Source organism: Ochotona princeps, chromosome 4 (genome assembly GCF_030435755.1).
Source record: "Ochotona princeps isolate mOchPri1 chromosome 4, mOchPri1.hap1, whole genome shotgun sequence".
Taxonomy (NCBI): domain Eukaryota; kingdom Metazoa; phylum Chordata; class Mammalia; order Lagomorpha; family Ochotonidae; genus Ochotona; species Ochotona princeps.
Genome location: NC_080835.1, coordinates 109,757,456 through 109,829,052, shown reverse-complemented (window position 1 = coordinate 109,829,052; position 71,597 = coordinate 109,757,456). Strand labels below are relative to the sequence as shown.

General features: G+C 45.2%; 2 protein-coding genes and 1 pseudogene across 5 annotated transcripts; 2 read left to right on the top strand and 1 right to left on the bottom strand.

Moving 5' to 3' along the window:
• The first annotated feature begins 23,745 nt into the window (after window positions 1-23,745).
• Window positions 23,746-31,220, top strand: TMEM45B (transmembrane protein 45B). The gene is made up of 5 exons (XM_004593281.3): window positions 23,746-23,938; window positions 28,220-28,426; window positions 29,121-29,305; window positions 29,880-30,025; window positions 31,083-31,220. Exons 1-5 carry the CDS (start codon window positions 23,758-23,760, stop codon window positions 31,192-31,194), a joined length of 831 nt encoding a protein of 276 aa, XP_004593338.2. The 5' UTR covers window positions 23,746-23,757; the 3' UTR covers window positions 31,195-31,220.
• A 3,477-nt stretch (window positions 31,221-34,697) lies between these two features.
• Window positions 34,698-70,666, bottom strand: NFRKB (nuclear factor related to kappaB binding protein). Of its 4 annotated transcripts, none has more exons than XM_058664108.1 (26): window positions 70,471-70,666; window positions 68,355-68,509; window positions 66,406-66,607; window positions 63,115-63,242; window positions 60,189-60,363; window positions 59,532-59,669; window positions 58,855-58,928; window positions 57,723-57,807; window positions 57,213-57,393; window positions 56,832-56,940; window positions 56,543-56,669; window positions 56,313-56,378; window positions 52,543-52,622; window positions 52,391-52,437; window positions 50,656-50,716; window positions 50,125-50,299; window positions 49,249-49,355; window positions 48,739-48,862; window positions 47,875-47,954; window positions 47,491-47,708; window positions 47,124-47,394; window positions 45,638-45,850; window positions 41,389-42,156; window positions 36,508-36,614; window positions 35,840-35,975; window positions 34,698-35,730 (listed from the first exon to the last, which is right to left on the bottom strand). In XM_058664108.1, the coding sequence occupies exons 2-26, from the start codon at window positions 68,487-68,489 to the stop codon at window positions 35,605-35,607; spliced, it is 3,933 nt and encodes a 1,310-aa protein (XP_058520091.1). In that variant the 5' UTR covers window positions 68,490-68,509; window positions 70,471-70,666; the 3' UTR covers window positions 34,698-35,604. The 4 variants fall into 4 exon arrangements, with proteins under 4 accessions (XP_058520091.1, XP_058520092.1, XP_058520093.1 ...); XM_058664109.1 differs by having other exon boundaries at window positions 50,656-50,713; XM_058664110.1 differs by having other exon boundaries at window positions 59,532-59,633.
• Window positions 66,897-67,220, top strand: LOC105942245 (small nuclear ribonucleoprotein Sm D1-like; annotated as a pseudogene).
• Window positions 70,667-71,597: the final 931 nt, after the last annotated feature.

Genomic DNA, 71,597 nt, shown 5'->3' with positions numbered 1-71,597 from the left:
ATAGTTATTAGGAACCAGACTGGGAAGATTTCAAATACTAGGACACTAAAATTTCCAGAAATAAAACTCAGCATGTGATCTTCCTAAAAATGCAATGATTTCTAAGGTCATTACCAAACTATCTCCCTCCAGTCCTATCTTTAGCCACAGTTGTTTGGTTTCTTCTCTTCCCTTAGGTCCCAATCTTGACTGTTGTGTCTTTCACTTCCAACCCTTTTTCATCCAACCCTACTTGCATTCAAACCTTGTCTTTGATCGGTTGCAGTACTGTTTTTATGTCTCCCTCTGCTACCTTTGCCTATAATCTTGTATGTTTTGTACAAGATACAATGTTTTGGGGCCAGCACGCTGGCTTAACTGGCTAATCCTCCACCTCCAAGCACCAGGATCCCATATGGGTACCAGTTCATGTTTCAATTGCTCTACTTCCCATCCAACTCCCTGCTGTGGCCTAGGAAAGCAGCAGAGGACGGCTGAAGTCCTTGAGACCCAGTGCCCTCTCTCTGGTTGTTCCTCAGATCACTCCTGCTTAAGTCTCATGAGGACTGTCTGTTTCTACACAGAAAACTCTGAAACAAGAACAAAGCTACAGCTAAAAGCATGATATCAAGATTATCTTTTCTCAGTCATCACTGAGAAAAGAACAATAGAACCAGAAACTGGATTGAGAACAGCCTGCATAAGCTGAAGTCTCCCTTGATATTAAAAAAAAAAAAAAAGTGCTACCCCACATGTGTATCTATCTTTAATGTGTTTATTTATTTAGTATTTTCCATGATGCAGTTTTGTAGGTATAGGGATTCCTCCCCACCCCTCTCATTCTCGCTCCAGTCTGACCTTCCCACCATTTTCCACATATTATCACAGTAGTATAGTCCTTTGGTATCAGTTACAAGTTTAACTTTCTGCTATTTAAGAGTTTCATGGCATTGTAAATATAGACAAACAGGTATAAACATCTAATATATTGTAAAGACATATTCAATTGTTTTATTGAGAGTCCTCCCCTTATTTGGGAGTAGAGACACGTACTGCCATGTAACTTTACTTCTGGGTATGCTAGCTTCCATTATAGAGTTCTTCTATGAGACTATATATATGATCATGCTTACCTACATATCCATTTATTTTATACTTAGCAGGAAGGCTGTCTCATATCAGAAAGAATATATGATATTTGTCCTTTTGGGACTGGCTTATTTCACTCAGCACAATGCTCTCCAGTTCGGACCATTTTGTTGCAAATGGTAGCATTTTGTTCTTTTCGTGGCTGTCCAGTATTCCATAGAGTAGATGTACTACACTTTCTTTATCCAATCATCTGTTTGACAGGCATCTGGGTTGTTTTACTTCTTTTTCACTTCATTTGGATATATTCCCAGTAGTGTGATAACTGGGTCATATGGGAGATCAATTCTCAGTTTTTTAAGCACTCTCCATACTGATTTCCATAGTGGTTGCTCTAGTGTACACTCCCATCAACAGTGGAGTAGGATACATTTTTCCCTATACCCTCATCACTTTTGTTAGTTGATTTCTGCATGTAGACTATCTTTGTTGCTTTAACTCGAGTAGCATTTTCCCAGGAATCTTTAGGGGAAGCTAATATTGCAAGAAGATGTAATAGGTTGTTCCTGTGAGTGTCTTCAGAGACAGAGAAGCTCTTTCATCCTGCAGTCTGTGAAGCACAGATGATCTCGCTCTGAAACATACGTGAGAAAGTGGTGCTACCATAAAGCGGTACCAATGATGATATTAGGTGATAGCATCTTCATGATTCAGGTTTCAGGTTCAGTTCAGCTCAAGAACTGTTATGGTTCAAGGTCATGCCAGGTCATGAGATGTTTATAAATGTAGAAAATAAGGTTTCTGCTCTTGAGGATTCCAAGTCTCATGTGCAAGGTGCATGTTGGAATAGAATTTTAATATGAGAGATTTTCAGAAGCCCTATGGAAAAAACTGTGTATGGGTTTAAAACTTTTGCAACAAAACAAACTCTTCTTTGGCCCCATTTTTTTGCATAAATATTTTTTGAAACATCATCCAATGACATAGGAAATGACAGAAGGCTCGCCACGAGCTCCATGATGTGGAGAACTACATATCTACAGTGCAAAGGAGTATGGACCACCTTCTTAGTGTGGTCTTTAGCCACAATGCCTTAAATGTGATCATTTTGTATCGTAGTCATTTCACACTGTAGGTCCATGACTGGCCATAGAGTGGAAGAAGGACCCATGGAGGGCAGGCATTGCAATAGTACAGAAAATGACAGTGAGACCCAAAACAAGACCATTGTTTCAAGAATAAAAGGGAAACAGATAACACCAGAATATTTAGGGAAGAAAGATTGAGCAGACTTCTGTGTGTCTGAGGGAACTGGGACACTGTAGCATATGGCAAGGAAAGAAGAGAAGTCGGGGTGACTCCCAAGATTGTGCCTTTATAAATCACTGTGGGCTAAACCATTGCTCAATTTTGGGGATTCAGAAAGAAAAGCTAATTTGTTGGGAAAGGAAGAAGGTGAGTTCCATTTTGGATATGATAAATTTAAGGTGTCTATGGGATTCTTGAATATGTATGTGTGTGTCTGGCTATTCATCAGGTTGTTGGATATAAATCTTAAACTTATCCATGCATTCAAGATCTAGAGATAAACTTAGGGGAGTCAATGTGGTGAAAATGGTACTTAGCCCATGGATGGATGAAGGTGGTTCTTGCACAGAGAAGAAAAAGAAGAGCCGACTGAATCTGAACTATAATACTTGCAACAAGGTGGAGGAATCCACCATGGCGGAGGGCACGGGGAGGGATTGGGGGAATCCCAGAGCCTATGGAACTGTGTCACATAATGCAATGTAATCAATAATAATAATAAAATAATAAATTAAAAAACAAAAGAATTTAAAAAAGAAAGCCAGAGAGACAAAAAAAAAAAAAAGAAAAAGAAAAAGAAATAGAAGAGCCTACATGTGACAAGGAATGTTGAGTTAAAAGGGCAGCCCAGTGTCCACTTCAGTCACTAGTATCAAGGGCTATACAAGTTCAGTCAGAGGTGCAGAAGGAAACGAAGAATGTGTAAGCCTGAGAGCTTTTTCTAACAATTAGATGAGGCGGAGAACCTGGGTAAATATCCCATTGTGGCCTGGCATCTTGAAATTTTAACTCGATGGTTTTGAAGAGATCTTTCAACCCCCTTGAATCTCCAGAAAAAAACTGTACTAATTTTATTATTTTACTTGGCTGAATTATGTATAGCATTAATTACTTCTTTAAGATTTGTTTTACCATTACTTATTTGAAAGGCAGAAATACTGGAGCCAGCACTATGGCTCAATTGGCTAATTCTCCACCTGCAAGCAGCAGGATCCCATATGTATGCTGATTTGTACCCTGGCTCCTCCATTTCCCATATAGCAACCTATGTAGTGCCTGGGAAAGTAGTGGAAAATGGTCCAAGACCTTGGCACTCTGCACTCACATGGGAGACTCTGAAGAAGCTCCTGGCTCATGGCTTCAAATCAGCTCAGCTCCAGCCATTTTGGTAATTTGGGGAGTGAACCAGCAGATGAAAATATATATCTCTGTGTCTTCTTCTCTCTGTAAATCCACCTTTTGAACAAAAATAAATAAATAAATAAATCTTGAAAAGCAGAATTACAGAGAGGGAGAAACAAAGGTCTTTCATCCACTGGTTCACTCCCCCAAGGGGGCTGTCAACAGCCAGGTCTGCAGCAGGTCAAAGCCACTCCCACTTGAGTGTCAAGGACTCAGTCCTTGGGCCATTTCTGCTGTCTTCCCAGACACATTATCAGGAAGCTGAGTTGGAAATGGAGCACCCAGGATCCAAATCAGTACTCATCCTAGGCAGTTGCTTAACCTGTGCTGCCACAACACAGGCCCCAAGTGAGTCAATTTTTTGTTTAGACACCCAGGGCCTCTCTCACCATCTCACATGACCTTTGCACTTCCTCAAGTATACAGCTGTCTACTGACTGTGAACTCCTCGAGGGTGGGAACCAAGGATTTTGTCATTGCTTATTTCCTCCACATCCAGAAGACTCACTGAATCAGCTCACACTGAGGGCATGGGGTGGGGACTCCAACCATCTTCTGCATAGGAACCAAAATGGACCAGGAAGCGACTGAGCTCCTGTTTGTGGGACTTATGTGCCATCCTGAAGCCATGGTGAGAGACAGAAGGTTTGGATTCTGATCTGGACTTACAGCTTCTGATCATAATGTTTCTAAGAACCATCTGTAGAGGAAATAGCAATGCTGGCGGTAGCTGTTCAATTAAAGAGTGATGTAATCCAAAGCTGCTAAGCCCTCTCAGGCTGTGGTTGGGCAAGCTATGACTTGACTGAAGTTCAGGACTGTGGTCACAGCTATGGAACCTGAAAGCACACTGTACCTGTGCTTCCCCTGCCTTCTAATCCTAGGCTCACACAGAGGAAAAAGTCATAACCTTGATGTTTGCATGGTAACAGCAAGCTGGGTCAGGCAGGGTTGGCTGTATTCCAAGGTAAACTCAGACCATAAGCCATCTGAGTGCTCTTGCTGGAAAGGACAGATTCAAAAAGTATACAAGTCATGTACTGCAAATACATAACATAATATGCTCTGACCACCTCATAAACAGCTTCTCCACTGACCAAACACACACCACATTCCCATTGATAAGAGAGGCTAAGCCCCTGAGCTCTCCAGGAATGGTGATGTTAGGTGGAAATTTTTGCCCTTGTGAGGTCAGTAACTCGGCAGCCGCAGCTCAACAGGCACGCTTCTCTCTTCTGAGAGAGAGGCCAAAGTTTTTCTCCATAAACTAGAAAAAATAAGCTCACTTTTTTTTTTTAATTTTAATTACAAAAAGTAAACAAATTTCACATATTTCACAGTACAGATTTAGGAGAGTGGTCCACATCCATCCTCCTTCTTCCTTATTTATTTTTTCTTTCTAATTTTTATAATGTTTACTTTCATTTCACTTCCCAATCACAGGTTTAACACTCCACTGGGTGAGGATTTCAACAAATAATAAGTAGGAAACAATTCTACTTTTTGTCCAGAGAACGAACAGACACAGGCTTGAAACAATAACCAAGTCTCAAGATCCAATCTCACTCATACACATTATATTTCTTGTACTCCGTGTACTAGTTGCCACAGATCAGAAAAAAATCCTATTTGTCTTTTGGGGCTAACTTATCTCACTAACATAATGGTTTCCAGTTACATCTCTTTCACTGCAGAAGACAGGATTCTATTCCTTTTTATGGCTGAATAGCATTCCACAGTGGGTGTGTATATACATCACATTTTTTTATCCTGTCATCTATGACGGACATCTGGGTTGATTCCATATCTTAGCTGTTACAAATTGCACTATAATAAACAAAGGTACAAATATCTGACTTTTACATAGATTCATCTGAGTAAATTTCCAGGAGTGGGATGGCTGGACGGTATGATGCATCTATTGATCTACTGGCAAAGCTCTGAGGAATCTCTCATCCGTCTTCCATCCTGGTTGCACTGGTTCATATTCCCACCAACAGTGGACTGTGTTACTTTTCCCCTACATTCTCACCAGCATTTATTGTATTTTTATTTTTAGATGATGTTTTCATTTTCATTCTGACTGGAGTGGGGGAAACCTCACTGTGATTTTTAATTGCATTTCTCTAATGACTGCAGATTCTCAGCATCTTTTCATGTGTTTCTTGGCCATTTGTATTTCACTCTTTGAAAATTATCTGTTCATGTCCTTTGCCCATTTTTTTAAACTGGACTAGTTGCTGATCTTGTTGCTGTTATTGTTGAGTTTCTAAGCTCTTTATAGATCCCGGATATTAACCCACTGATCAGTTGTATAACTTGCACATATTTTCTCCCATTCTGTTGGTTGTCTTGTTACATACTGATGTGTTTCTTTGCAGTACAGAAGGTTATAACTTCATGCAATCCCATCTATTCACCTATCTGTTTAGATTTTTATGTCATCAAGGCTCAGTTTGGGTGGATTTTATGTGTACAGAAATGTATCAGTTTTGTTTCTTTATTTTCAAGAAAACCAGCTGTTCAACTCACTGATCTTATGTATTGTTTTGTCGCTCAAAGTTTATTTCTTATGTAATTTTAACTTTTTTCTTTCTCTCAGTTTTTGGTTTTGTTTGCTGTTGTTTTTCTAGGTCTTTAAGCTGTTGGTAGATTATTTATTTGCTGCCTTTCAGATCTCTTGGAATAGGCATTAATTGCTATGAACTTCCCTCTTACAACTGTTTCTGCTGTATCCTATAAGTTTTGATCCGTTGTGTTGTCATCTCCATTCATTTCCAAAGATTTTTGATTTCCATTTTCTATTTTCATTTCTTCTATGCTCCAATATTTATTCAGCAGTATTTTTTCAATCTTCATATATTTGCATATTTTTTAGAATTTTCTGAGTTGTTAATTTCCAATTTCATTCTCTGGGGATCAGAAAAGATGCGTGTACGATTTTAATTTTGTTTTAATTTGCTGAAACTTTATTTTCTAGCATTTTTGTCTAGCCTGGTGTAAGTTCCATGAACTGATGAAAAACAGTGGTATATTCTGCCACTGTGGGATAAAATATTCTAGATATCAATTAGGTTCGTTAGACCCATAGTGTATATTAGCTCTGTTGTTTCTTTGTTGATTTGCTGCCTAGTTGATCTGTCCATTGGGAAAAGTAGGGCATTGAAGTCCTCTGTTATTATCGTATTGGAATCTATGTCTCCCTTTAGGTGACCATTTTTAAAATAGCCAGGTGCCCTGGCATTAGGTGCTTTTTGTTGAATTGATGCTTTAATCATTCTAATCCCCTTCTTCATCTCTTTTAATAGTTTTTGTGTTAAAATATCTTTTGTTTGATATTAGAACTGCTACACCTGCTCATTTTTCCTTTCCATTGTCACGGAATATCTTCTCTGTCCTTTTGCTTTAAGCCTGTACCTTTGTTGGTGAGGTGTACTTCTTGTAAACGACAAGCAGCTGGGTCATGGTTTTTAGTTTATTCAGCCAGTCTGTCTTTTGAGCGGAAGGTTAGGTCTATTGTGTTCAAGGTCATGGCTGAAAGGCTGTAACTTGCTCCTACCATTTTTCCATAAATACTCTCATCGTGTGCTTTGGATTTCCTTTGTACTTGTACTACGATATTTTCTTCTTTCATATTCTTTCATTGTGACAGTTATCATTCTCTATGTCTGTGTCTAGAACATTCTTAGCATCATATGTAAGGCTGTATGGGTAGTAGCAAATTCTTTCACAACTTCTGTTTGTTTTGGAAGGTCTTTATTTCACCTTCATCTAGAAGAGAGGGCTTTTCTGGATACAGTGTTCTGAGTTGGCAATTTCTTTTACGACCTGGACTGTGCCTCTACATTATCTCCTATCCTGTAGGGTTTCTAATGAGAAATCAGCTGTTAGTCTAATTAGGGTGCCTCTGATGATAAACTGCTATTTCTTTCATGAACATTTTAAGATATTTTCTTTAGGTTTTACTGTTGAAAGTTTTATTTTAATGTGTCATGGTGAAGATCATTTCTGATAATGCCTATTAGAAGTTCTATTTGCTTCCTGTATATAGAACTTTCTCCACATTACAAAAGTTTTTTGTTATTGTTTCACTGAATAGGCCTTCTAATCCACTCTCTCCACATCTTCAGGAATTCCTAAGATTGTAATGGTAGTGTCCATCATTTTTGAACATTGTTTTTAGTTTTCCACATTTTTTCTTGTTTTTTTTTGTCAGACAGATATTTTCTCTTTTTTTATTTTTTTTTTATCTTATGTGACACAGTTACATAGATACTTGGGTTCTCCCCACCCCTCCCCAAACCCTCCCACCATGGTGGATTCCTCCACCTTGTTGCATAACCACAGCTCAAGTTCAGTTGAGATTTCCCCATTGCAAGCGTATACCAAACATAGAGTCCAGTATCTTATTGTCCCGTCAAGTTCAACGGCTTCTTAGGTATACCCTCTCTGGTCTGAAGACAGAGCCAGCAGAGTATCATCCCAGTCAACTGAAAGCTCCAACATACCATAAGCAAAAATTTACATCATTATGGAATTAACTGACACAGTAATGAGTAACCAATATGTTAAAAGTAAATGCGAGTTCCCAGCCACTTTCTGTGACCACCTCACCTATACTTCAATTTTAGTTTATACACAACATATAACATTCAAAACATAACATGTTATACATAACATCATATCATCTTAAATCAAGGCAAACATGTAGTATTTAACCTTTTGGGATTGGCTCATTTCCCTTAGCATAATGGTTTCCAGTTTGGCCCATTTGGCCACAAAGAACTGCATTTTGTTTTTTTAATAGCTGAGTAGTATTCCATGGAGTAGATGAACCATAGCTTTCTTATCCAATCCTCTGTTGATGGGCATTTTGGTTGTTTCCATGTTTGTTTGTTTCCATGGATTTGTCTTCCATCTCAGATATTCTTTGTTCTACCTCCCTAAGCCTATTACTGAAGCTTTCCAGTGTATTTTCTAAATAGCAAACTGAATTCTTCATTTCTAGTCACTCAGTTTTGTTTCTATTCAAAAATATTTTTGCAGAATGTTTCATTCATATCATGTATGGATTTCTTCATCTCAAAAACATGTTCCCTTATGCTTTGGGGTAATTTCCACTAATTTTCAAGCATTGCATTAATCTCTTTAGTTTTCATAGTCTAACATTGAAGAGTTGCCATGTTCCTTTTGGGAAGTCATAATCTTCCTTTTTATTTCTTGAGTTTCTATATTTATTTTCAGACATTTGTGGAAATACTTATTGGTTTTATTCTCTGAGAGTTTTTGTGTTTGAACTATGCCTCTGTAGGTTGGTGGTCACTCCTTCAGTGGAAATCCAGAGGTGAGTTCAGGGTGATGCAGGATGCTCTGGACAGTGCTCAAGTATGGGATGAGAGCCCAGGTTGAAGCCCCAGTCGGGCATGGCAGATATCCTCATTTGTCAGTAGGAAAGAGGGAGTAATCATTACTTCACCTCCCCTCTCATGGTGATCAATGCCCAGGGTTAGCCCACTATGGCTTCAATCCTCTCCCACACAGGCACATGAACTACAGAGAGGATCTCTGTGGTGCCTATATGTGCAGAGAAACCTGCTATAGTTCACCTCAGGCAATCTGAGCTCTCTTAGTTTCTGATGTCAGACACACTGAATGCCCAGAGACCCAGTTACACATGGTGTCCTCTTAAGCAGTCACGGAATTCCCGCGTTCTTTGTGTTCAGAACTCCCACAGTCACTAGGAACTAAGGATCTGCTTATCCCTGGGGATCCTGCCCCACCCATGGAAAGAACAGAGGTATTCCCAGAACAACTACCTGAGTGCTTCTCCTTGGGAATTTGCACCTCAGAAACTATAGCAGGATGGCAGGGAGTGTATATACCTGCATCCCAATGGGTGGGCAGTACCCTTTCAAGCTATTAGTACCGACTCAAAGCAAATGGGGAGCACAGATTTGTCCCTCGTGAAAGAGGGACAAGTCCCCTAGTAGTGCACACATACAGATGCTGGCCAGAGCTATTGCAGCTACCTACTTTCACTCAGCTTTGGGTGGTGCTATATACTGGTTGGTTCAGGCATCCCTTTAAGGGGAAAGCACTAAGCTCTTTCTCCAGGTGATTCATGGCTTCCCTCTCCCCTGCTCTGGCTTCAATCTGACCCAGAAGTCACCGTGATATATAAGTCTCTTCATCAGTCAGTGTTACCTGCAGCACTGGGTTTTGCTGTTGATGGATGCAAAAGGCACTGTGACTTTCCCTGACTTTAACATGGTGCTAACTTCTCACAGGTCCGGGGTCCTGGTGGAGGACTTGGAGGGAAAAGATGATACTTTCCCTCCCCCACGATAAGCTGAAGATATCCCACTGTACCACCAGTTCAAGCCCAAAGTTAATGTTGTCCACAGATGCTAAATCAGACAGTATTTCCAGTGACTTTGGCTATGACAGCCTGCCCCCGACCTCGTTCAGCAAGCTGCGGTTATTCCCAGTCCCAGGCAACAGGAACCATCAGTGGTGTTTCTGCTTGCCACTGCATAACCACATTGTTCAGCAGTGCTCCACAGTGTCTCTGAATTCTGCATGATGTTTTCCCTGCAGGCTTCTCTCCAAGTCTCCTGTGGGAATGTGCTTCCTCTGCTTTGGCTGCTCAAATCAGCAAGCCTGTGCTTCATTCTGCCAGCTGCGAATCCCTGAGCAGCACATCCATTAAAAACATACACGAACAAGCTGTTAGCATTTATAGTAAATCCTCACACGCTGCCAAGGTCTCCTCCAGGTGGGAATCAATATTCTTGGCTGAGGAGAAGTTCTGAGATTTAGAGAAGGAGCTGGCTGGCCTAAAGCCTCTCTCAACAGCAGATGCGTGACAACTGGGATTGAGCTCAGGTCTGACACTCCACAGTTCATGTCCTTTCCTTCACAGAGCTGTTTTCTGACTTGAGGAAAGGTTTAGAAGTCAGGTTTTCTTTGGGGAAATCTAGGAAACAGAATGCACCTTTGCTGATGTAACACCTGACTCTAAGCTACCTCCACCTCAGCCTTCCTCGGGCCTGTGTGAGCTGGTACATATCCTTCCCCAAAGTGTCTGAGGCAGGTGAAATCACCATGTCTACTTGAACTGACTCCCAAATAGACAAACTCTATCAGTGCAACCCTATTCCAAAGTGAGGGACAATCCACGTGTAGAAAGGAATAAGACGTGGTCTATTTTGGTAAAGAAGATGGCAACATCTGCCTAAAGGGAGTAAGTGACATTACCTAACTGAGCTCCTACCATGTGGACAGTTGGCTATGATTGTCAGCTTTGGCATGGAACTACACACACACACACACACACACACACACACACACTACTTGACTAATGCTTGCTTGATTTTCAAAGAAGCTTTGGTGATACTTGCCTCTATACTCTTTTTTCCTGCCATGCCCCTGCCCAAGCTGTAGAAGAATCTCCCCTTCATATGAATATTACTCTGTACACTTTAGGAAAATATTTACTGAATTCTTTGTCACACCTCCAATACCTCACTAATAGCCAAGTCCATCACTTCCTTTTACTTTATTTTAAGATTTATTTGTTTTTATTGGAAAGGTAGCCATACAGAGAGATGAAAAAACAGAAAGATCTTCTGTCTACTGGTTCACTCCCCAAGTGGCCACAATAACCAGAGATGAGCTGATCTGAAGCTAGGAGCCTCTTTCAGGTCTTCCATGTAGGTGCAGGATCCAAAGGCTTTGGGCCATTCTCTACTGCTTTCTCAGACCACAGCTGGGAGCTGGATGGGAAAAGGAACAGCAGAGACATGAACTGGTGCCCATATGGGATCCCAGCAGATGCAAGGCGAGGATTTAGCCACTAGGCAACCGACAGGCCCAAGTTCATCACTTCCAAGTTCTAATTTCCGCAAGACACTAGAGTACAACTCAATTGAATTTTTCACCACTTTATGATAAAGCCCACCTTCTAGTTCCCAATAAATGCTCCTAATTTCTGAGATCTCATCAAAAGAATCTTTAACAATTACAGTTCTATCAGCTTTTAGTTCATGATAATTACTTCGGTGTATGTTGTGTGCTATACTGAAGACTAGGTAATTTATAACTAACAGAAATTCATTGGCTCCCAGACTTGGAAGCTGGAAAGTCCAGTAGGAAGCACTAGCAACCGATAAGGGCCTCCTTGCTCACGTTGGAAGAAATAAAAGGACAAAGAAAAGCAAGAGAGCAAGATGAAGAAAGAGGATGACAGGGAAAGAGGGACAAACCCACTCCTGAAAGCACGACATTAAAGCATTCATAAAGGCAGGGCTCAGGGCCTGATCACCCCTTAGAGGACCTATCTCTAGCATGGTTGCATTGGGGATTAAGCTTCTGTCACACAAACTTTGGAAGACACACTTAAAGCAGCGATAATATGTGCGTGTCTATAATGCTATTATCGCTGCTTCACCAAGTGGATCCGTATTGAAGTGGTCACTTCCCTCTTGCTTGTCTCAGCCAACAAATGCCTCAGGGAAACCTTCCAGGACAGCTCATGCAGTTCTAGCTAACTCCTTTTCATGGTTATATAATATTCCATGGTGAGAATGAACTCTGCTTTATTCAGTTGCAGGTATAACTGGAACTAATTAGAGGCACAGGCTGTCTGTGATGTGCTTTATTTTATCTGTTTTGCATCCTATCATCACAAACTAGAAAATATGAATTTAACTCTTTCCCTTACCATGAAAGTCAAGTCCCTATTTCTTATTGTGTTGGAAAGGGCTGGGTTTTAAGCATAGGCAATTGAAGAAAAAAATCAAATTTGCTTCTCCCTACTTCTGCTAATTCTCCCACTCACCTACATATTTTGCTTGCCTCTACCGTTCCTACTTGCCCCTCTAAAATAAGAGGGAAAATCAGCTTCACGTTAAGAAGCACTGTTTGGGGGCACACCTTTGATTTACTGATGAGAACACTGCTCAAGGTGCTGAGCACATTCCGCACCCGGATACCTGGGCTGGAGTCCACTCCAGTTGCTGGTTTCAGTTTCTTACAGACACACGTCCTGCAAAGCCGCACTAATGGCCCGTTTGGGTCCTTGCTTCCGCTGCTGGAGACCCGGCCTGAGTTGCAGGGTTGGGCATTTAGTTTGACCTAACCCCATTTGAGGAGTACACAGCAGATTAGTACTTTATCCGTAACTTCTCCTTTTCTCTACACCATTTCCTCTCTCTACTCTGTCACTCTCATTCTATTTCCCTGCTCCGTATTCTCCCATCTTTCTTTCTCTGACATTCTTGTTCTCTTTTTGATATCCTCTAACTTGTCTTCCACGTCATTTACCTCAAATACAAGGGAGAAGGGGGTGGGTTGGGGGAATATAATTTAAAGCAAGGAGTACAAGGGAATTCAAGTCAAACCTTTCATTCAAAACATATTTGTTTTTTTCAGTAATCTTCCCAAAAAAGCAGGTGCTTCTTGATCAACTTTCACCAAAACACAATTCCTCTCCAAACCATGCAATCTTCCCTTCCATTTGCTATCACAATTCATTCATCAAAAAGAGCAAATATACTGAAATAAGGAAGCTGGGGATCTTGTCTTGGTGAAAACCCTTTCTCGGTTCCAGCCAGTTCCTATTAAAGACATGTTATGGACACACCATGTAAGTGCAGTAAGGAGTGCATTCCTTATGTGGTTGCCTTTTATTTAGCATTTTACTTAGCACTTAACATTTTTTAAAGATTTGTTTAATTTTATTGGAAAAATACAGAGAGGAGGAGAGACAGAGAGGAAGATCCTCCATCCAATGATTCACTCCCCAAGTGACAGCAGTAGCTGTACCTGAGCCAATCCAGAGCCAAGAGCCTGGAGCCTCTTCCGGGTCTCCCACACAGGTGAAGAGTCCCAAGGCTTTGGGCCATCCTCGACTGCTTTCCCAGGCCACAAGCAGGGAGCTGGATGGGAAGCAGGGCCACCGGGATTAGAACCGGCACCCATATGGGATCCCGGGCGTTCAAGGTGAGCACTTTAGCCGCTGCACTATCACACTGGGTCCAGCATTTAACATTTTTAAATGTTTCACATTTATTTTCCTTTTTTCTTTATTTTTTAAGCTAAATTTCATGGGGCCTTAGCCCATCTGAGTGGCTTTATCCTAATTATTGAGAATTTAGGCTTATAGTTTTACTCAGAGCTATTTGTCTTATTTCTCGTTTTTTGAAAGCTGACCCATTCTATATCCTCACCATGATATGGTTACTCTAACAAAGTAATCCATTGCTTCGTTAATGGAAGAAATCTACCTCTCATAAAAATCAAGGCTCCCAGCCTTCCCTGCAGCTCACGTAAGGTCACACTTTCTGCACACGCCACAGGCCCTCCGAGTCACAGATGTGAAAAGGAAGGGTGAGGCTTGTGAAACTAGCATCAAATGACAGGCAACGACTATGCCAATATTTCAGGCACTGCTTCTCAGAAAAATGAGGAAGGGCTGGAGAAGGAAAAGCAGTAAGTCAGTGTGTAGTTTTGATACACATTTGCAGAGCTGGTTTTTCCACATCTTGGGCTAAGAAACAGGCTTGATCTTGAAATGGACTTGTTAAACATTAAACAGAAAAGACTACATTTTTTTTAAATGTTGATCCAAAGAGGGCATACAAAGAAAGAGACGAAGGCTTTCCAGATACGGTAGCAGAAAGAGTTTGGGAACTAACTTATGGAAAAAAGGAGCAGGAGAAGGAAGGAAGAGTGGGAGGGGAGAAGGGAAAGGGGGAGGAAGAGGAGGAAAAAAAGAGGAAGAGGAAAAGAAGTAGGAGAAAAGTAATATGTATAAAACTAGACAAAATTCTTCAAAATAAATCATTTCAGGAACCTGCTTGACTAAAAGCAGACAATAAACTGAGAAACATTTATCCTTTAAAATCTGCATGACCGAGTAGCTCCCATAGCTGGATGATGTGTGAATTGTTAATGGAACAGGGTGGACCAGGCAGGACTGAGCAAACCTTAGCCCACAAGTGAAACTAGAGACCAGCATGGAGCACAGGTCATGACGAGCTAGGCTCTTGCACCTACTGGTCTGCGTGAGCCAGGGACGCTAAACCACAGTGTCTAAGGCAGAGGTCAGGACAGGTGAGGGGCTGAGCCAAGCTGAGTCAGAGCAACCACTGGCATGCGCATGATCTATGGCTGGGAATCCCAGTACCTATAAAACTGTGCCACATAATGCAATGTAATAAAAAAAAACATGAAGTAAACAATATGAAAATAATAGTCTTACCCACTTTCCTATAGCCCTTGATCCTTTTTACCCAAATTAACTATGTAAATATTGTCAAAAATATAATTTAAAAAAATTAAAATCTGCATGACCTTTACATATGAACAATAGGTAGTCATGCTCTTCTTGCTTGGGGCGGCTCTCATCACACACTGGCTTAGTCGATGACTTTCCAGACTATGAAAACAGACTTCATGTAGAAAGGACATTGGAAAGCTTTGACTTTGCAGCTCTTCACAAAAGTAAATGTGTGGTAATGAGCAGAGGAAATTCACAGCTCTGAGCAAGCAGCAAATCAACCCATATTGTGACATGGAAATCTTGGAAATGAGGGAGTCCTAGAAGAGTTGAGCTTAACTCTCCCACTATCCTCAGCTGACTGAGAACCAGGGAGACCAGAGAGAGACTGGCAGAGAGCGAAAGGCAATGGAGACTTGTAAACTAGACGTCGCTAGTCCACCCATACATGATTCAAGATGGACTGAAAGCAAATCTTAGCCCCCAAAGTGGACCAACTACTATGAATCATGAGCAATACAGACCAAAAAAAAAAAAAAAAAGGTGATCTCTAGGAAGTAAGGCAATAAATCAAAACCAAGAATAGTAAAACTGAGCAGAGATCACATCTGCACATCGTGCAAGGGAAAGTTACGGAAAAGAGGGGGGAACTCTCCCTTGGAAAGGCAGAATGCATAGCTGGCATCTAAAATGCTTTGTTTTCAGGACAGGCATTTGGTTAAGACACTGCTTGGGAAACACACATCCCATGTCACAGTGTCTGAGTTCAAGTCCTGGCCCCTTTCCTGATTCCAGTTTCCTGCTTAGACGTATTCTGGGAGGCAGCAGGTGATGGCTCAATGAATTTAATCCCTGCTTCCCAAATGGGAAGCCTAACCTGAACTACAGCTTCTGGCTGCAGCCCTAATATTGCAGGAAATCAGGACGTAAACCATTGAGTGGAAGATTCTCTCTCTCTCTCTCTCTCTCTCTCTCTCTCTCTCTCTCTCTCTCTCTCTCTCTCTCTCTGTATATGGATGTCCCTTCCACTCTGTAACTCTGCCTTTCAGATAAATAGAATAAAATCTTAAAAAGGGAAGAGGAATTCACTAGATGGGCTCAACAGTAAATTTTGAAATAATGAAAGAATCAATGAAGTTGAAAATACACCAATAAAATGAACCAACTTCAGGAACAGATAGAGGAAAAAGAATAAAGACACGTGAACAGAGCCTTTGAGACAAATGAGAAATGTGTCCTCATACATGTGATAGGAATTCCAAGACAGAAAAGAGAAAAATGTTAAATTAAAAATGACTGAAAATCTCCTAGATTTGATATAAAATATTAACTTGATGATTCAATTAGAGAGTGATCAATCAAAACCAAATCTAAACACACACACACAAAAAGAATCATGCATGTGTATGTGATACTCAAACTGCTGGCAAATCCAAAACAATCCAGAAAGCAGCAGGAGGAAAAAGTGTCTAACAACATGTAGAGGGAGGACAATATGATTAGTGGTTATTTTCGCCTTAGTAACACCGGAACCCAAAAGTCAATGAAATAAAGTACAATGCATTGACAAGAAAAACTACCAGCCAAGAAACCTGTGTCAATGAGGCTATTCCTTACAAATGAAGATAACATACATACATTTCTAGATAAGCAAAACAAATACTTCTTGTTAACAGAACTGCCCTACAAGAAAAAGGGGAGGTAACATCGGAAAGTTAACACAGCTTTCCACCACCATTCTTGTTCCCAAAGACGCATTCCCGTAGACAACTACTCACACACCGAGAACCTTAATGCAAGTCCAGGAATCTAGTGGAAACGCTCTAACAATCCTGAGCCATAAAATCCAAGAACAGATGCACAAACGAACAGTTTTAGTTTATGCACATCACTGCTTCCCCAACGAATGATGATTCAGCACTAAGAGCAGACTTCCAAAAATACTACTTGAAAAGAAGGTGAGAATGGAGCGAGGACCCAGTTCCCAGTCATGAAGGGAGTCTCTCTCTCTCTCTCTCTCTCTCTCTCTCTCTCTCATATGAACACTGAAGTGACTGGTATGCTGACTGTTGGGAGAAGCTAGGAACTAGGAAGAGAGATCATAGAACCTAACTGGCCTGTGGACCTGTCAGGAAACCCACACATGAACCTCTTGAGTGCCTGACCTGCATACAACCCACATTGAACCACAGGCACTCCAAATGCTACATACACTTTGCTTTCCCAGGTTGGCATCCAAGCTGCATCCCCACAAACAGCAAGTACAAGCATCTCATGCACAAGATGGGTTAAATCTAGTATTGAAAAGGATGCACAAACTTGGCCTGTCCTAGTGGGATTGAGAAAAGGCACAAGATGTTTGGAATTCCTCCATGAGATGTAATACAAGGTGTAGAAAAAGCATGCCCGTAGAAAAGCTTTGAGAGAGCCTCAGACTCACTAGTCAGACTGATTGGTGAAGCCATGCATTTTATTTTCAATAGTGTGGTTTAACATTATTTTTTCTTTGCCCCCAGAATCCTTTGTGCTAAAGGTATCGTCCTACAAGGTCGTATGTTAATGGATAATGAATTAAGAGTAAAGATTGGATCCAACTACAGTACCCAGGAGGTGGACCAGGTGTGAGGACTTTTAGTCATGAGGTGTGTGCGCTTGGAAGGTAGTTCTCGTAAGCTAGTTGATTAAGAAGTCTGAGTTGGACCTGGAGCAGTCTGTTCCTTGGCTTGCCATGTGATTCTCCATCCACACGCACTTTGCTCTCCACCACCCTTATCAAACAGCAATCCCATGAAACCACTCAGTCTCGGACTATGAATCTCCAAAACCACCAGTAACAATAAACTTTTATTCAAAAGTAGCTTCTCCAGGATATTTTGGTTATAGAGATGAAAAGCTAACTGATGAAGGTTAAAGGAGGTGACTGCTTCTTCAAATATGAAAAAAGGAGCAAAAACTTTAAGAAATGTGAAAAGTAAGGCCCAGCACGATAGCCTAGTAGCTGAAGTCCTCACCTTGAATGCACCAGGATCCCATATAAGTGCCAGTTCTAATCCTGAGAGCCCTGTTTCCCATCCAGTTCCCTGCTTGTGGCCTGGGAAAGCAGTTGAGGACGGCCCAAAGCCTTGGGATCCTGCACCCGTGTGGGAGACCCAGAGGAGGCTCCAGGCTCCTGGCTTCAGATCAGCTCAGCTCAGGCCCTTGAGACCACTTGGGCAGTGAATCACTGGAGCGAAGATCTTCTCTTTCTCTCCTCCTCCTCTCTGTATATCTGCCTTTCCAATAAAGATAAAATGAATCTTAAAAAAAAAAAAACGTAAAAAATCAAGAGAGTATGACAATACCAAAGAAGCAATAATATTGCCTGACTGAAAAAAAAATCAAAATAACTGTTTTGAAAAATGTTCAGTGATCTACAAGGCAACATAGATAGGCAACTCCAAGAAATTAGAAAAACAGTATGAGAACAAGGTGAGTCCAATAAAAGAGAGAAATTGGGGCTCATGCTGTTGTGTAGCCTGCTACAGATTCATAAAATTTTAAGTCCTGCTGCTATCAGTTTGGTAGGGCCAGACTACATGGTTTCACAGATCAAATGATTTCTACAGCTCCTGGGCTAGACATTCCCCACCCTGATAGGACCATAAAGACTCCACGTAGCTAAATCAGTCTTTACTAGGAAGAGCAAAGGTGAAGACAGCACACTTCCTTATTTCAAATTAGATTGAAAAACTATAGGAATCAAATAGTACGGTGATGCCATAAAGAAGTAAGTACATAAAACCAATGGGACAGAACAGAAGCCCAGAAATAAACACATTCCCGCGAAGTCAACCAGTCTGGAACAAAGGTGCCACAAACATAAATGCAGGAGGAAGAAGAATCTCTTTGATAAGTAATGTTGAAAAAACTGGATATCCACATACTGAGAGAGAGAAAGAGAGAGAGGGCGGGAATGCTTATCTTACATCATCATAGTTAAAAATCAACTCAAAATTGAAGAAAGTTTTAGATCTAAAATCAGAAACCATAAAACTCCTAGAGGACAACCTCCATGACATTGGTCTTGGCAATGATTTTTTTTTATGACAGCAAAACACAGGCAACAAAAGCAAAGCAAAAATAAATATTGCATAGTACTAAAAAGCTTATGTGCAGCAAGGAAAACAAGCAACAGAGTAGAAGCCAGCCACAGAATAGGAGAAAATATTTGCAATATGATTGTGTGCTATAAAGAGTTAATGTAGAAGATATATAAGGAACAGTCCAATTCAATAGCATGAAAAACAGCACAGTTTTAAAAGCAGGTAGGGGCAGACATTTGAGTCCAGCTCCACTTCAATTCCAGAATCCTGTGGGTACACACCCTGGGAAGCATGAGGTAACAAGTGATGTGCTTGGGTTTCTGTCACTAACATGGGATATGTGAACCGTGTTCCCAGCCCGTTCCTCGCTTCAACCCGGTTCAACCCTGCTGTCAGCATGTGGGAAGTAAACCAGTAGACAGAAGATTTTTATCACTCTCCTCTTTCCTATCTTTCAAGCAAAATGAAGAAGGAAATAATGCTTTTTATTGAATAGTATTTTAAAAAAAGAAAAACAAACCAAAAAAATTACTTGGGATTTCTGTATATTGGAGTCCCTAGGTTCAAGTCCCAGCTCTACTTTCTTTCTCTCTCTCTTTTTTTTTTTTTTAGATATATTTTTATTGGAAAGTCAGATAGACAGAGAGGAAGAGAGAGAGAGAGAGGAAGTTCTTCTGTCCAATGATTCATTCCCTAAGCTGCCACAATGGCTGGAGCTGAACCGATTCAAATCCAGGAGCCCGGAGCTTCTTCTGGGTCTCCCACGCGAGTGTAGGGTCCCAAGGCTTTGGGCCGTCCTTGACTGCTTTCCCAGGCCACAAGCAGGGAACTGGAAGGGAAACAGGGCTGCCGGGATTAGAACTGGCGCCCATATGGGATCCCATCATGTGGAAGGCGAGAACTTTAGCCACTAGGCTAACACGCTGGGCCCCCAGCCTTACTTTCAATTCCAACTCCCTGTTAATATGCACCTCCGGCAAGCAGTAGGTGATTGCTCAAGTGTTTGGGTCCCTGACACATACATTGATACTGAAATCCAGGCTCCCTGTCTTATCCTCACCCAGCCTCAGCTAGTGCAATCATCTACTAGAGGGAAGATTTCTCTATATGTTTCTCTCTGTCTGCCTTCTTTTCATGTAAAATTAAAACAAATAACATTAAGAATTTTAACAGCTGAATACACTTTACTCCTAAGAAGACATGAATATTAGACAACAGATACAGAAAAAAGTGCTCAACACCACTAATCAACAGGAAACCGCAAATGAAAGTCAAAGGAGAAATTGTCTCACCTGCTGGCAGGGCAGTAATCAAAATAGCAAAAGACAGCAAGTGTTGGTACAGATGTGGGAAAAGGAAACCTTTATACACTGCTGGAAAAATAGAAATGGGTACAACCACTATAAACGGTATTCAGGCTCCCTCAAAAATATTTGCAATAGAATTACCATATAATCCAGCAATCCTCTTCTGGATACACAATCAAGGGAAATAAAAATCACTATCTCAGAGAGCTATTTGTACTCCCATGTTCACTGCTGAATTGCTCGTAACAGCCAAGATACGGAAACAACCTAGCATTCAGCAACACGTACGTGGATAAAGAAAACATGGTGGACAAGTACATTATCTCATGCCTGTAAGAAAGAAGGGAATCCTACCACTTGCTACAACATAGATAAACCTGGAAGAGATTATGTCTGGTTTATTCCAGCCAGATGCAGAAAGTTAAACACTTAGTTATCTAAATGTGGAAACTTAGGGGGGAAAAAACTCACAGGAACAGTTCTCAGAGTGGTTACCAGGATGTGGGAGGAGTGAGGGAGGAAGGAGATGTTGTCAAAGGGCAAGCAGTTGCAGCAATAAAACAAGCAAAATAAATTCTAGGCCAAACATACAGTATGGTGACTGTGATTAACAAATGATGCACTGTGTACTTTAAATTGGCCAAGACAGTAGATCTTGGGTACTCACATCTCAAAGAAGAAAATAGAACTTGTGAAGTGATCCATATTTTAACTTGATTGTGGCAATCATCTTACAATACATACCTTTATCAAACCATTACATCATACTCCTGGAATTCTATCATTTTTGTCAAGTATAATTCAGTAAGACTGAAAAGCACACAAATACACAGAAAATAAATACCAAAATGACAGACACAAATACAACTACTTTGAGGATTCCGTTAATATGAGTGAACTAAAAGAAACCCAATAAAAAGGCAGAGACTGTCAATCGTGCAAATTCTGACTCTCCCTTTAATTTATATTTTGGAAAATATTAGAGGTAAATTAACGGGATTAAAACAGGAAAGGAAAACAAATGGCATTCAGGAAAGAGGGGATCCAAGATAGCAAAAAGGCACATAATTTGAAAGGCCGTGTTCGGGTGTTCCAGGAGGATAGATAGATAACAGGCTCCATTTGTAACAGGTTGAAAAGTTGTGTAAAAGAAAATGCTAGGAGTAAATTAAAGCCAATAAAGTCATTTGGTGCTAACATAGCTGGACAGATCTATTTGGTCTTACATAGGAAAATCTAACAAAATGGGTATATGGGAGATCAAAGTGAAAGAAGACAGCTTTGGGCTTCAGAACAAAGCCAGTGTTGAAGAAAACATAACCCATGGTACACTGCTTGGATCAGAATTCACTCATTATGCAAACATTTGCTACATGCACACCATATGTTGGACCCTGTGCAAACACTGTGAATATCATAATAAAATTGATGAAATCTCAACTTCCATGGGGGCTTTGCCTTCAGGTGGATGCAGACAGGTGCTTAATAGAAAAGAAGAGGGATCTATAACATCAGATAATAATCCATACTTGGAGGAAAATTTCCAAGTACTCATGGATTGAAAACTGGTGCAGATCTGCCAGTTTTCGTGGAATAGTCAAGAATTAAAGAGACATTTCAGCAGAGACATGAATAAAATGATGGAATAAAGTGATGGAGACTCTTGGTGGAGGCCACTATTCTAGACAGAGCAGGTCATGCAGGACCCTGATGCAGTAAGGAACTAGACCCAACTGTCTGAAAGCACAGCGCGGCTCGGGGCGGCAGCGGCAAGTGCTTAGTGAGACTGATCATACAACCAGGGCCGCATCATAAAATGTCCAATTAGCTCTGGTAAGGACTTTGGACTTACAGAGCCATAAGAAAGACATTGATGAGATAACGAGCATAACGTGATGATTGCAAAAATGAATGGGTACACAAGAGGGCAAGGTGGTTTAAGAGGACTCCAAGACATTGACAAATAGTACTTGACACTGCTAAGGCAACAAATGGCAGAAGGCAAGTAGAATTCTGTTTTGTAAATCATCAGCGGAAGCAGCTGAAAGAGTTCAGAGTCTTCTCTAGGGAGCATAGTAGGATTCTGTTTTTCCTGATAAGATTTTCATGGTATTTGACTTTCAAAAACCATAAGGTCATAGACGTTCCTGATAAAAGATGTCGGTTCTCAGTGTGTAGGATGTGAAACAACCCTGACATTCTAGCTGGTGACAGGATCAGCCAACGGCCATAGATAAAACAAGCTATGCACATTGGGGCTCTTTGAGTTCCTGAATGGTTCAAAGTCAATGAAAACTGACATTATGCTCTCACTGTACATCTCTGATAAGAGAGACATGACTATCAGTTATGTCATATTGACAATCACCCATTTGTGTCTTTCGCCCATTTTTTAAAAGATTTTTTTTATTGGAAAGGCAGATATACAGAGGAGGAGAGACAGAAAGATCTTTCAGCGACTGACTCACTCTCCAAGTGGCCACAACAGCCAGAGCTGAGCAGGCTCAAAGCCAGGAGCCAGGAGCTTCTTCTGGGTTTCCCACATGAATGCAGGGTCCCAAGGGCCGTCCTCGACTGCTTTCCCAGGCCACAAGCAGGGAGCTGGATGGGAAGTGGAGCAGCCAGGACATAAACTGGCACCCAGATGGAGTCCCGGTGCACACAAGGTAAGTATTTAGCCACTGAGCCTTCACATCAGGCCCTGCCTCTTATTCTATGGGTTATTCTGGTTTTTTTGTTTTGTTTTGTTTTGTTTTGTTTTGTTTTCTATTACATTAAAGCATACTGGTGGGTCTGGTGTATTGACTCAATTGGCTAATCCTCCCCCTTCAAGCATTGTGATCTCATCTGGGTGTCAGTTTGTGTTCTGGTTGCTCCACTTCCCATCTAGCTCCCTGCTTGTGGCCGGGGAAAGCAGTACAAGATGGCCCAAAGCCTTGGGACTCTGCACCTTCTTGGGAGACCCAAAAGAAGCTTCTGCTTCCTAGATTTGAATTGGCTCAGCTCCAACCAATGTGGCCACTTGGGGAGTGAGCAAGCGGACGGAAGATCTTTCTCTGTATCTCTCTCTCTCTGTAAATCTGCCCTTCCAATAAAAAATAAATCTTTAAAAAAAAAGAAAAAAGCATTCTAGTGTAGTAACAACTCACTGTAGAGCTACTAGATTTCTTTGATTTTTTATTGCCTTGTTTAATGATACATTAAAATCTGCTATGTAATTGAATGTTTTTCTAGTTTCCTTGTATGTTTGCATTAGGAAGATTTCTTTACATTAATATTCATGTCTCCTCTACCCTCAGCTGTGTTTCAATTTTACCCACACAAAGCTGAAAGGCCTGTGGCATTTGCCTTTCTAGATGGTACTACAGTGACCCACAAAGCTTCTTGGACAAAAACTGATTCTTCACACTGTGGCTTGTGTTGCAGAATCCTCGGGCATGCAATGGACTTTCTGACAAATACGTGGTTAAGTTGCCTTCCTTCAGCCACCTGACAGCTGCCCCCTATTTTTAGGTGTCCCAGGACCCTGATGGCGAACTTCAAGGGCCACGCTCTCCCGGGAAGTTTCTTCCTGATAGTTGGATTATGGTGGTCAGTGAAGTTCCCGCTCAAATACTTCCACCAAAAGAGAAAGAACAGCAGACTGAATTATCACTACCAACGTCTCGAGATCATCGAAGCTGCAGTCAGGACTGTGTTTTCACTCATTGGTAAGAGCAGGGTCATATTATCCAGATAAGCAAAAATCTGTTTGTTTTGGTACTGAACAACAAAAAGATTCCATGCATCTACCGTGTTTTCAAAAAGCTCAAGGAGTCAGTTTTGCTGTGCAGTGAAGCTGCCCCTTGCGACAGTGGCATCCCATCCATTTAGGAAAGTCAGTTAAAATCCAGGATGGTAAGCTTCCCATCCATCTCCATGCTTAATGCATCTGGGAAGACAACCGATGGCCCAAGTATGTCCCTTCCACATGGGAGACCCAGGATGAAGCTCCTGATCCCTGGATTCAGGCTGGCCCAGTCCTGGCTGCTGTGCCCATTTGTAGCATGAACCAATCAACTGTGTTCTCTTCCTCTCTGTTGCTCTTTCAAATAAATACACTTTTTTTAAAAAGAGGGAAAAATAAAAGGAACGTCAAACCAGAAAAACTAGGAAAGGTGTTCACTGAAATATGTATTTGAAAGGTAGGATTACAGAGGGAGAGACAGAGAGCTCTTGCATTTACCAGTTCACTTCCCAAATGGCCACAATGACCAGGGCTGAGTTCGGCCAAAAGTCAGGAGCCTAGAATGCCCGGGGCTCCTACATGGGACTCAAACCAGCCCTCATACAGGATGCCTCCTTCGCAGCTTAACCCATGTACCGTAACAACAGCCCCCCCAAATTTATATTCTGAAAGCACTATACAGGAGTTTCAGCACTTTTTAAATACTGAAAAAAACCTTACAGTTAAATCCACTTTCTCACAAGCTTTCTAAAGTCCCCATTGGATATTCCCACTGGCAAAGGCAACAGGACAAGGGCTTCCAGGTGCTCATTAGGCTCTTCTACCATAACATCCACTGTGTGCAGTTTGATAATATGAATAGTTAATAGCACCTTCTGTCACAGTGCACAAAGAAAAACTACCAAATAAACTGCACGTTTTGCCAGGAGGACATAGTTTTGGAAAGTTTAAGAAGAATACATACTAGATGAAAAACATATACCACGAAATAGAAAAATGGACTACATTCAGGTATATAGGTCATGATAAAGTACCAAGTGGAGTTGAAAGAAAATTTAATCTCTTCTTTCCTCTCCTCCAATTGCCTTTCCCTCTAGAATCTCAGAGTAGGTGACTCAGGGGGCACGGCAGCCATTTCAGAGAAGGGGGCTTATGCTAGAAGCCTAGGAGGCAGGCAGTGGAAGACTGAGGGCTGTCAGAGGGAGATGTTCCACCCAATGCAGCCCCTGAGGAATGAGCCAGGACCTCAGATCAGCCCAGCCCATCAGCAAGCAGTGATCTTACCCTGCACATGGACTCCACCACCATCACCTCTGGTTCAGTTTCTCAGAGGAAATGAAACAGGGACAGGGGCTTCTCTTGCACTGAGCCAGGCTTCCCTAGCTTTGTTTGCCTAGTCAGCTCTTTCTGCTGCTGAGCAATGACAGGGCTCATATGGCTTTGCTGGAGAGGACAACAGGCACACAATGAAAGCCACAATATTCCACTTGGCCTCTTAGTTTTTATTCTCAGTGATTATTACATAGTTGAGGGGGATGCATACGTATGTGGGCCTCTGACTAGGGTAGAGAGGATCGAGTTGTGGAGAAAGTAGGTGAGATAAATGTTTCAGTTCTTTTATTTTTCCTCCCATATCTGCAGGGGAGTAAGTGGAGCAGGCCGCTCCTTGCTCAGACTACACTAGCACCTGGGAATGAGGCACGGTTGTTTGATGACACCTTAAAGACTCCAATGTGGGGAAAGAGTTCCAAGGGTGTTACTTGAGTAGTTTTGATAGTTCTCATTTTCATCTCATTGTCAGGGTTGAGAAAATCCTTCTGATGTCTGCTGGCTTAGTGCATCCACACACCCAGACACTTGCTGCAACGCTTGGCTGAGACAGCTGCCCAGCCTGTTCTGTTTTCTATCCTCTGACAAAGCACTCGATGTCCTCTGTTGGCCTAGGTGAGCTGCTTGTCAAGTCTTCCTTGTGCATCTGGGTGTTCTGTTCACTGCACAGGCCTCAGCAACTGAGGCCCAGCTTGGACACACTCAGAAGTCAGACCATGCATCTTGTGGTTTTTCCCTGAGGACAGAGTTTGAGCTCAGTAGTCTAGTTGTAAAGTCCCCCAAGAAACTTCACCTGGAAAGTCCTCAAACTTGACTTGTGTGTCAGCTGGTGCAGGGTCGCGAGTCCATCTATCACACCAGCCAACAGGCGGATGCAACTGTTTGGTCATTCCTGTCCCCAGCCCTATCTTTCACATGAACCAGCCTTTAGCACATAGTACAGCCTTGCCCAGCCTCGCCCACCCACGGCCTAGCCTTCACACACACAGGCAGTTGCTGTGCCCTAGGCAGATTGACTCAAATCATCCTCCCCAGGCCCATCTCTAGTTCTGCTTTTTCTGCATGAGCTGGTAGGTGCTTTTTCCTAGTCCAGCCCAGTCCATCACCAGCCCTGGCTCTCACATGAACTGAGATGCTGCAGCCTAGGCTAGTCCAGTCTGCTCTCCATTCTAGCTCTCTTATGTGCTGGCAGGATGCTGCAGCCTTGATCAGCCTGGTCCAACCTCAGTACCCTCTCTCATACTCATCAGTGGGAGCTGCAGCCTAGTAGAGGACTCCCCAAAGTTCCCTTACCAGGCTTGCTCCAAGCCCTGAATCTCCATGTGCTGGCACGTGCTGTGACTCTATTTGGCATGGTCTGCCCCCAGCCCCAGCAATTGCAAGTAGATGCTGTGGTTTATCCTAGTCCAGCCTGCCACCAAACCCGGTTCTCAATTCACCAGTGGGTGCTACAGCCTGACACAGCCTGGCCTGTTCCCAGATCTCACGGGTGTCAGCAAGTGCCACAGCCTTGCCTAGCCTAGCCCACCACCAATCCCAGCATTCGGGCACATTGGTGCTGCAGTTCAGCAGGGGAGAACCCACAAACCCCCTACTGAATCACCCCATCCCTGGCTCTCCCCTATGCCAGTAAATGCTCCAGCCCTGCTCTGGCATTCACCAGTGTCACAGCCTAGACCTGTCCAGCCTGCCCTCCAGCCCCAGCTTTCGTGTGTGCTGGCAGGCAATGCAAGCTAACCCAACCCAGCTCTTCGATGGAGGTGAGTGCCTTGGCGTGATCCAGACCTGCCCTCCAGATTCCCCTTCCTGAACCACCCCATCCCAGCTCCCTTGATTATACCTGCAAGTGTAGTGGCCTGGTCAATGTAAGCCCACTGAAGTTACACCTGTCAAGCATGCCCTCAGCGGTCCCTGTTCAGATATGTCCCCAGACCCCCTTCCCCAGACAAGTTGCACCCTCTCCACTCCCTGGTGGCATTGGCAGGGTCCTGCACCAATATTTGATCCCCTGGCTCTGTGAAAATGACACTCAGTCAACAGCTATCTAGCTGATTCTTACCAGGCACCAGGAACCCACTCTCCTAGGTATTGAAGATACAACAGGGAAACAGTCCATTTTCTAAAACTGGGACTTTTCCTGGTCCTTCCACCCCCCCCCCCCCCCGCATTAATGATGCATTAATGAATTCAGAACAGAGCTGATGGGAGAAACCAGTGTTTAGGGATCACAGTTCAGAATGTTGCCCTGGATGGCTGTGTTGAGGCATCTCCAGGACTACCTCTGGCACAAAGCACAGAGGGCAATCCTCCACTACCCATTAAGAAACCAGAAAGGACAGAACTTCACCACTCCTCTGGCCTCACCTCGGACACAGCATGACCAGAGACACATTGCAAGGCCTTCACTTCATTCTCCTGGAGCTCCACAACAGCTGGAGGTCGCCTCGGGCTCACAGGTTCACTCTGTATCAAGAAGGGGAACCCACTGGAAGTCTATTCCAACAGACACAGCCCTGAGAGCTGCTTCTCTCCAAGGAAGTACAGGGATCTCCATCATAAACGTATCCATTCCGATCCTATCTTCAACCAAACGAGTCCTTTCTGAAATCCCTTTTGCTGCCCTCTTGGCAAGAGGCCCAACGTCCTTCATCTCTGCTGATGCTGCCAGACAAACTTCCTGGGGACTTTCTTGCAGTAGCGTTTCTGCTACTCATTCCTACTCTATGTCCAACCCTCTAAAAGAAACAACAGCTAAATGTATGGGCAAAACAATTTATCCTCAAATAGCTGCACCCAAAGCAGCCACGTATGTCCACTGGTCCACGGCCGTCATCCATGTCTCACCTCTGTGCAAGGTTTTGGTTATTTTCTGCTGACTCCTCTGAGTCTCAGAGCCACCCTATAATGTCTCACTTCTACTCGTGTTTCCCTGCAGGAATTCTGGCAGAGCAGTTTGTTCCAGATGGGCCCCACCTTCACCTCTACAATGAAAAACAATGGGTGAAGTTAATGAACTGGCAGCACAGCACCATGTACCTGTTCTTTGCAGTCTCAGGAATTGTTGATATGCTCACCTGTTTGGTCACCCACATCCCCCTGGGGGTGGACAGACTGGTTATGGCTGTGTCAGTATTTATTGAAGGTAAGAATGGGTGGAGAAAAGGAAGGAAATGGACAAGTTGAATTTGTAAGAGCACAAATATAATCATCTTTCCCACAAAACCCACCTATCTGGACTTCCCAAATCTGAATATGCTCTGCATGATTCAGGTGACAGATCCTACAGGGTAGCTCCCAAAGCCACTTAATTACACTCCTATGCATGTGTGTAGGCACACAAGTAGGCACACAGAAAAAATCCTGGAGATAGGTCGAGTGTCACCATGCAAGGGATACCTCCATTTGGTTAGGGAAAGGAGGTTCTGCACTCTACCTCACCTCCCTCCCAGATCCCAGGAGGCATCTTCAGCTAACAGCTCTCCTAAAGGCATCACAGTCACTCAGAGGGGAAGACCTGATCACCTCATTTACTTCCATACCTCAGGGAGAGGTGAAAAGGTAAGGGCAACAATGAATTTGAATTATACAGTTTATTGCAAACATGTGTCATCTACACACCCTGAGCCTGCTGTGATCCCATGAATTTAGCAAACAGGTTTACAAGGACACATCCTTCTCACATACCCATGAAGTGAACCTAAGCTGCTTCTGGCTTCTGTTCTTCTCTGTTATGTACACTGACCCCCAATGCTGAAGAGAAGTGTAGGAAGAAACTCCGGCAGTGAGCTTTCGGGAGTAGAAACAAGTCTTGATGGTTGTTATTTGGTTTGTGACAGGTTTTCTCTTCTATTACCATGTTCATAACCGACCTCCACTGGACCAGCACATCCACGCCCTGCTGCTGGTTGCTTTGTTTGGAGGGAGTGTCAGTGTCTTCCTGGAAGTGATCTTCCGTGACAATATTGTGCTGGAACTTTTCCGAACCAGTCTCGTTCTTCTGCAGGGAACCTGGTTCTGGCAGGTGATTATTTATGCCAATGCCTCTCAGGTAGCCTGAAGAGCCCCACCCCTGCTCATGTGTCTCCTGAATGGACCTGCTGCCCAAGAACACAGCACTGGCATTCAAGGGAACAGGGGTGGGTGGCCTTTTTCTTTTGGCCTATCTAATTTTACCTACTAACTGATGCATTAGCAAGCAGATATATGTGAAACAAATGGGGGCACCTCAAAAACCTCATGGGAAATGGAATTAGGTGCAAAGACATGCTGAAGTTGTTTCTTGCAACATACATTTTCCGTGATCCTTCCTGAACACCCCTGGTGCCTGGCAAGCCAATGAATTATTTCCCAATCTGCCCTCTGCAACAGGGGATGCTAGTACCTTATGAAGGCTCTGCTTAACTATTTTTGCTTGAAATGTGGTCTCTGAGATTTTACTTTTTTAAAATCATCCTATGCTTAAAGCCCAAATAAACTCGTTAGCTATTTTGCTGTGTGGAAAGGCCCATCGGTGCTAAGCAGTGTGGGAACTCATGTTTGAGCCACTTGTTTCGCAGGGTAACTCTCAAAACTGACATCTCCATCTAATTTGTCAGATTGGATTTGTGCTGTTCCCACCATTTGGAACCCCTGAATGGGACCAGCAGGAAGATACAAACCTCATGTTCATTACCATGTGTTTCTGCTGGCACTACCTGGCTGCTCTCTGCATTGTAGCCACCAACTACTTCCTGGTTTACTGGTATGTATGTAAAATGTCCTCCACCTAATCCACCGCTAGGCAGTGCCACTTGCAAAGGGCCAACTCTTGTGCAAGATTGTGACAATTACAGGCGAGGTATCACCACCTTTATGTGCAAACAAAAGGCTTTGTGACGTCACCTGGCTGGGTCCCAGTGACTAGAAAACCAGGCTTCAAACGTAGCTCGGTTTTCTTCACGCCTGTGCTGAGAAACATTGTGCATTAGGAATCAGTGGTCTCTGCTGCCACTGTTTCATTGTGGACTCATCACCTTATCTCTGGACTTGTCCTGCTCTCCTAACGATCAAGCACTGAATCAGGGAAGAAGCTCTCTAGAAAAATGTAGGTGATGACTACTACTAATTACTTAATACAGACTGTGTCCCACATAACATGGAGAACACTTTGAATTTAACCTTCACTACTCTGATGTAGTCTCCCACAAGGATGGCAGGCACCCATGTACCAGAGCCATCATCTACTGCCTTTCCAGACACATTAACAGGAAGCTGTATCAAAAGCACAGGCAGAACTCCATTCCAAACACACTGTATGGGATTCAGACATCCCAAGAAGCAACTTAGCCCAATGCCCTGGAACACCCATCCATGTACTACGTCTCCTTAGATGGAGAAAACCCAGGTGTTTGAAAGGCTGTGCAGTTTCATCCAAGGCCACACAACCATGTGAATGGCTCAGCCTCATAGACCAAGGATGAATTTCAGCATAGGCTACTACTAATTCTACTGCCATGTCACTGCCCCTTCTTATTTATCCAGATTAAAAGTGGATAACTTCCCCCAGGAAGTCTCACACAGACCAGGGAAGGGAGCTCAAGGGCTTTCTTATTAACCATGAGTCATTTTATCTACTGAGAAATTAAATGTCTAAGTCAGGCATATTAAATTAAATGTATATGTGCAGGCATAATCACAATATTTCATAGACATGAAGAAGATGCCTGAAGAACAAGTAAATGCTCTCACATCCCTGCGAGCTGGGGAAGGGGTGAGGAACTTTTTCTGGCTCAATGGTTCTTATGGTTTCCCTACTACAGGTTTTGCATTCGGCTGAAGAGACAGGAAGGAGGGGAAATCATTGGGATTCAGAAGCTGAAGTCAGATCACACTGACCAGACTGCCCTCCTGGATGACTCAGAAGAAGAATAAAACTAGACTATGCTGAGGGCAGAGTGCTGTCTCCAACCTGAACCAACACAGCCAACACAGCTCATCCCCTCGATTTCAATACCTGCTCTGCTCTGCTCTTGTGGTTCTATGCATTTCCTCCTCCTCACTGAATACAAAGCTGGACATTTTCAGTAGGAAATTAGGAGGCATCTGATGTTTCTGTATTATCTCGCTGTTTCAATTTTTAAATGTAACAACCTGTAGTATCCTTCAAGAAAAAGGAAGCAATCCTTACCCACGAGCAGCAAGGCTTTCTCAGTGTGAGAAGTTAAGACTGCAAGCTTTACAGTGGCCCCATGAATAAATCCAGGATCTGAATGTTGCAAAATCCTATCATTCCAGAAAGCAGGTACTTTATCAGAAAAACAGCAGGATTTAAGTGAATGGCAGTACCTTCATTTTAGAGCCACAATTTTAAACTTTTCATAAGCTTTGGTGTTTTAATCTTACTTTCTAAACATCTCCTAATGAATCTTCACCACCATTGATAAGAGACAAAATCAGGCCAAGGATTTTGTGTGTTGTTTTTAAAAAATCAGGACCAAGTTAGAAGCCCAGCTGAGTCACAACTCGGCTATTTGGACTCTGCAGTTACTGTGACAGAGGATGCGGATAGGAAAACTGTTTAAGGATATACAGAAAAATGTTGGGTTTGGGAAGGCCTTGGACTGCAAAGGATATGAACTTTAAATTAGTAATATGAAGCTTGACTCTAGTCCTGGTTCTCTATCTTTAAAATCTTCATTCAATCACTGTCTACTAAGAACCCACTCTTCCTCAGCACTAAAATGACTAAAGATGCAATCTGTCCTCCAGCAAGGAGACAACAGTCTCTCAAATTTCTACCTTTTCTCATTTAGACATGCAAGGAGTTACAACAGTGTGATGGGTGCTGTGAGAGGTAAGTACAAACTGGGAGAGGGATGGGACATGGGGAGCTCATGCATTCCAGGCATAGAGGACAGAACAGTATGTACAAGGGCAGTCAAAGTGTACAGGGAGTTCAATACTGAGTTCTGGAAACTGTAAAAGTAGGGTAAAACCAAGCGGAAGGCTCTTAACAACTGTACCTTTCATTAGTATTGTGATTTTTCAGATTCTGGGATGTGTCAACCTTACTTGGTTCTTACCACCACCATGAATAATGGCAGAATCCTTCAGAGAAACTGGTAAGCCTAAGGCCACAGCTACCATGTGGCAGAACCAGTTCTCAACAGGCCTCCAAACCCAGCTGCCACTTCACTTGGCTACTTCACACATCATCATTTACAGGCCCCGAAAGCTCTTTGGGAAAAATGCTTAGTGAAAGGTAACATCCGGTGGCTAGTCAGTCTTTCAAAGCTCAAGTCACAGCTTAAGGATTAATAATGTACTACCAAAAAAAAAAAAAAAAAGATGGATTTCACAATTCGTAAATTCCTGAGTCCATTTTCACTTTCCATCTTGGTTTGCCAAATGAGTACAGAACCCAAACACTCATTGTACAGGTACTGGAGGACTTTACTGGCAAAACGTGTCCTTTCCTTAGGGGCTGAAGTGAAATGAAGTCTATTCTATCTTCATAGAAAAGATCTACATTTGAGATTTTAAAGGGGGACAAAGGAATTTAAAAACATGCATTCTCTGCAGAGCCGGGTTCACAAGGATCAGGAGGAGCACACCTTTTGAGGCCCTCATTCAGCATGGTTTCTAATCCTTTTTGCACCAGGGACCAACCCTGGCATCCTACACATGGTATTAAAGCACAAACTGGCCACAATGGTATTCACCACATCTCAGGTTCATGCTCTGAATATTTTTTACAAACTTGTTCATCACAAGCTCAGAGGTTCTCTGATGCCACACGTTTTCTCAGAACTGTTCACGAAACCCCCTGCCCATCTCCAGCAGGGCGCACATGGGGCACAGACAGTAGTGTTATCCCTGTGACTGCTCCATAGTGGATTTCCTTTCTATACCACTCCACTGACAACGCTGGATGGTGCCAAAACAATGCCTACATCGCACACTGGCATCTTAAAACAGACCCATAATTTTTTTCAAAACACATACATTTTTTAGATTTTTTTAAAATAATGAATTCATTTTATTTTTGATGTTTACACAGGCAAGAGGGATGCATGCCCTGTGGGTCACCGTTTAGGGTGGGGAGGGTAGAGGAATGAGGTAAAGTGGGTATCGGGAAAAGTGGGGAGAGGGCCACTCCCAACAACCCAACCACATTAGTACCCGGAAATGGGGCACGGCCACCTGGTGTTATCCCAGGGTCCCTGAGGTGGAGCATGTTCCAAGGGTACTACTGAAGTGGTTTCAATAGTTCTGAGATGAAAACCGAACCATATTTTACATCCCTGCTCTTTAGGCTGTACACATCTGTATACAAAAAACAGATGAACAGTCAGGTGACTTCAGTAAATCAAAGTGTGCAACACAGTTGAGGCTCCATGCCAGAGCTACTTTCATGAAAGCCATTTGTTAAGTAAATCCAGAAGGGAGCTCTCCAATTTCTTCTCATTCAGAAACTGTCACGTGGCTTTCTATGTGCAACATGATTCCTGGAAATAATGATATGCAAACTTCAAACTACAAACACTAATGCATTTCCCTGTGACTGGTTCATCAAGGACAGCATGGGCAGGTCATAGGGTTTAAGACCCATTTTTATTACTTAGTGCAGGTCCCTCTCTCACCACTTAGTTTTACTTCAGTGTTAGTCTTCTACTCAGCCCTCCCGGGCTTGGTCTTCCTCGGGTCTATCACTTCTGCTCTTTGTAATGGAGTTTTATCTCCTAACTGGATTGTCCCCAGCCTCAACACAATACTTCCCAGCCATTGTCCTCTTAGGAGGGAACAGAAAGGGAACATGACTTTGCAGTCTGAAAGTCAACCTGAAGATGGGATTTCCATCTCTAGTTTCAACTAAGACACATTTTACAATTAAGAGGGGGATGACAACATCCTTTACAGAATGTGCAAAGAATCCAATGCGTGTGAGACAACATGCCCTTCCCACTCCAGCTGCACTCCTGCAGCTCACCTCACCACCCACCCGTGAGGCCATTTCCACGCTGCCCACCAGCTCTGCTTTATTCCCCAACCCCTCACAACATCACTGCATTTCCGTACAGATAATTTTTAAAAACTAGGATAGTTTCAAAAGAAATAGAGAAGTTCTATCACTTTAGAAAAGCTTTACCACCCACTCCTGCCCCACAACACAAGAGGCATACATTAACAACTAGTGCATTACTTATTTATCACATTTTAGAATATCACTCTCTGCAGCCGATGCAGACTGAGAAGTAGGAAACAGGTGGTAATAAATAACTTGCAAATCCAGATAAACTTGATGAACTTCTTTTGAGACTGTTGCTGCCAGGCAGACCCTGAATCTGCATGCCCACTCCCCTCCTGCCATCTCTGGGGCAGGGAACAGAAACAATGTAGAAAACACACACACACACACAAAGAAACACACACACACACAAATAAAAAACCAGCTTAGGCCTGAGAGCCATGGTATCTGCGGCAGCTGTTCAGTTCTGCCTTCTAACCTGAAAGCAGCCATAGACAATACATCAACAAATGGGTACAGGCTGTGCTCCAACAAAAACTGGCATGAACAGCTGGCCAGCTTCAAGGGCTGGGTCTGCCACTCTTGTACAAGAGCAAAGCAGAATTCATGTCTGAACTGCGACAAAGTTTGTTCTGCAAAACCAGCATCTCTACTCATTCCCCTATTCCCTGTGCACTGGCTTTGGATTTCCCTGTGCCTGTTTTACTAAAACAGGGGAACATAGTTGTGTATACCACAATCAAGATCCACACTTGCCGTGAAGAGGAACCAAACTCCCTGCACTTGAGGTCCTCCTACTAGTGCATTTCCTATGGTTTATTCCATCTGAAGCCTCTTGTTCTCTGTGTGATTATCAAGTCAACCATCAGCTTACTAAGAGCCTTGCTATCCTCTCATTCTCATCGAAATGAGTAGTCAGTTTGGGAGGGGCTAAGCCCAGGTTTCTGGACAAAAAACTCTATCTGGGCCACAAATCACAAGGAGGATCAGAAGCTAAAACAACCCTCACAAAGATTGGGGCTCATTCACTGCAACTGGCAAGCCTTCCCTGGGTGTCTGACTCTTCATCACAGAACTGGGTTTGCATGATGTAACTGAGACCTCCTCCCAACTCTAAAAAAACTTCTCCTGGAGTGAGCCTTTCTCACAGAGCTCCACTGCAGGGCAGAGCAGCAGAACTGAGGCTTTTAGTGCCATCATCCCCCCACTGGCCTGCGGTAAACACAAGCCTGGAGAATTGATGCAATCTCCCCGCGGCCTTTTAGCCAGGACAGACCAGGCCCCGTCTTTTACAGACGTCCTCTCTCTCCCAGTCACTGCTGTTCAGGGGCCTGTTTAGGAGATGGAGCCGTGGTAACAACAACAGTGGAGACTGCTTTGGAGGAACCAGAAGCTGTTCCCTGTTGGAGATGGGATGCAGGGACAGTCTGGATGCGCACCTGTTTGCAAGAGAAAAGATTTGGTTAGCAGGTTAAGTGGCTCATCAGTTATCAACAGCAGCGAAAACAGAGAAGCCTGGCACAGCAAGGACTTAGCCATAGACCTTACCTGTGTGGCCTGACCTTGCTGTTGAAGCTGTTGCAACTGCTGGGCAGTGAGGAAACTAACAGGCTTATTTCCAGCAATGAGCTTGGTACCAGCTGGCATGGTTGTGAGGATGATGTTGCGGCCCAACCCACCAAGGCTGTGGAAAGCAAGCAGGAGTACAATATAAGGGTATCGCAGGGTATTCCGAAATCCTTCCCACCACAGCCTCTCACACATGCCATGCTGTGACTGCAACAATGACTGTTTCTTGCCCGTCATCCCTGCTGTAGGTCAGGGACACAGAAGCCCTGAGGGGTCCTGAGGTGGTGTTCAGAGCACAGGGCTCAGCGCGGACCTTCTCTGTTCCTACCCAACACCCCTACACTCTTTCTTTTCTCCTCTGTATCTCCCACTCACTATAATACTGTATTATTTCTTTCCGTGATCTACAATGTAAGCCTGGAAAGCATGAAACCGCTTTAACTTAACCAAAACAGAGCCTGCCTGTCCCTGATCTAATTAAAACACCTGAAGAACGGGTGCTGTTAATGACCACAAAACAGGAGAAAGGTCACAGGTGGGCCTAAGAAAACCCAGCTGCCATCCTATTCTGTGACCAAGACTCCAACTTAGGACTTGCCCACCACCTCAACCTCACGCTTGTTCCTTCAGGACAACACAGTACTCACTTGGCTCCGAGGTTGCCTTTGATAATCGGGGCTGTGACCACACTCTTGCCCTTCATCGGCTGGCTAATCACAGACAGCGGCACTGTGATCCGTGTAGGAAGCTTCCCCTAAGGAGAAGAAGCAATCATGATTGTGGGACAGGAGGTAAGGAACACTACCAAACAGCACCTGCACAGCAACCAGCACTGAGGACTGAACACTAAAGAAGCGTTCACCCATCCCAACCAGGCTGCCCAAGGTCCTAAGGCCTGGCCACTAGGCACCCCTAATAAAAAGGCTCGGTATCATCTGACCTGTTATCATCCTCTACCAAGCTATCTAAAAGCAGCAGCAACCATGAAACCTGCTTTCCTAGGGTAACACCTGTATCGAAATCACAAAGGCAGTGTCTTCATTTAAGCAGAGTCCTAGACTTTGTGCTCCTAACATGCAAAAAGTCTTACTTGTTCCTTAACATGTGGCACACAACTGTCATTATCTGGTGAAATAGAAGAACACCAAGGAGCTAAAGAGTTAACAGAGAAAACACATGTTGACTGCTCCATCGGAATGCAGGCTCATTGGTGGGGAACAAACAACAGGGCTCACTGCTAGGGACAAGCCACATTTCTCCAGGGGCTTTTCATGTCTCCCAGAAGTAAGAGAGGTGAGTCGGGGGACACTAATAATAAACTTAACTAAGTGAAAAATCTAAGCGCAAAGCTAATAAGGTTCAAAAACAAAACATGGAAAAGTCCTAAAGTCTTGGAACTTTGGGGTGGTTCAAACAAGTCACTACATCACCTGCTTTTAGGTTATCCGGCTTTTAAGGCTTGGTTGGTAATGAAATTTACACAAAATCAAATCTGATTAGAAATAATTTAAGAGGGGCCTGGTGTGATGGCTCAGTAGCTAAATCCTCGCCTTACATGCACTGGGATCCTATATGGGCACCGGTTCTGTCCTGGCAGTCCCACTTCCCATCCAGCTCCCTGCTTATGGCCTGGGAAAGCAGTCGAGAATGGCCCAAAGCCTTGGGACACTGCACCCGCGTGGGAGAACGGGAAGAGGTTCCTGGGTACTGTGGCCATTTGCGGCATGAAGCAGCTGATCACTCTCTCCATAACTGTGAGTTTCAAAAATAAATAAATGAATAAATAAATTTATTTTAAATAAATCTTTAAATACACATGTACAAGTGAACAGGTCACACAATACCTAAAGATGGTACCTCCAAACAGATTTATTTATAGTTTCATTTGTTGTAAGAATGCCCAATTGCACTGTAAAACTAGGGGAAGGGCACAGGGCAACCCCAGAACCTATGGAACTATACCATAAAACAAGCTAAAATATGTTCAAAAAAAAAATCTCTGCATGAGACAGGAACCTAGAGCAAAAATGAAGATACTGGGGTTGGCAGAGATAATCTGCCTGTGACACCAATCACATATGGGTGCCAGTTCGTGTCCAGGCAGCTGCACTGTCAATCCAGCTCCCTGCGAGTGGCCCAATGCCTGTGACCCTGAACCTGTATGGGAGACCCAGAAGAAGCTCCTGGCCTCTGGTTACAGATCAGCTAAGCTCTGGCCATTGCGGTGAACCAGCAGATAGAAGCTCTCTCTTTTTTTTTTTAAAAAGATTTATTTATTTTATTACAAAGTCAGATATACAGAGAGGAGGAGAAACAGAGAGGAAGATCTTCCATCCGATGACTCACTCCTCAAGTGACTGCAATGGCTGGTGCTGCGCCAATCCGAAGCCGGGAACCAGGAACCTCTTCTGGGTCTCCCACGCAGGTGCAGGGTCCCAAAGCTTTGGGCCGTCCTCAACTGCTTTCCCAGGCCACAAGTAGGGAGCTGGATGGGAAGTGGAGCTGCCGGGATTAGAACCGGCGCCCATATGGGATCCCGGAGTGTTCAAGGCAAGGACTTTAGCCACTAGGCCACACTGCCGGGCCCTAGAAGCTCTCTCTTACCATCTCTCTTTTGACTATAAAATCTGCCTTTCAAACAAAAATAAATCAATCTTCTTAAAAAAAAAAAAAGAATGCCCAATTGCTTAAAATACCTCAGACCCTCAGACCAAACTGCCCTGTCAAGAACTAGCCCAACTAGCTGAGACAGGAAACAAGCACCTTTCCCCACTACCTGGCCCACAGTTCACTATCCAGGTACAGCGACCTAGCTTGATCTTGAGAGCAGACAGCCCCAGAAGGAACCTGAGTCAAGCCCAGAGAAATATGTGGATCGAGCAAGCACCACTCCCTCACTTCCTCACTTCAGTGTGTGTTATCTAAACCTAAGTGATCATTTCCTTCTAACCACACCATCACAGTTTCTGGTCGGCTGCCTTTACTGGTATGCGTGATGCTCTTCCTGCATCACTGCCTTTTGTCTTGGCTCACAAAGCCTTTCCTCCACAACCTGCTTAGGAAAGTGAGGCTGTTTGTTAACATTCTGGAGCCACTCTCACTCTTTTGAGCAGAACTCCTTTCCTAGAGGCGAGGGGACTAACCCACATGCATCCAGACACAGCCACGTGTACGACAAACACAGTGCTTCGCGTTAGTGAAGATGAACTCAGCAACTCTGAAATAATTGGAAAAATACAAACAGAAATTCCCACCTAATTATAAAACTGTTTTAACTGGACTATCAATTATACTGTATTTAAATTAAACAGCCCTGGTTTAGCAAAGGCTCAAAACCTAGAAACCAGTAAAGAAAATGTCAGTAGATTTTTCTCAGGCAAAATTACAAATGCCTGAAGAGTAAGAGGCTCTATATGCAAGGCTAAAAGATGACTGGAAGAAAATACTTTCTAATATACAAAAATATATATATATATATCTCACAAATCACCACCCAGAAGATACAAAGGGTCACCTCAAACAATATCAAATAGACACCCTCCAAAAGCTGGCAAAGCTTTATTCAACATTAGCGAGCACATGTATGTGTCTAAAAAACAGGTGCTCAACCACATTCATGATGAGAAAGTCAACTGGGGCCTGGCGTGATAGTGTAGTGGTTCAGGTCCTCGCCCTGCATGCCCGTATCCCTTACAGACGCTGGTTCTAGTCCCAGCAGCTCCACTTCCCATTCAGCTCCCTGCTTGTGGCCTGGGAAAGCAGCAGAGGATGGCCCTACATCACTATGGTAGACCCAAAGAAGCTCCTGGTTCCTGGCTTCAAATTAGCTCAGCTCTAGCCGTTGTGGCCGCTTGGGGAGTGAACCATCGGACGGAAGATCTTCCTCTCTGTCTCTCCTCCTCTCTGTAAATCTGACTTTCCAATAAAAATAAATAAATCTTTAAAAAAAAAAAGTCAATTGAAAAAGAACTACCCCCTCTTTACTAATAAAGCAGGAACACAGGGGATGGAGTGGTGGCTCAGTGAGTCAGCCCTCTAACTACAGCACTGACATCCCAAGGGAGCCAGTTCGTATCCCAGCTGCTCCATTTCTCATCTAGCTCCCTGCTTATGGCCTGAGAAAGCAAAAAAGGATGGCTCAGGTCACTGGGCTCTTGCACCCACGTGGGAGACCCAGAAGCAGCTCCTGGCTTCTGACTTTGGATTAGCTCAGCTCCAGCCATGGTGGACATTTGAGAAGTGAAACAGTAAATCAAAGATCTTTCTGCTTCTCACCTTCACTTTCTGGAAAATTTGCTATCTAAATAAAAAGAAACAAATTAAAAAAAAAAAAAATAGGAACATGAAACTAAAGCTGTGACTGGTTAGGATCCAAGGTCAACAGGAAACCCGGGGGGAGTCTTAGCTGGTATGACATTATGGTAGCATAACAGGAACAGACGACCTCTCCCTACGTACACCTCAGGGAATAACAAACACATGTCCAGACACTCAGTGCAACACTGGTCAGCAGTGGAGACTTAGTCCTTTCCCTAAATTACCAGTGGTACACGGTTATAGCCATCACATGCAATGCCAGCATCTCTTACAGACGCCAGTATGAGACCTGACTGCGCCACTTCTGATCCAGCTCCCTGTGGATGTGCTCAGGAAAAGCAGAAGGCTTGGGCCCCTCCCACCACACAGGACATACAGACGGAGCTCCTGGCTTCAGCCTGGCCCAAACCTGGCTGTTGCGGACATCTAGGGGAATGAACCAGTGTACAGAATATCTCTTTGTTTCTTTCTATAACGCTGCCTTTCAAATCAATCATCTTTAAAATACACACAAACAGGCAGGCACTGGCATTATGGCATAATGGGTTAAGTCATCACTTGGGATGCTGGCACCCCATACTTGAATGCCTTTCAAGTTCTGCTTCCAATCCAGCTCCCTGACGGTGCACCTGGAGAAGCAGGAGAGGATGGCCCCAGTGCTTGAGTTCCTGCCACCCACACGGGAGACCCAGGTGGAGTTCCTTGTCCCTGGCAATGGCCTGGCCCTGCCCTGGCCATTCCAGTCATTCTAGGGGTGAACCAACAGGTGGAAGATTGGTCAGTCTCTGCTACTGTCTTTCAAATAAATCAATCTTTTGGGGCAGGAGAGGAGACTGCAGTCATGTGCAACTATTTACGGTCTATGCCAAGACAGCTTTTGATAAATTATACAACAACATATAAACCCACATTATTTTTCTTTTTAAACTGTGTGTGTGTGTGTGTGTATGTGTGTTTGTGTAGGAAAATGTTCAGAATGAGACAGAACAAGTGCCAATTTAACAACAATAATTAGCTCTTCTAAGAAAACAGAAAAGTCTATCAGCTAATAAACCTATCGGGGTCAACCAAGACAATATAGACCAAGTTTCTAATTTCCATTCCTACATAGAGGCCTCCCGGTTCTTAGGAAGTCTCTTCCTCATGGGAGTTTAACATCCTCAGAACTTTGGTGAACAGAGGTGCTATTCTTTCCCACTAACATTACTCACAGCCTGAGATGTGGACACGACCGTGGTGCTGACTGGGACCTGCCGCACGGTGGGGGCTCCCGTTCCGATGCTGAGGGGGTTGCTGGCAGCTCCAGAAGCCACAGCCACAGTCTTAGACACAGTAGCATTCATGCTGGGCAGGGACACCGCTGCAGTGTGGACAGTTCCAGACCCACTGGCCACCGTGGCTCCCTGCTTAGCATGGGTTGCAACGGTGATGGTCTGGCCTGCTTTGGGAGGCATCACTCCCAGACCCTGCACAATTCGGATTGTGGCAGCTGGTTTTGCTTCGGAAGACGCCACTGTGTTTTTCCCCTTCTGGTCTGCCACACTTACACCAAGGGCTGGCATCAAACGAAAAGCTGAACTTGAGGTTTCTGTTGGCTTGAGGTCAGGAGTCACTTTAACCACGGTAGTACCTGCTGGAGTGGATGAAGGGGCACTGGCTGAACTGGCCTTGGCAGGGCTATCAGCAGCATGGACTGGGTTGGAAGTAACATGTAAAGTAGCAGAGATGCCTTTGCCTGCAGTGCCACTTCCTGTCCCAAAGAGGTCCTGGGTCAACTTCACCGTGGTCACCTGCGACTTGGCCAACGTGGCCATCATGTCCGGAGTGATGCGCAGAACCGTCTGTCCCTTGGCATCTGTAGTGATGGAAGAAGGTGGCAGACGCAACACATCCTTACCCTGGATGCGGAAATTAGTGGCTGTGAGTGGGATGCTGCTACCAGTTTGGGGCTTCACACCAATCTGCCCGGTAATTGCCACCTGTATGGGGAAGAACCAGTAGTGAGAAAGATTCATGATACCAAGCAGATACCAGTAGTGATGTAACAAACCCACACACTCTTCAAAAGATAGAACTATTAGTGTTATCAGTCCTTCCCCACTCTGAAGTAGGCAGGAGAGAGAAGGAAATCAGGGGCCATCATTGTAGCATAGTAGGTAAAGCAGCTGTCTGAAATGCCAGCATCTCAAATGGGTGCTTATTCATATCCCAGCTATTCCACTTCCAATCCACTTGCCAACAGTGCACCTGGGAAAGCAGCAGAGGAGTGTATGGGCCCCTGCACTCACATGGGAAACATTTTACTGATCAAAATATCTCTAACATAAAAAAGGTCTTTTTAAACTAAAAAACTGATCACAATGCTATCATTAGTACCCCAATCATCAGTGCATACTTATCTGTCCCCAAATGCCTTAGAGTTACACTGGGCTCTTTCACGGTAAGAACAGCAGTGTGGCACAGTGGCTACAAGCACACATCTCTGCCTTAAAGCCAACTCCTGCATGCACAAATCAGCTCCTCTGACCTACTCAATTCTTTCCTCTTCGGTGGCCTCCTCTAGGACCACTGCCACTAAAACACAAATATGTTGTAGCATTGCCAGCACAAGTTTTCATCCATGCTCACCTGCACCTAATCGCCCTGCTCACATCCCACTCAAGCCCCAGTTTCTGTTCTTTCATGTTCTGTTCTTTCCTGCTCCGATCCTTCCCTGTAGTTCAAACTACCTAGCAACCAGAGGATTCTGCAAGTGTAGACAAGATCAGGGATGGCACACTAGCTTACAGGCTAATCTTCTGCCTAGTAGCACCGGCATCCCATACTGACACAGGTTCATGTCCTAGCTACTCCACTTCTGATCCAGCTCTGCCTATGGCCTGGGAGAGCGGCAAAAGATGAAAGCAAGGACCCTGGGCCCTGGGACCCACGTGGGAGACCCAAAGCACACGTACAGGAGAACAACTGACTGGACATCATTTGAATGAAGACACTTGATTGGATATATAAAATAAAAAGAGATCCTTTCAGACAAGGGTTCCATAGACAGGCTTATGGGAACTACGTAAGCTCCTCAATACCTCCTCCCTCATCCTATGTGACCCTCAGTCTGTAAAAGCCTAATGCCACCAAAAAAACTTCAGCTGTCGGCCATCAGTCAGTGGTCCACACGCACTCCTTCGCCTCTGTGCACCAAGTCCATCACCGCCGAACGGCGAACAGACGCTCCCGGCATGAGACAGGCTCAGCTCTAGCCACTGCAGCCATTTGGAAAATGAATCAGTGAATGGGGATCTTTCTGTCTTTCTGTTAATCTGCCTTTTAAATAAAAATGAATAAATCTCAATATATATTTATATATTTATAAGTATTTTTAATATCTGTATTTTATATATGTATTTTAATTTTTCCAGGTTTCCCATGTGAGTGCAGGGGCCCAAACACCCCTCTGCTGCTTTCCCAGGCACACTGTAAGCAAGTAGATTGCAAGTGGAATAGCTGGGATTTGAACAAGCACTCATTTGAGATGCTGGCAATATATATATATGGGCCAGTACCATGGCTCAACAGACTAATCCTCCAATCTTCAAGTGCTGGCATCTGATAGGGGGGCCAGTTTGTGTCTTGGCTGCTTCACTGCCAATCCAGCTCTCTGCCTATGGCCTGGGAAAGCAGCAGAGGATGACCCAAATCCCTGGGACCCTGCACCCACATGGGAGACCCAGGAGAGGCTCCTGGCTCCCAGCTTTGGATCAGCTCACCTCAGGCCACGCAGTCATTTAAAGAGTCAGCTAATGGATGGAAGACATTCTCTCTATACCCCTCCTTCTCTCTCTGTAAAAATCTGCCTTTTGAATGAAAATCAGTAAATTTAAAAAAAAAAAAAAAGAATCCACCAGTTCAAGGCAGGCTAAGACAGTTCCCAGAGGTTCCCCATCAAACTTACATTAAAATCCAAGTGTGATTACATAATGACTTTCCTACTGTTCCTCACATGTGATCATTGTCACCTGCCACTCTCAGGTCTGCAGAACAATCTCCCCGACTGTCATCACACAACAGATTCCATATTTCACACATTTCTCTGTAGTGCCGCCCTAACATGAGCACACTCCCACTCCCTACCCACACACACCCTGTCTTCTGATGTCCACAGCATTTATTCCTACCTGTCTGGAGCAGCTACCTCTCTCCCAGCCTTGAGAATGAGCCACAGGAAGACAGAGACTTGAATACACAACTCCTGAGTCCCCAGTACTTAGGGCAGTCTCAGAAACATACAAGACACTAAACAGATGTGTGTTGAATAACAAACAACAAAGGTGCCTCAGAGGGCACAAGGACTAGACTAATATCTTACAATATGCGCAGTACTGGAATATAGAAAGCAATCCTAACAATATTAGCTGCCATTCACCTAATAATTCTTTAAAGTTCAATCTTTCCGCATGCACAACCTTCCATATGCACAACCAAGAAATACAAATTCTATCTTTACTAGTGGTAAACTAAAAAGCTAGTAAAATAATGGCCACGGGGCCGGTGTTTGGCCTGGCAGTTAGGACGCGAGCTGGAACATTCTCATCCTGTACTAACACCTAGCTCCAGCTCCTGCTTCCAGCTCTGTAAATGCAGACCCTGGGAAGCAGGAGTGATACATCGAGTAGCCGGTGCCTGCCTACCTGTGTGGGAGACCTGGCCTGAGCTCCCAGGTTTACTCAGCTGGATCCAGTAAGCGTGGTTTCAGGCATTTGGAGGGCGAATAAACCAATACACAGGAGATTTTTTTTTCTCTCAAATAATTTTTAAGAAAATGGGTCCCAGCACCATGGCCTTGCAGCTAAAGTCCTTGCCTTGAATGCGCCAGGATTCCATATGGGCGTTGGTTCTAAGCCCAGCGGCCCTGCTTCCCATCCAGCTCCCTGCTTGTGGCCTGGGAAAACAGTTGAAGATGACCCAAAGCCTTGGGTTCCTGCACCCTTGTGGGAGACCTGGAAGGGCTGCTGGCTCCTGGTTTTGGATTGGCGCAGCACCGGCCATTGTGGTCACCTGGGGAGTAAATTATCGGACCGAAAATATTTCTATCTCTCCTCTCTGTATATCTGACTTTGCAATAAAAATAAATAAATCTTAAAAAAAAAAAAAAAGAAAGAAAATAGCCATGAGGATTTAAGTTATGCCACAAGGATTGAAATCAATTCATAGAGAGTCTAATTCTAGAAATTCTACTACTAAAAGCTGATTTCCATGGAACAAAATGGAAACACAAGGTTGCACTGCGTTTGGGAACTGCTCTCACCTGAAACACCCAGAAAGGAAGGCTCCAGGATGACACCCAGAACCTCCCATTCCCTGGGTCCCTGGCTCCAGGACAGAGGAATTGGACCTACCTGCAGAGAGTCCCGCCCTGCCTGCCGGGTCACACTGTGTCCTGTACCGTGTGGAATGAGTTCCACCCACCTGCTTGATGATGTTCTGTCCTGTGACGTTCTGAATGACAGTAGCCGTGGAGGCACTTGCAGCAGAGCTCCCAGGAGAACTTGTGGTTGGCTTGCTCACAGGGCTGGCCGCAGCTGGAACACTTGTCACCGTGAGCCCTGCTGGCCCAGATCCAGGCCGCTGCACGGTGGCCGCTGCAGTCTGGGCCTTGACTGCTACAGTGGCCATTACTGTCTAGTTCAGGGCATAAAGCCAACAGCTTCATTAGACATTAACGTGCACCCTAGTACTCACAGCAGCCGGTTCAAACACACTGTCCCACTTGAGTGTTCTACCCGGGAAACACACTTCTAACTTTATAGAGCTTAAAGCACACCACTCTCTAAGCTGGATACTGTACATTTCAATTTCAGAATCCCTTTACATTTAATAATCATCCTACTCCTATACACTGAGGATATACATGATTATACTCATTTTACGTACAGAAAATTGAGGCAAAGAGCATACAATCTTCTCAAAACACACATATCGACAGTAGCATGGCTAAGACTGCCGGCAACACTGGAAGAGCCCAAGACAGATTCTTAAGGTCCGAACAAACACCCCACTTCTACCACGGTGCTAAGGTTAGAATCCCAGCTGAGGGACTGGCATTGTGTTAGCATGTTGAGCTGTCACCTGTGGTGCCAACACACCATGTAGCTGCCAGTTTGAGTCCAGCTATTCCACTTCTGATCCAGCTTTCGCTAATATCCCTGGGAAAGCAGCTAAGTGCTTAGGCTCCTGTACCCATGTGGGAGACCAAGCAGAGGTTCCTGGCTTCAGACTGGTCCAGCCCTGGACACTGTGGTCATTTGGGGTAATAGCCAAGCAGATGGAAGAGTCTGTCTCTTCCTCTCTTTTTTTTTTTAAAAAAAAGATTTATTTATTTTTATTACAAAGTCAGATATACAGAGAGGAGAGACAGACAGGAAGATCTTCCATCCGATGATTCACTCCCCAAATGAGCGCAACGGTCAGTGCTGCACCGATCCTAAGCCAGGAACCCGGAACCTCTTCCAGGTCTCCCACGCAGGTGCAGGGTCCCAAATATTTGAGCCGTCCTCGACTGCTTTCCCAGGCCACAAGCAGGGAGCTGGATGGGAAGTGGAGCTGCCGGGATTAGAACCGGCGCCCATATGGGATCCCGGGGCGTTCAAGGCGAGGACTTGAGCCTCTAGGACACGCTGCCGGGCCCCCTCTCCTAACTCTAACTTTAAAATAGATAATCAAATCTCTTTGGGGAGGAAAAAAAAGAAATCTCCCAAGTAAATCACCAAGAACCCATACCAGCATGTAAAGCAGAGCCTTTACAAATACTTACCCAGCTCTGAACCCTACGGCAGCTGCTCTGATGAGCCTCACTGTCAGCATTAACGTACGATCCCTGATCATCCCCAAGCCTGCCCAACTGATTTGTGGTCACTATCCCTCTATCACAATGTCCTGCAGAATCTCTATTTACCTGGGGCACAACTTTAGTCTGTGTGGCAGTAGCTGGAGCCCTGATCTGTGGTCCTGCAGGCATCTGTGGCAGTGTTGACGTGGGTCCTGTTGACTGCGGAGGCACAGCAGGAAGGCTGGGCTGGGCTACCACGCGCACCTGAGGCAGTCCGGCTGAGCCAGAGTGGCTTACTACCCGGGTGGCAGTCTGAGAACTGGGTGGAGTCTGGCTGGAAGCTGGCGAAAGCATTGTTCCAAGCTGTGGCATTGTTGGTGAAGACACCAGAAGAACACTAAAAGGAAATCAGGAGATACAGACACCTAACTCATTTATACAGAGGGACTTCTACAGGAAAACAGCTGGAGAAAAAAAATAGAGGTGCACTTACCCAGAGCTAGACTTAGCTGGTTCCGAAACACTGGTGGGGCAACTTTTGACTGAGGACACAGGGGGAGGGGAGATGGGAGTGGCAGGCAACGCTGGCGTGGTGGGCGTCACAGGCGTGACTGGGGTGGGTGGCATGCTGGAGTCACTGAGGCTCATCTGGCTCTGCTCAGAAGGGCCACTGTTCAGGACCTTTATGGGATTCTCCTTGCTGCTGGACTTCTAGAATGGACAACAAGCAAATTCACCCACAAGGTACACAAAGGTTTCACTAAAGGCAGGCATGGACTCTGCAGCTTCTAATGCATTTCTAATAAAAGCGGAGTTTGGCTACTCCCTACTGCCTCCATCCCAGAATCCCTAAAGCATCACTCACGCTGTCACTTACCACCTTGGATGGGGGCTTGGGCTTTTGCTGAAGAGCTTTTCTGGCTTTAGCTGCAGCTGCTTGTGCTTGATGAATCCGCTCTGTGAATCAGAGTAGTAAGCTCAGTGAGTGCAACCTCAGCATGCTTAACAAGGAGCCTTTGTTAAAAGCCAAAGCCAGGGCCTGGCACTGTAGGCCAGGAGGTCAAGCCACTGCATGCAATGCTAGCATGCTATAAGGGTGCTGGTTCAAGTACTTGCTGTTCCAATTCTAATCTAGCTCCCTGCTAATGTGCCTGTTAAAACAGTGGAACGAGCTTCACCCCTGTCTGGAGATCCAGAGGAGGTGCCTGGCTCCTGGCTGCAGCCTGACCAGCCCTGACACAGTAACCATTGGAACAATGTGCCAATGGGTGGAAGACCTTTGTCTCTCCCTGTCTTTTAAATAATAAGACAAATCTTTAACAACTAAGCCAGGATGGGCATTCGGCACAGTGCTAAGATGCCACTTAGGACAAGTGCCTGTGTACAAGTCCCGGTTACACTTCCGATCCCAGCTTCCTAACCACACACACCCTGGCAGGCACAGGTGACAGTTCAAGGAGCTGGGTCCCTTCTTTCCCTGGGAGACCTAGATACAGTTTTGGATCCCTGCCCTCAGCTTGGCCCAGCCCTGGTTACTGCAGGCATTCAGAACGAACCAGAAGATTGGTTGTCCTCTTACTGTTGAGATGAAGGAAAATATGTCAAACACTTTTAAAAACACCAAAAGCTTAGCTGGTGGGCACAAGCCTATCCTGCCTGAATGTAAATAAAACTAGTGAAACCGAGACAAAGTAAGAGCAGCCCTCATCCCGTCTGACGCACTGTCCAAGGACTCACGCACCAAACTCCCCCTCACTGCGGCCGCGATGCAGATAGATCCACAGCTTCCGGCCGATGTCGTACTTCACGCACGGGTCCTTCTCGTAGTGCAGCCGATCCAGAGCGCCGCTCACCACCGCGTTCACCTAAGCACGGAGCGCGCAGAACAAGCACCACTTGAACTCCGGGGGGGAAAATCACTGAGGAGAGTCAACTGACAAACAAATTCTATCCCAGCCTAGCTACATACTCCTGGTGGCTCAACAAATCACACAGCAAAAAAGAACTGTCAGGCCCCTGAGATCCTGCTGTGTTTCCACAGTGAGGAGCCTGTTAACTGACAACATGGCCAGCCTTCCCTTTGCCACAAGCTGAAGGAAAGCTCACAGCCAAACAACGATTTCATCATTGTTGTACTCATTCTTCAAGACACACTATCCCTTCTTCAAAGTTTATAAAAAATTGATGTCACACTTCAAATTTCTTCTCATATCCACTCTAGAACATGTCACAAGTGATCTCTCCATCTTACCTGTGTGCTGGTGACATCGGGTGCGAGGAATTGGGAGTCCTTGAGCAGTTCACAGATCTCTGCCCGGGTACCTTCTCCATTAGGCAGCCGGGCGGCAGCATCTCGAACTGATGACATCAGAAAATGCAACGTCCAACAGTCAAGCAGGGTTTCTACTAAGAAACAATGTCTCCTGATCTGCTACAGTGGGGTCACACTATTGGGCTACCGGCCCCCCACCTGATCTGACTCAGCAAGGGCAAACACTGCCCTCTAGTGGCCAGCAATCTGCCACTGTAATTTACATGCAACACCTTAGAATTCAGGTGAGTGAACGTGAGTGAAGAAAACAAGACATCTTTAATCAAAAGTTAGCATATTTTTTTATTATAAACAAAGGTTAAAAAAAACATATGGGCAGAGCTTCGGATATCAGGACAGACGTCGGGTAATTTCATACACTACAGGCACAAACAATACATCATTATTGCCTCAGAGGTCCCGACATAGTAGCCTAGCAGGTAAAGTCCTCGCCTTGAACGCACCAGGATCCCATATGGGTGCCAGTTCTAATCCCAGCAACCCTGCTTCCTATCCAGCTCCCTGCTTGTGGCCTGGGAAAGCAGTCGAGGACGGCCCAAAGCCTTGGGACCCTGCACCCAGTGAGAGACCTAGAAGAAGCTCCAGACTCCTAGCTTTGGATCAGCTCAGCACTGGCCATTGTGGCCACCTGGCAAATCAACCAGCGGATGGAAAATCTTCCTCTCTGTAGGTCTGACTTTCCAATAAAAATGAATCTTAAAAAAAACAAACAAAAAACTGAGGACCCTGAGTCGAAGAAACAAGGGGAGGGTGGCGAGTCGGCGTGGGGCCTGACGGTGTCTGCACACGACATACCGAGAGAGAGGATGGTGACATAGGCAGGCCTGTCGGAGCGCAGCAGGGAGTGCTCCCGGGCCTTGTTGAGGGAGGTCTCCTTGTCAAACACACCCTTCACCGGCCCCACCACAGACTCAAAGCCGTGCATGCGGAAGGTGAACGCCTTATGGGGCTGGCTGTACCTGTAGCGCTCCTACCAAAAGAAAAGGGAGAGAGCTCTCTTAAGTCAGAATGAGCAGGTTCTCTCTAGAGCTCCCCTTCAATAACACAACCTACATGGAGGAAGAACCAAGCGTTTCCACGAGAAACAACTCAGCCAACCACATTGGGAAAAGAATGGTTCTCAGAGCTGGCCACTGTAAACATAAATGCATCCCATGGCATCCCCGCAGCAGTCTCCACTCTCTTCCTTCACACTGCTTCTGCTCCCAAGAAACTTCCCTGCTAGAGGGAAGTGTGTTAACCGCCCCTAAGAACTCAAACAAGAATCACACTGCAGTGTCTCGGCACAGGCTTCTAGAGACAAGCACTGGTTTCCAGTGTTCTTACCTGCTCCTGAAAAACCCGTTTTTCTTCCCCTGTGCTGGGCCGCACCACATAGTCAGTTCTTCTGAAACATAAGGAATGTTGTAGCAACTGAGAGTTGACAAGCGCATCAAAGACCACCCCCGCCCCGGCCCTTCTTCAACACCCAGAAATAAATCTCCTGGAATCATGAAAAACTGCCCCTTCCTAAGCACCCAATTCTTGGCAAAGATGAAAAAGTCCATTTCCCAGGTGGAAAAGACTGATACTGTTAACTACTAATTTAACTGATACTGTTAACTACTGTACAATAGCAACAAAAAATCTACCCTTAGAGTAAGAAAGGCCTTCAAATATGAAAGATGACAAAGGTAGTTTTTCTGCCACCTCAGAAGTATCCAGAACTTGGGTTCTATTCCCTACTATGTGAGCCCACACATTTTGCCACTTCAATCAGGTCTCTGTGCTGGGGTTCAAAATCTACAGACCCATACGCATTAGCAGAAAACAGCAATATGAGACAAGCCACAGCCAAAGGCAGTCAAGGAACATAAACTCTTAGTGTGGTCCTATCATTAACTTTCAGCAAGTCACTTAACCATGTTCTTAATGGAAAAATGAGGAAGTTTTATTAGTCATCTCAAATGGAAGCCAAGGAAGACTCACACGGAAAAATGTGTTTTTGGGACAGGCATGTGGCTAAAGCAGCAGCTTACTATACTGACATCCTATATGGACAGCAGTTCAAGGTCCAGCGGCTCTATGTCCAGTTCAGCTCACTGCTAATGCACCTAAGAAAGCGAAAGATGACCCAAGTATTTGGGCCCTTGTATCCATGTACAAACTCAGAAGAAACTTCTGGTTCCTGGCTTGAGCTTGGTCTAGCCCTAGCCACTGCAGCAATTTAGGGAGTGAACCAGCAGAAGGAAGGTCTCTCTTGCCTCCCACCTCCAAATAATGCTGACTTCCCATTAAATTACACACACACACACACACACACACATTCAAAGTATGTTTGGGATTGGTGTAGTGGTGCATTAGGCTAATCCTCTACTCTGTGACAGCAGCATCCCTTATGGGGATGATGCCCTTATGGACACCAGTCGTATCCCATCTGCTCTAGTTCTGATCCAGCTCTCTACTTGTGGCCTGCGAGGGTAACAAAGGACGGCCCAGCGCCTTGGGACCCTACACCCACGTGGGAGACCCAGAAGAAGCTACTGGCTCCCAGCTCCTTGGGACCCTACACCCACGTGGGAGACCCAGAAGAAGTCCCTGGCTCCCAGCTCCTTGGGACCCTACACCCACGTGGGAGACCCAGAAGAAGCTACTGGCTCCCAATTTGAAACAGTTCAACTCTGGCTGTTGTGGTATTATAGGAAGTGAACCAGCAAACAGAGGATCTTCTCTGTCTCTCATTTCTGTTGAATCTGCCTTTCAATTAAAAATACATCTTCCTTAAAAGACAAGTATTCATAAGCATCCTGCCTTTAAAAAAAGTAGTATGTCCTTCGACTACAAGGTAGATCATGTCCCCTTCGAGCCTCTACAGCACAATGCTCTGGCTTAATTAAGAGAGAGTATGGAAGAGAGTATGTATGACGCACCTGTCGGTGACGATGTGCGGACAAGAATCAGTACACTGATAGGACCTCTGAAGTCCATTACAGTTCTAACACATGAAGAAATGTCAGCAGAATCAAGGCAGTTTCTTATATCATGGTTTCATTACCGCCCACCATTAAGGTATTATACTCACACTCGAGGGACAGGTGTTGTAGCATCTGAGCTGTCTTCATTTTCTTGCTGGAGGGAAGAAAAACATTAACAGATAAATGGACTAAGAAATTTCCACTAACCTAAAGGCTCTGGAAACAGACTGAGGAAGATGTTATTTCTTTGAAGCCGTACCTTACAGAAGCTCTGGTCCTTGGTCTCCAGCCACAGCTGAAAGAGCCCAACTAATTCTTTTTCATTATCCTGGGACTGGCCTATTACAGGAACAAAACACAGACAAGAAGAGCGTCTAAGGTGACATTCAAAATCCTACCTTCTCATTACTGGTTTGCTTTATGCGCCAAGACCTGTATTACTAATCCTTTGTACAAGCACTGCCTAAACCATCATTTTTACCCAGCAGTTATCTGCTGTGCATCCAGGCACTGCACACAAAACTGGAGTTACTCAAAAAATTCAGTCTCTGCCTCCATGAAGTTCACGTAAATTTAATTCAAAAACTGGCAGGACTCACAAAGGATGTCTTAATAGCTTTATGCCATGGAAATAATCCTCACCTTGTGGGTAAAACAAGCTGTAACCAGAGGGACACAAAGCCATTCTAGGGACTGACACAGCACGACAGTCCTAGCCAAAGTTCCTGAGCCCGCTCCTGGCCTCCTCTCAGGGCACCCCTTGGAGCCCACTATGGTCACACCTGGCACACCAAGACACCTAGGTTTCCCAGCTGGGCTAGAAGCCCCAGCACAAACATCAGCCAGGCATGCCTGTGTGAGACGGCCACCGCTCTGCCCTTAGCAGTCAACATGTAAGGCCAACACTTCCCCACCCCAACCCTGAAGATCTCAACTCTCTTATCCTGGGACACTTCACCCTTAAGCCTCCCTCTCCTCATTTCCATGTGCCTTCTAGAAATGCTACTTTAGGGCCCGGCACCGTGGCCTAGCGGCTAAAGTCCTCGCCTTGAACGCCCCGGGATCCCACATGGGCGCCGGTTCTAATCCCGGCAGCTCCACTTCCCATCCAGCTCCCTGCTTGTGGCCTGGGAGAGCAGTTGAGGACGGCTCAAATATTTGGGACCCTGCACCCGTGTGGGAGACCTGGAGGAGGTTCCAGGTTCCTGGCTTCGGATCGGAGCGCACCGGCCGTTGTGCTCAATTGGGGAGTGAATCATTGGACGGAAGATCTTCCTCTCTGTCTGTCCTCCTCTATGTATATCCGCCTTTCCAGTAAAAATAATAAATCTTTTTAAAAAAAGAAAAGAAAAGAAATGCTACTTCAGTCAATTCACCTAAGCTGGACCTTCTTTCAACATTCTGTCTAGTCCCTGCCTAGTGTGCAATCTGCCCTCTGAACGTCATGCCCCATGGCTGCTGGCGTATTCTCTGACAGCTGTATCTTAACAGAGCCAGCAAACAGAGTGCCTCCTACCCCCACAGCTGATTTCAGGTACTTCTCCCCCATTCTCCTAGAAGAGCAAAAAAAAACCAAAAGCCTATTCTATACTAGAGATCCCAGAAAAAAGCCTACAGACAAACAGTAACTGATTTTCAACAAGGGCATCAGAAACACATAAGGAACAAATGATGCTGAGGAAAACAGGATGCCCACATGTAAAACAGTGACATTAGACCTTTACTTTACACCATATGCAAAATCCAATTCAAAACAGTTTATTCAAAAGGCAGAGTTATCAACAGAGAACACACGGATCTTTTATCTGTGATTTCACTCCCCAAATGGCTGAGGGGCCTCAGCACTTTGGACCATCTTCCACTGTTTTTCCTGGTGCATTAGCAGGTAGCCAGACCAGAAATGGAAAAGTTGGGACTGAAACTGCTGTCTGTATGGGATCCTGACATGACAGGCAGACTAACGTGCTATGCCACAACATCAGTGCCTCAAGATGGTTTCAAGATTTACACAGCAGGCCTGAAATTGCAGAACAAAACAAGAAAGTTTTATAACCCTGGTCTTCACATGACACCAACAGCATAGCAGAAGTAAATATGATTGCATCAAACCAAAAGGCTTCTGTGCAGCCAACAGTAAAAAGGTAACACAGAGAATGGAAGAAAATATCTGCAAGCCATCTAAGAAATTAATAACTAAAATATAACAAATTTCCACAAAAAACATTTTGAAGGGGTGAAACAGGTGAAGGGGTCTAAATAGACATTTCTCCAAAAAAAATAAAAGAAGGGACAACAGGTACATAAAAACTGCACACTATCATTCATCAGCAAGGAAATGCAAAGCAAAACCACAGTGCAGTATCACCTGACACCTGTCAGAGAGGCTAGTACTTAAACAAAAGATGGATGCCAATGCTATGACTCACAAATTCTCCACCTTCGAGTGCCAGAATCACACCCGGGCACCAGCTCATGTCCCTACTGCTCCACTTCCCACCCAGCTCCCTGAATATGGCCTGGGAAATCAGCAGAGCATGGTCCAAGTCCTTAGGACACTGCACCCACAAAGGAGACCCAGAAGTTCCCGGCTCCTGGTTTCAGCTCAGCTCAGTTCAGTTCAGTCACTGCAGCCATGTGGGGAGTAAGCCAGCGGATGGAAGATCTTTTTGTGTAAATCTGCTTTTCAAATAAAAAGAAATCAGGCCCGGCAGCGTGGCCTAGCGGCTAAAGTCCTCGCCTTGAACGCCCCGGGATCCCATATGGGCGCCGGTTCTAATCCCGGCAGCTCCACTTCCCATCCAGCTCCCTGCTTGTGGCCTGGGAAGGCAGTTGAGGATGGCCCAATGCATTGGGACACTGCGCCCGCGTGGGAGACCCAGAGGAGGTTCCTGGTTCCCGGCTTCGGATCGGCTCGCATCGGCCCGTTGCGGCTCACTTGGGGAGTGAATCATCGGACGGAAGATCTTCCTCTCTGTCTCTCTCCTCCTCTCTTTTTATCTGACTTTGCAAGAAAAAATAAATAAATCTTTTTTAAAAACTCTATTTTTTTTAAAGACTTATTTATTTTTTTATTGAAAGGCGGATATACAGAGAGGAGCAAAGACAGAGAAGATGATTTTCCATCCGATGTTTCACTCCCCAAGTGACCGCAACGGCCGGTGCAGAGCCAATCCGAAGCCAGGAGCCAGGAGCTCTTCTGGGTCTCCCATGGGGGTACAGGGTCCCAAGGCTTTGGGCCGTCCTCGACTGCATTCCCAGGCCACAAGCAGGGAACTGGATGCGAAGCCGGGATTAGAACTAGCAACCATATGGGATCCCGGGTGTGCAAGGCAAGGACTTTAACCACTGTGCTATCATGCCGGGCCCAAAACACTCTATTCTTTAGAAATAGTTTATATGGGTCTACCCAACATAACCTCAACAGTAAAAACACATTTTTAGGAAAGAAAATAACTACAATTACAAATTAACCCTCAAATCACTGACTTAATATAAATGTTAACAAAATACCTCTACAACTTTAAATTTAGCTGCTTCAAGTCTCAGTGCCTCTGCTTCTGCTCCAGCTTCCTATTTGCACATCCAACGGCCCAAGTGGCCTGGCCTCTGTCACACCCATGTAGAGACCAGGTCCAGATTATGCAGGTTTTGGGGGAACACAAAATCTCTCCCTTTCCCTCTCCCCAAGTGCTTTCAAATAATAATAATAACAACAACAAATCTTTAAAGCTCAAAACAAAAAACCCTCGGTCACTCTGCACAATAAATACATAAACAAATCTTTTAAAAATGTCAGCCACCACCAGCACGGTAACAGGACAACTATTCCACCACAACCTGAGCAAACCAACGGAAGGTGCTAAACTCACACCTTCAGAGCACAAAAGGCATCCCGCCACACCCTTTCACAGAGCAAGTAAGGGCTAATAGGTTCTTTTAGGCACATCTGCTGGACTATACTGATCAAAAGCTAGAAGAAATCTATAGGAAACAGAATGAAAAAACCTATTCTGGAGTACACACACATACCAAGCAATTTCCAATGCTGGGTTTTCTCTTTGAATTCAACAAATGGAGAGAAACTGGAAGGAACAGCTGTAAAAAAAATGAACAGTACAATAAGCCACACAGGTCAGAGAGGGTTGAACTGACAAGTCACATACACCCCTGAGCACTGGGCAGGATTTTGAATGATTGCTTCCTAATAGCAGAGAATTACACAAACGCAAAATGGACGAGACGAGTCAAGCTGATCTTACCTCGGCTTTCTCCAGCCAGATACTGCAGGGCTGGTAACACCAACTCAGCCCAGTTGGGGGCTGCAGAGAACCAGCTGTTGAGGGAGCTGGCTGGAGACGCCTGCCAATCCAAAACCCGTTCCTCTAGCTGAGGAAGAAAAGGAAGAACCCAATCAGAATGCCAGCAAGTCCATAAATGATGCATGGTCAGCTTGCCCAAATCACAAACCAGGTTAGGGCAGCCAGCAGAGTGCCATTAGGGAGTTGAAGGATTTGAAAATTTTGGTGCACATGTGACTTTCAAAATTACCATAGGAAGGCTAGCCTGATTCTCCAACAGTAAGATCTCTAACAGCAAGGAAAAGAAGCTGGAAGATATTTCATTGAATCCAAGGCAATGCTTGAGGTCTTCAAGGGGCCTAAGAAGGAAGAAACATATTTGAGAACCACCAGAAGACAAGCATACCCCTACATTAGGTCAGCCCCCCACCAAATTACCTGGCGGTCATAAAAGGTGTTAAAAGTAGCACCCAATACATTCTCCCAACAGGATCCCTGGAACTCGATGCTTGTGGCCCAACAGAGAGAGCTAACACCCTTACAGCCAGCTCACGCAAGCCCAGGAGAGTGGGCAGTGCTCTGGGCTTGTCTTTCCACCCTGCACATTACATGGTCTCTAATGCTCACTTACTCTTCCTTGATGGCAGGTACTGCCAGTGGGGATGGGGCCTGAGAGAGAGGCGGGACAGCATCAGCAGTGCTCAGGGAATCAACCAGATCCTCTGCCTCTGACTTGATCGTTTTTATTTTCTTCTTTTTCTTTTCCTCTTTCTCCTTAACCTTTCTTTTAAGGATCGCCAGATCATATAAGGCTAGAACAAAAAGGTTACTCAGTCACAGGACCGTACTTTTCACATCAGGCTTAAGGCCCCCCAAAGAGAGAAAAGTATAAGTGTCTCAATAAGAAGACAGTTTTTATTAAATGAAATTCAACCAGTGACTCATAGCTTAATTTTAACATCTATTAAAAAGTCCAACTGTATAATGCACTAACTTAAAATTCATTTTCCACCTATCAATCCTAAGAGGCAATAACAAAACAAAGATTATCATCATGAGAAAAGCATGCAGATAGGCCACAGAGATTAACACAATAATCAAATGAAGTGAAGGCTACCTGAGGGGACCCACGGGAATGTACCTGCTAGGGAGCCTTTCCTGCCAGCATTCACGCGAGTCATGATGTCATTGAGAGTCAGGTCCCCTGTCAAAAGGTCCGGGTGATCCTAGATGTGACATTCAGTGACCTGGTTACCAAGGCTCAAAAGAGGATCAACAAACTGATGGTGACTTTACCAATTTCTCTACCATATGTAATTAGACACTACATTAGACACTTAAGGAAATCATACTCCAGTATAAAATGTAGAGCTAGGAGCTGGCTTTGTGGGCTTGTAAAGCTGCCATACGAAGCCTCAGCATCCCATATGGATTTCTACTTCTGATCCAGTTCTTTGTCAATATGCCTGGGAAAGCAGTGAAGGATATGGGAGTCTTGGAACAAGGTCCTGGCTACTAGATTTGGAATGGCATAACTCTGGCCATTGCAGCCACTTCAGTGAACCAGAGGATGGAAGACTTGCTCTTTGTAAATTCTTTCTAAATACATCAATAAATCTTTTTAAAAGGCACAGATAAAAACTGCTGCTCTTCCTTACAGTGGCAAAGATGAGCCAGTTTCAACCTTTTTACTACACGACATTTACAGTTTATAAAGCTCTTCTCATTTCTCATCTCAACTACTAACAGTTTTGTTAAGTAGTATTATACATCACAAGAGCTGAAAATGCAAGTTCAGAGATGTTGAGGGTCTGTCTAGTATTCCAGTATGCAGGAAAGAGAATTCAGTTCCAGATTCCCTGTAGGATTCTTCCTTCTCAGCACTCTTGCCTTAGACACCCTGTGTGGTCTTTACTCCCTGCCTTGGCCCTACCCTGATTTGGTAGCAGAGTAATGCAAAGTTAAGTGAGAAGCACAAAGCATCTGACTTGGCTCTGCCGCCTCTGTGTGCAGGGTCCAGGGCAAGTCTTTCACTTCTCGGAGCACTGGGAAAAGGACAGAACAGTGTCCTCAGAAAGGAACAAGCAGACACTGTTAAGCATGCCCTGTAAAATCAAAGTATTTGACATCCCACACCTCTAACACAGTTCAGCCTCTCCTACTGTTCCTGTTCCCCATCGAGGATAAGAAACCTACAGCGACTCTCTGCTATCTTCCTCAGGCCAGCCATAAGACTGAAAACCATTCAAGGCCACACCCTCTCCCAAACTTACTGGTTGGTATTTCCGCTTCTCATGGTGCTTCTTTAACATTATCTTCAGGTCACTGTCCCCCAGTTCTATTTTATCTAAGAGAAAATGAACCAAACCTTATGGACTAGGTTATCCTACATCACAGTGCTCCAGTTTACATCTTTCTCACCACTTCACATCTTTCTGGTCACTTGTGAAATTCAAAACTAAGATAGCTCTGAGCTTCCTTTCTGATTCCTGTATACCTGCAAGTACTAAAATCTTACATCAGCCACAGGATCAACACATCCACTTTTCTATACATCAATCAGTTAATTATTAGGCTGGCTCTGAAATTTCAAGGTTCTTCACACTCTTCTTTAGTTCTTATTCCAAATAATCTTCTTTTTCCAAATAAACTCTTCCTCATTTCAAACATTCTAAGGAATTGCTTTAGTTCTTGCTACCCCTTTTGTTCACTAATATTGTTAGTCTAAGATTTTGCTTTATTTAGCATATAATTTTCAAGGCAAAGACAAGAAAGAAAGGCCTACCTCCAGAGGCAAAAATGTGGAATGGTATGACTTCTCCAAATGGCTTAATTCTAGGGAGCACTGTTATCTTCCCGGCCAGTACGAATCCAGTTCCCACCTCCCTCTATGCGTGCTCTCAGATCTACACTGTGACTTCCAAGAATGACATAGTGGCTCAGTGCTCACCTACGGTTTTCATATCCATGGTAGAAAGCGTGGGCACCACCCTCAGGGGCACCGCAGGACTAGGAGAACGTGCTGGAGAGCTCGGAAGCCATGAGCTGAGATCTTCAAAAGAAAATTTTTCTTGTAAATCCAACGTGGCTGTGGACTCCAATAGGGGAGATTGGGTAAGTGGCCATTTGGGTTCAACAAGGCTAAACCACCAACATGGAGGCCAGGATTCCACACTCCTTTCTGACCCTTCCCCAGATGAGCTGGAGCACACTTAGGTCATCTAAACGGCTTTTCCAGGAAGAGAGACTTCAACACAGTGATGGGGTCCCATTGCGGCAGGCCAACAGTCACTACTACTCGCCTGTAAGGGGAAAAGCAGTTCTCTCAAGTGGCACCATGGGCCCACACAGGCCTACAGTGAAGACAACCCTGCCATGCAGGGGTTCAATCAATAGGTCCTCTCTAAACGTGAACGCCACATGAACACACGTAGTTACTACCAACTAACAGCAATGTCCCAGCAACCCAAAAGCCCAAGGTTTCTATTCCCACTATCCACCCCACACTAAACAATGCTGGAAAAACAGGAGTCTATCCCTGGCTCCAAAGAGGTCAGCAGCCGACATAAACCCGCCCCAGCTAGCCCCAGTGCCAAAGGACACGCACCTTCTTCGTCAGAGGACAGGGCTGTGTCCCCACACTCTTCCTTCACTTCCCTCAAGACCTTCAAGTAGCGCTGCTGAGTCCGCCACTCGCGCTCCTCTGGGCTGCGGGACGGTGAAGGCCGCTTTTGCCGCACAGGGAGGGCGGGGCCACCCCGCCGGGCCATGTCCAGCAGGTCCTAGAGGAGCAGATGAGGCACACTGTGTCATTTCACTCTTGTCCTGTTCTTCAGTGGTAAGCCCCATTCCTTCCTTCGAATCACACAAAAGGAGGCCAAACTAAAAGGGTCTTTGCAATTACAAGTTGACTGTCCATAAACTGCAAACTCAGAATCAGGCAGGTGCTGTAGCGCGGCAGGTGAAGTCACCCTTAGGATGTCGAGTTCTGCTTCTACTCCCAGTCCAGCTCCTGGCTAAGGTGCACCCTAGCTTGGAAGCAGCAGAGGTGACTCAAGAACTTGGATTCCTGTCACTCTCATACGGGAGACACAGTTCCTGACTCCTAGCTTCAGCCTGGCCCAGCCAGTCACTATAGGCATTCACTCTTCTCTTCACCTCTAATATTAAGAGATATCAGATTATTAAGGTGAGGCCTTCTGAGTGCTGACATGATATTACGAATGCAAAATTCTACCCCTGATCTGATGCAGCAGGTTGCAGTCAAAGCACAGATACACTAAAATAAGGTGGTGGCATGGTGGCAAAGTATGCTAAGCCTCCACCTGTCACACCAGCAGCCCATATGAGTGCCAATTTGTGTCCAGTTCCCAGTTTATAACCTGGGAAAGCAGCAAGTCCTGGAGGCCCTGCATCCATCTGGAAGACCAGGAAGTTCTCGGCTAGGGTCCAGCCATTGAAGTCATTTGGGGAATGACCCAGCAGATGGAACATCTTTCTGTCTCTCCTCCCCTGTAGCTCTGCCTTTCCAATAAAAAGAAATAAACCTTTAAAATAAATTTATCTTTTAAAAGCATTACCTTCAGGTTATATATACTAAAAGCAAAACATAAATGAATTTCAAATGTAAACTTGGAGTTCATCCCAATGTATTTCATGTATAGGCAAATAATAAGAATAAAAAATATCAAAACCAGAAATGCCTTTTACTCCCAAGCATTTCAGGGAAGGGATATTCAATCAGCATCCTAAGACCAAACATCCAAATACTAAGTGCTGAATTATCCCAATGGGCACTGAGAATGAATACTTGTACTAGAGACCCAAGTACCTTTACAATGAAACCGAAAAGACCACTTCAAGTCAGGACAACATTGCTGCTAAAAATTTCAGGCTAGTCCTGACCCAGGAAACCATGAAACAGGGTATGCTCACCCAGTGGCCGTTTGAACTGCACGCATCTCAATTCCAAAGAAAGTTTCCTTAACAACCTATGAGGGATCTGAAATCCATCCATCTTGGTAAATATCAAAGCTACTGTATTACATCCTTTTTTTAAGATTTATTTTATTTTTATTGCAAAGTCAGATATACAGCGAGGAGGAGAGACAGAGAAGATGATCTTCCGTACGAGGATTCATTCCCCAAGTGACTGCAACAGCCAGTGCTGTGCCGATCCAAAGCCAGGAGCCAGGAGCTTCTTTGGGCTTCCCACGTGGGTGTAGGGCCCCAAGGCTTTGGGCAGTCCTCAACTGCTTTCCCAAGCCACAGGCAGGGAGCTGGATGGGAAGCAGGGCTGCTGGGATTAGAACTGGCACCCATACGAGATCCCGGCGCGTACAAGGCAAGGACTTTAGCTGCTGGGCCACCACACCAGGCCCTGTATTTCATCAATTTTAAGAAACACTTTTTTCCCATATTTTAAAAAAATCTCTGAAGGGGGCCAGCACAGTGACTCAATTGGCTAATTCTCCCCCTCAAATGCAGGCATCCCATTCGGGCACTGGTTCATGTCCTGGCAACTCCACTTCCTATCTAGCTCCCTACTTCTGGCTTGGGAAAGCAGAAGAGGATGGCCCAAAGCCTTGGGACCCTGCATCCATATGGGAGACCCAGAAGAAGCTCTTGGCTTCAGATTAGATCAGCTCTGGCTGCTGGGGCCATTTGGGTAGTGAACCATTGGATAGAAGATCTTTCTCTCTATAAATCTGCCTTTCCCATAAAAGTAAAACAAATTTAAAAAAAAAAAAACTCTAAAATTGGCGTACACTCATAAATCCATCATAAGAAAAGATGACACAGGGCCCGGCGTCATGGCCTAGCGGCTAAAGTCCTTGCCCTGAACGCGCCAGGATCTCATGTGGGCGCCAGTTCTAATCCCGGCAACTCCACTTCACATTCTGCTCCCTGCTTGTAGCCTAGGAAAGCAGTTGAGAACGGTCCAAGGCCTTGGGACCCTGCACCCACATGGGAGACCTGGAAGAAGGTCCTGGCTCCTGGCCTCGGTCTGGCACAGCTCCAGCCGTTGCAGTCTCTTGGGGAGTGAATCATCAGATGGAAGATCTTCCTCTCTGTCTCACCTCCTCTCTGTATATCTGATTTTACAATAAAAATAAATAAATCTTTAAAAAAGAAGAAAAAGATGACAGTTTAACTGTGCTGTAGCTTAGTTGAGAACCTTTTTTTCTCATTTTCTTGAAAGAGAAAGCTAGATATCGCCTATTTACTACTTCACTCCTCTAATATCCCCAATCATGACAGCTGGCCCAGGCTGAAGCCAGGAGCCAGAAACTCAACTCTGGTCTTCCCCATGGGTGGTAGCCATCAGCACTGTCTTCCAGAGGGCCTATCAGCAAGAAGCGGAAATTAGGAGCAGACTGAGCCGGGACTCGAATCCAGGCACTCCATGCAAGGCTGCACACACAAGGGCCTCTTCACCACCAGGCCAAAATGGCCTGCCCTGAACCAGTGTGTGAATTCACAGTAGCTCTGAGGTCACTGCCCACGTGCTTTGCCAGCTGCTAGTTACTTACACTCCGGGAAGCAAGAATCTGTTTGAGCAGCCGATGGAAATACTGCTGCTGAGAACTGAGGTATCGCTTGTACTGCGACTTGAAGCACAGTTGTCGGTACTTGACCACCTCAGGGTTAAAATGTCCATCTGGGGGAAGAGCAAAGAGCTAGAGTGACAAATGTGTCAGTCATACGGAGAACTTTATTTCACACAAACTAAAGGAGAACGTGTATTTAGGGGAATTCATAAAGAGAACCGAAATGAAAGGACAAGCAGTGATAGTGAAAACTGAGGATTTGAAGAAGCAGGCAATGAACCGTCCTGCCAAGCTGGAACGGGGCACTGGTCAGGTAACACTCCTGCCCTGAGGTTCCTGTTCACAGCCTCACCTGAACGACACAGCATCTGGGACCAATGCAACAGACACACTAACACCCCCAACACAGGCCCCGCCCACAGGCCCTCCCTTAAGGCCTAACAGGGCTCTCTCACGTCTGCTTGCTGGACTGCGTACTCTCATCTAAGACCCTCAGCCAGCCATAAGGGGATTTCCTCCTCAAACTCATCACCCATCTAAGGAGTGGATGCCAATATTAAGATTAAAGAAATGATTTATTTGAAAGAGTGACAGAGAATCTTTAATCCAATGGTTCACTCCTCAAATGCCTGCAACAGCTGCAGCTGGGTCAGGCCAAAACCAGGAGCCAGAAACATCATTTGGGTCTCCACACAGCTGAACGAACCCAAGCATCAGGCCATCCAGTTACCTTCCAGGATACACATCAGCAAAAGCTGGATCACAAGTGGAGGCCGAAGTCGATTCCAGGCATTCAGAAAAGAGATTCGAGTATCCAAGCTGGGGATTAACCCACCATGCCACAACACCCTGGGAACACTAATTTTACTAATTTTAATTATTTATGTTCAACCACTTGAAAAGCAAAGCCAAAGAGAGAATTGATATACCTTTCACTTATCCACTCCCTAAATGCCCACCAACACCAGAAGCCTGGAACTCCATTCCGGTCTCCCACTGGGTGGAAGTTCCCCCAAGCACTGTGACATCATCCACTGGCTCCTATGACACACCAGTATGCAGCCAGATCAGAAGCAGAGCAGCTGAGATGGTAACCACCACACCACTACGGAATGTTGGCAGCCTATGCAGAGTTTTCTGTTTGCTTAGTTTTTCCAAGATTTCTTTCTTTATTTTTTTATTGGAAAGGCAGATAGACAGACAGAAGGAAAGAGAGAAAGATCTTTCATCCTCTGATTCACTGCCCAAGTGACTACAACGGCCGGAAATGAGCCGGGAGCCAGGAGCCTTCTCCAGGTCTCCCACATGGGTACAGGGTCCCAAGGCTTTGGGTCATACTCTACTGCTTTCCCAGACCACAAGCAGGGAGCTTGATAGGAAGCAGAACAGCTGGAATACAAACTGGCACCCATAGGGGATCTTGGCAGATGCAAGGCAAAGATTAGCCACTAGGCTACTGTGCTGGGCTCACTATGCAGAGTTTTAACAAGCTATGATACAACACTCACGGCTTCCCCCTCACCCCAGAATCTTCATTTTAAACCGTAAGATAATGAGAGAACTAAAATGACTAATCTACTCTCTCCACAATCTTTTAACAGATGCCAAGGTGTCCAATTTAACAAAACTAAGAGGTGATCTTTCTGGACCTCCATCCAAATCAAAGTTCCTCCCAGAAAAGAGGCGAGGCTTCCCCTGCTCCTCCCCAAAGGACAGAGCACAACTTGTCACTTCAGAGTCTCACACTCTTTCCACCACCAAAGAAAGAAAATGAATGGGCAAGAAAGGCTTTCTGGGAATAAGATTATCACATGGCTCCCAAGTATCACCCCACAGACTATTAACTACAAAATCACCTTTAAAATCAACATGTCTGGGGGACAGCATCGTGATGAGGCAGGCAAAGCATCCCCTATGGGAGCCAGTTTGTGTCTTGGATGCTCCACTTCAGATCCAGCTGCCTGCTCACGTGCCTGGGAAAGCAGCAGAGGATGGTCCAAGTACTTAGGCCCCTGCCACCACATGGGAGAGCTGGCCCAGAGCTGACTATTGCAGCCATCTGGGAAGTGAACCAGTGGACAGAAGATCTGTCTATGTGCCTGTCCCTCTTTCTCTATAACTCTTTCAAAAGAAATAAGCAAATCTTTAAAAATCAAGAGATCTGGCAGATGCCACTTAACCAAGTGATCAAGCAAGGCACACACCAAATGGAAAAACTGACACCATGTGTCCCTTCAGGTAATGTGACAGGAGAAACACTGAACACTTAATGTCCCTGTCAACAGCATTTAACACAGATCTAACTGAAAGGAAAAAGACAAACTCTCAGAAAGCCAAACATTGTATGACTCACATGTCCTGAGCTCTTCAACAACGTCAGGGTCTTAAAAGATAACCACAGTAAGAACAGGCAGATGGCCCTAATAAAAGAACTACAGAGACCAACGCCACATATTAACCCTGAACAGAAAAGACATTTTAAGAACAACCAAGAAGATTTGAACATGACATCCATGATAGCAGTTGTTCAATGTGAAATTTCTTGGCTGTGACTACAGGACAGACATTAAGTGAAAGAAATATCCATGCTAAGAGACACACATGCTGAAGTGCTTAGCAGTAAAGTGTATGTGCGCGTACGCATGTAGAATTACAGGTAAAAGAGCAAACCGCAAACTATTCATAAAAACCCTTACCTATTAGTCCTAAATAGTACACTGAAGATGTTCTAATGCGCATATTGATCCAGCGATGATTATACAGCTAAATGTATACGATGCATTTTCAAGTCAATAAAATTTGTTTTTATAAAATAGTCTAGGGGGCCTGGCACAGTAGCCTAGTGGCTGAAGTCCTTGCTTGCATGCACCGGGATCCCATACAGGTGCTACTCCACTATCCCAGCTTCTCCACTTCCCACACAGCTCCTTACTTGTGGCCTGGGAAAGCAGCAGAGGACAGCCCAAGGCCTTGAGGCCTTGTGACCCTGCGCCCACATGGGAGACCCGGAAGAAACTCCTGGCTCCTGGATTCAGATTGGCACAACTCCAGCCATTGTGACAGCTTGGGGAGTGAACCAGCAAAGATCTCCTTCTCTCTGTATATCTGCCTTTCCAAAAAAATAAATAAATATTTAAAAAAAAAATAGTCTAGGAAGCCAAATAGTATACAAACCCACTCTACGCTGGGTCAGTTTGTGTACATGAGAATAAACAGAATAAAACGAAGACAACAATGTTTTCCTCCCTCAGAAAAGAGCACTGAGCCACGGACCTCGGAAGAGCTTCTGGGCGATGTGCAGCGGGTTTCCAAAGCGGAAGTTCTCCCCCCCAAACAGGGCCAGGATGAGCTCGTGCTGCTGTTCAGGGCTGTCCTCGGGGAAGTGCGGCAGAAACTGCTGGAGATGCGCACGCTGAGAGTCACTTAACACTTCCTGCCAGGTTGACAGGCTGACAACATCGAAGAATATCTCAGGCTAGGAGAATTTGGGAGAAAGAAAACAGGAAAATAAGCTTTCAAGAATGTGCAGCACAACATATCTAATATATAATTCACAGTTTCAGTCATTTTCTAAATATTTATTTCATTGGAAAAGTACATTTAAAAGAAGGAGAGACCGAAAGATCTTCCATCCCCTGGTTCATCTCCCAGTCACAATGGCCAGAGCTGTGCTGAACTGAAGTCAGGAACCAGGAGATTCCTGAGCTCCTGCAGTACGCGTTTCCAGCCCTTCAGTCCCCTAGTCGGTCCGGGCTTGATTTGTGATGAAATCGAGTCATGAAACTGTAATCATTGAAGAATGGAACACAGGTCCATGGAACTATCACAGGTGTCGACGTCAGCATGAATACACATCTTCAAGCTGTGAAAATGACTCTGAAGAACAAAGAGCCCACACAGCTGGAAACACTGAGCATCCGAGGAAATAACATTCGCTACTTCATTCCGCGACAGCTTACCTCTGGACACATTACTGGTGGACGCTGAACCCAAGGTGAAATCTAAGAAAAGGGCAAGCTGCTGCAGCAAGAGGCCAAGGAAGAGGAAGAGGACGTGGCCGTGGCAAAGGACAAGGGGGTCCCAGGTGATTACGTGTCATGATTACTGTTGCAGAGTGATGAATGATTCCGCATATTCTTTGAACAAGTTATTGTTTGCTTGTCACTTTTTAATAAATGTTAAGTGTTGGGGGAAAAAAAAGACCAGTGTCCTTTATAATAAAGCCTGGGTTCGAACCCCAGCTCCTGACCCAGCCTTCCTGTTAAAGCACATCCTGGGAGGCAGCAGCGGGCTGCCACCACGTGGAGACCTGTATTGAGTTCTGGCGTGGTTTTTTTTTTTTTTTTTTTTTAAAGATCTATTTTTTTTATTTGAAAGTTAGATATAAAGAGAGGAAGAGAGACACACAGGAAGACCTTCCATCCACTGATTCACTCCCCAAGCAATCACAATGGCCAGAGCCGAACCAATCCAAAGCCAGGAGCCTCTTCCAGGTCTCCCACGTGGGTGCAGGGTCCCAAGGCTTTGGGCCATCCTCAACTGCTTTCCCAGGCCACAAGCAGGAATCTGGATAGGAAGTGGGGCTACCAGGACACAAACCGGCACCCATATGCAATCCCGGCGCATACAAGGCAAGGACTTTAGCCAGTAGGCTACTGCTGCAGGCCCAAGATTTTTTATTTTTATTTGAAAGGCAGATTTACAGAGAGAGGGAAAGAGAGATTTTCCATCCACTGGCACATGCCCCAAACAGCGGCAATGACAAGAGCTGGGCCAGCCCAAAGCCAGAGCTTCTTCCAGGTCTGTCAAGCGGGTACAGCACTTGGGCCATCTTCTGTTGCTTTCCCAAGATGTACTGAAGGGAGCTAGATCAGAAGTGGAGCGAGCAGCTGGGACTCCAAAGACTGGCAGCATCACAGGTGGGGGTTTTACCCACTATACTACAGCACCAGCCCTCCCTCTCCACTGTTTTAAACAGTCTACATCACATTGTTGAGTTATTTTGAAACATTAAATATACAGAACACACTTTACATTTTCTTCTTTAATCAAAGTATTCATCAGATACCACACACTAAAGAATGCTCTGCCTACAATGCAGAAATTTAAACAAAAAGCACAAAGACTTAAGACGTAGCATATACATCATGTATAAACAGCATGGGATGGCTGCTGATGGGAAGCTGAAAGAGAAAATAGATTGCAAGGCGGTTGGTACTCACATCTTCCAGAAGGTCCTCTGGCAGACTAACCCTGGCACCTCCCAGCAGGCAGTCCTCCATAATGCGGGAGCCATGGCCAGCTCCACAGGGACCCAGTTCCAGGGGATCCGTCAGCATATGGTCCAAGGAATCCATTCTTTACTCCCACAGGCACCCTGGACAATCACAGGCATTTGAGACAGAAACACAGAAATCCCAAGAATATGGACTGTTCTTATCTACCAGTTACACCCAAAATACAACTCAGCAGCTCTCGTCCCTCCCCGCGTCCCGCTCTGCACCGCTGCGTCTCCAATGGGAGATTCTGTCTCAGCCGAAAGGGGCTCCTTTTGCCTGAAACTGCCATGCTAAAACCTAAAATCATAAATTTCTTACACCTTCCAGACTCATAATAAAATTCAAACATTACACAATAAGCAGAGCCTGGTCCATAATTTAAAACTTCACAGACTTATATAAGCTAATATAATTAAATTTCTTTAGCAATTTTTTTAAGCAACTTGTTATTTTTCTTTCACAAAAATATGCTTATGCTAGAAATTCAGGTAAGCTCAGACACATGCACAAACTTATCAGGATGTGTGCATAAAATGTCAGGCCTTTCATCTCTCTCAATTCTTACAACTGAGCAAACTGTTACATGGACTACCCCTGTTCTATCCATAATCAAACTGGGATCAAAGGCAGGAAGCAGTTTGTTCAACCTGAGACTACCGAGAACTGAGTCTGCCTGTTAACCCACCTGCTTAACACTGCACCACACAATGTCTCTTGTATAAAATCTCAATTTAATCTAGGCAGAGGGGACAGTGTTATGATACAGCGAGTTAAGCCACTGTTCTTTTTTAAAAAAGATGTACGGGGAGGGGCGGGGGGAATTCCAGTGCATAAAAAAAAAAATGTGTCACATAATGCAATGAAATCAATAAATAAATTAAAAAAAAAAACAAATTTAGAAACTTAAAAAAAAAAAATGTATTTACTTTTATTGGAAAGTTAGAATACAGAGAGGAGGAGAGACAGAGAGGAAGATCTTCCGTCCGACGATTCACTCCTCAAGTGACCACAACAGTCGGTGCTGCACCGATCCAAAGCCAGGAGCCATGAACCTCCTCCAGGTCTCCAACATGGGTGCAGGGTCCCAAGACTTTGGGCCGTCCTCGACTGCTTTTCCAGGCCACAAGCAGGGAGCTGGATGGGAAGTGGACCTGTGGGGATTAGACCCGGCGCCCATACGGGATCCTGGCGCGATCAGGGTGAGGACTTTAGCCTTTAGGGCACTGTGCCAGTTCCAAGCCTCTGCTTTCAACACATGCCCCAGGCTGAGTCCTGGCTGCTCCACTTTCAATCCAGGTTTCTCCTAATGTGCCTGGGAAAGCAGCAGAGAATGGTCCAAGTGCTTGGACCTCTGCACCCACATGGCAGAGCTGCAAGAAGTCCTGGCTCCTAGCTTCTTCAGCCTGGCGCAGCCCTGGCCACTGTAGCCATTTGGAGAGTAAACCAGTTTATGCATGATCTCTCTCCCCCTCTTTGTGCAATTCAGCATTTCAGATCAACAAGTAAGTTTCGGGGCTGAGGGGACCATGCAAAGGAGCTTAATAAGACTATTAGTCCACATAAACTCCTGCGTGACAACCACAAAGTCTGTGGGGAATCCATCTATTGTTGGTATGCCTGATCCTTATAATCACGAAATTGATGCTACTGTTTTTCCTGTAATAACTGAACGACACTGCAGATCTTCAGAACACACACCATTTCAGGGAGCATGCCACAGGGAGAGCAGAAAGCTGAGATCACAGAACTGAATGTTAACAGGGCCACGGAGTGCTTGACCTCAACCACTTCATACACACCTGGCTCCTATTCCCACCGAATGGGCTAACAAGCACACGCCAACAGGGGCAGTCAAAATGCCAGACCTTTTCCCGTATCTGCCACTACTGCTCAGGGACATTCTGGAAACCTTATCCTGCCAGGCGTCAAACTCCTACCTGTCAGATGCAAAGGGGTTAGACCAGCTCCTCTCTCCTGCTATTTCAGCGCCCGTTCCCATCACTTCGTGTAGGTACCTGTCCTTCCCAAAACTCAATAACCCACAGCACACCTACATTACCTCTTAAACTGCAGCAGCTCTTCACTCATGTATTTCAAATTCTCCCGGAGATTTAAGATCTGTTTAAAGATAACAGCAGAAAGAGCAATAGCTGAATCCTGGCGTCTTGAACTGGAGTCCCGCACCTTTCCAACAACCCACCGCACAGCACCCAGGGGTGCTGACAACACCCTCCACACGTGGCCTGGGAGTTTTCAGCAGAGAGAGGGAGACAAGAGAGAGAGTGAGAGAGAGAGGGAGGAGAGTGAGTTATGTAGAAGCACAAAACTTCACACAGCAACGTGAGTTTGCTGTGCAGAAGCAACCTGATGCTTGGGAAGATCCTGGCAACACAGTAACAGTTGCAAAGCGCGCCACCCACCTGCCTCTAGCCGCCACCCGCACACATCTTTCCTGCATTCCGCGGTGGCTGCCCACCCAAAGCTAACCCAGACCAGTGACAGCCGGCCCCTCCCCGAACAGGACCTCAATTTAACAGTGCGGGGACCCCGGAAGCGTTCTGAACCTCTCCACCGGCGCTCTTTCCTCTGCAGCTGGGCTTTCACAAGGACCCAACCACAACACGGAAGCTAGCCCGCCGACTCCTTCCGGAGCCCACGCCGGTTCCCGATCCCGGAGTCCAGGACGCAACCCTCCTCCCGATCCACCCGCCAACCACCCGGCCCCGGGTCCCGCCCCTCCCCCCGCCTGGCCCACCCCCACCTGGGCCGCTGCGCTGCCCGCCCGCCACCACGCGGGCCGCGGCCGCCACAGAAGGCCCCCGGCCCCGTCCCGTCGCCCCCCGACGACACCCGAAGCCCATAACCGCCCACGGCTCACCCTCAGCCGACACGCGTCTCCGGCCCCCAGCCCTCAGCGGGTCGCGAGTTCCCAGACGCGCGCGCTCTCGCCGGGCCACGCGCGCGCTCCCGCCGGGCGTCTGGGTGCGCGCACGCTCCGGGTTCCGGAAGGGGCGGGGCCTGGGCGCGAGGCCTGCGCACGTGACCGCGCAGAGCCTCCTGAGGCGCTGCCGAGTGGGTGTGTGCCTGGCTACGTCCGGGAGGCCGGCGGCAAGAATGGTCTCTCCCGTGCGAGACGCTCTGCGGAGCCTGAATCCCGCACCCCGGCCTCTGTCCTAAATACTTTTT

Bases quoted from the DNA above. Each gene is read 5' to 3' on its own strand.
- TMEM45B (XM_004593281.3), top strand. From the start codon at position 23,758: ATGGCGAACTTCAAGGGCCACGCTCTCCCGGGAAGTTTCTTCCTGATA. The intron at 28,427-29,120 runs GTAAGAATGGGT...GGTTTGTGACAG, and splicing joins TGTGTCAGTATTTATTGAAG to GTTTTCTCTTCTATTACCAT. The intron at 29,306-29,879 runs GTGATTATTTAT...CTAATTTGTCAG, and splicing joins AGGGAACCTGGTTCTGGCAG to ATTGGATTTGTGCTGTTCCC.
- NFRKB (XM_058664108.1), bottom strand. From the start codon at position 68,489: ATGGATTCCTTGGACCATATGCTGACGGATCCCCTGGAACTGGGTCCC. The intron at 52,623-56,312 runs GTATGTGTGTGT...TTCCTGTAATAG, and splicing joins CCAGCATTGGAAATTGCTTG to GCCAGTCCCAGGATAATGAA. The intron at 47,955-48,738 runs GTGCGTGAGTCC...TCTGATTCACAG, and splicing joins CCGCAGTGAGGGGGAGTTTG to AGCGGATTCATCAAGCACAA.